We start from the raw sequence: 71,259 nt of genomic DNA, 5'->3' as shown, positions 1-71,259 counted from the left end.
TGAGCTCCCAGGAGGGAGAGAATCTGGAGAGGTTTCAATAGTTGAAAGTGCTGGTGGATCAACAAGCCAATTCCAGTATTTTAAAAGATTCATCCTTGTACTTCTGTTACTCTAGAACCACTCCTGGTACCAACTTCTGTATTAGTCAGGGTTCTCTAGAGTCACAGAACTTATGGATAGTCTCTAAATAGTAAAGGAATTTATTGATGACTTACAGTCGGCAGCCCAATTCCCAACAATTGTTCAGTCGCAGCTGTGAATGGAAGTCCAAGGATCTAGCAGTTACTCAGTCTCACGTAGCAAGCAGGTGAAGGAGCAGGAGCAAGAGCTAGAGCTAGACTCCCTTCTTCCAATGTCCTTATATTGTCTCCAGCAGAAGGTGTAGCCCAGATTAAAGGTGTGTTCCACCACACCTTTAATCCCAGATGAAAGGTGTAGCCCAGATTAAAGGTGTGTTCCTTAAACTCGGAGATTCAATCTTCTGGAATCCATAGCCACTATGGCTCAAGATCTTCAAACCAAGATCCAGATAAGGATCTCCAAGCCTCCAGATAAGGGTCACTGGTGAGCCTTCCAATTCCGGATTGTAGTTCATTCCAAATATTGTCAAGTTGACAACCAGGAATAGCCACTACAACCATGATCAAGTAGGTTTCATCCCTAGAATGCACTCTGGAGACATATCACACAACAGGGAGATGAGGAGCAGCCTAAATGGTGGTCTCACAGATCTCTGCTGGCCATGCTTTGATCAGTTCCTTAGGGGTACTGCCACAGGTCCTTTGAGCCGATGGCAACATAAATGACATGGACACCAAGGCAGCTTCAAGCAAAAGCTTCTTTACTTCAGGCTTTTCCCCCTATGGCTCTTTTCCCCAGCAGCCTCTTCTACTCCTTCTTGCAGCTTTACTTACAACAGCTAGCTTCTATTACTACTCCTTCTTGCAGCTTTCCGTCTTACAACTCTCTCCATACTACTTCTGGCTTCTACCTAGGGCAAGGGCTAGAAACAACTCCTATTACAACATCTTCTCTTACTACCACTAGCTTCTACTTAGGGCAAGGGCTAAACAACTATCCTCGAACCAACTGACCTCATCTAGCTCCACCCCACCTCATCCAATCAGAATTCACACATGCTCCAGGCACAAGCTCAGGTCAGTCACTGATAGGCTGACAGGTCCGAATCATGAGGAACAGTTCAACCTAGAAGGCAGCCCACACATGCAGCCTCACTGCACATGTTCGGGCAAGGCAGTAAACATGCAGGTTTCACAGGGCCTGCGGCTGCACCCGCTTCACACATCTCCCCCTTTTTGTTTTATTAGTAACTTTGGGATCAGCATCTGTCTTAGGTTGTCCCTATCCATGCCACATCCTTACCCATCATGGGAGTGACGAACTCACTTTTGCCATCCTGTCTTATGTTGGTATGTGCATGTGAAGGTCTAACCCATCATTGATCACTGATCCAGCATATTGAGCCAACATTGGAGGGATGTTCCTGCTTCCAAGGCTGCCATTGCCTGCACTAAGGCTCATTTATCAGCCCTGTGCCACCTTCGCATACGTGCCAGCCACCAAAGCATTCCTCCACACACAACAGTCAGCAGGAGCGCCCAAAAGGCCATTCCTCCCCAATTTTTTAAGAGTCCCACAGTTCCCTGGATGATCTCCAGCCATTGCTTTGCAGTTGCAATCTCCACACGGGTGTTGTTCATGGCAACAATCGATGCTCACAATTCCTTCATCTTTGTGTCAAGATTATGACTCCAATTTCCTAGCCACATCGCACCAATTGCACTCGACAGATTTGCAGCTCTGGAAAAATTCTGATACTGACCAGAGGTTACACACATTTCTGCCATATGAGTAATGCAGGAAGCAAATACTAACTGCTCCAAAATATTCATCTGTTCCTGCAACCAGTCCACTCTTTGGTTAACCATAAGGATACCAGCTTTCAAATTTGTATTCCAGTGGAGCCAAAGTCCTGATTTCCTCTTTTCAGTCCCCTTGAAGGAAAGCTAGCATGGTGACTAGGCAAAAGCAAAATTTGAGCAATTCTATCTCCAGGGGAAATGGCAGACACCCCTCTGGGGGAGGAAACCATGATCTTAATTTTGTGAACATCTTATTGCTTTCAAAACACAGAAGAACATAAAGAAAAACCTTTTATTCAAACTTGGCTATATTCTGTTCTATTCCCCCATACCACACTGCCTTCTGTTCCCTGACTGTTTACTAAATGTCTTTTCCATATCTTTTCAATGCTTACTGAAATACAGATTTTATAGACATAACTTTGTAACATATTTACATAGAGCATACATATGCATACCTAAGAACTTTAAGTGTTTTTATCTTACACAAAACAATGGTCCCTTTCATAGTGTTGTTTTCCTTCTAATACTATTGGCTAGTCCTCCCATCCACTATATAAGACCATCTTTTCTCTTTTTCTTTCATTTAAAGCATTCTCCTTTAATGGCTCAAGTTTCTACTACTGAGTCTTCAGGAGCTTTCCTGCAGGTTGCAATGTTTTTTCCTGAAGTACTGGGAAGGCCCCCCCACAACGGCAGGCACATTTTTCCAAACTTTTACATGAAGACTATGCTTTCCCCTTTTGTCTCCCTCATCTTTATAGGGGGTAGGAGAAGGCAATGGAGGGGCTGATGGTTCAGGCGGCCTACTGCACCTCAACCTCCAGCGGAACATCCGACTACAGACGTCACTGTCACTATCAGTCCCATCGCTGTCACTAGTAGAGCTAGATTCCTTCTTCTCTTTCTTATCTTTGGTTTGTTGTCTAAGCTGCTTAGGTTTTTGGTGGCTAGCCTGAGAAGCAATCTCCTTAGCCTCCTCAAGCACCGCAGCTCCTTCCTCCACTTCAGCATTGTACTTTCCACTGGCGTCCCTCAAGCATGCCCTGACCAAGTTCCAGATGGCTAACATTTTTACTTTCATTTTAGTCGCAGTTGAACTCATGTTGTTTAAATTTCCCCTGTCTTTATATCTGAGATCCTTAGTGCTCCGTCCCCTTTTTTCCAGGGAATCTATCAGGCCTATGCTTTCTTTAGTTGCTGAAATTCCCTTTGTCTCTATTCCTGAGAACCTTAATGCTTCATCCCTTTTTTCCCGGGAACCTTACCTTCATCTCTATACCTGAGAACCATAATGCTTTGTCTCTATACCTAAGAACCTTAATGCTTTGTCACCTTTTTTCCGGGGAACCTTACCTTCGTCTCTATGCCTGAGAACCTATCTGATTTTCTCCTTCATGAAGAGAGACAATCACTTCAAACCTCTCCAAAAAGAAACTGAGCTTAGATACACCAACCTTCCACCAAGGTGTTGCTCTCTCTAGCAGAATAAGTTTACTTTTTCAACCACCTTCTGGTGATTTAATTATCTGCCAGGCACTGTAGTTCCCTCCTTGCAGATACTTTTTCTCAAGTCTCTGAGGTTACCTGTCCGTACTATCTATGCAAGTCCCATTTTGAAAATGTAAAGCTGCCTGGTCTACAATTTAGATCAATTTGGACATTAACTTCTGCTCTGCTCTGCCTCTCCTGTCTGGCCTTGATACACCCATCCTATCTATTTGACTTGTCTACTAAAATCTGAATGTCCTCCATTTCGAAACTTCATTTTCCTTCACCCTTTACAAGATGGCATCACTCTGATCTCTCATTTTGAAATATCAAAAGTTCCACAGACTCTTACAGTCTAACTAAAGAGGTTCTAAACTGGCCACTTACCTAAATTTCCTTACCGATGCTACTAAACTTTCCTTACTGCTGTTTACTAAACATTCCTTACCTCTACTTAATTCCCTACCACTGTTTACCAAAATTTCCTATCGCTGTTTACCAAATTTTTCCTACTGCTGTTTGCCAAAATTTTCCTACTGCTGTTTACCAAAATTTTCCTGCCACTGTTTACCAAAGTTTTCTCACTTACCGTTGCTGACCGATGCAAGGAGTTCCCCATACAGGCCACCATTTGTCCCGGTCTCCGGTCTCCGCAGTCTCTGGCCCACAACGACAAGAATGACACAGACACCAAGGCAGGTTCATGCAAAAGCTGCTTTACTTCAGGCTTTTCCCCCTACGGCTCTTTTCCCCAGCAGCCTCTTCTACTCCTTCTTGCAGCTTTACTTACAACAGCTAGCTTCTATTACTACTCCTTCTTGCAGCTTTCCCTCTTACAACTCTCTCCATACTACTTCTGGCTTCTACCTAGGGCAAGGGCTAAAAACAACTCCTATTACAACATCTTCTCTTACTACCACTAGCTTCTACTTAGGGCAAGGGCTAAACAACTATCCTCGAACCAACTGACCTCATCTAGCTCCACCCCACCTCATCCAATCAGAATTCACACACAGGATTCCAGCCTGGCAGGCAGCCCACACATGCAGCCTCACTGCGAATGTTCGGGCAAGGCAGTAAACATGCAAGTTTCACGGGGCCTGTGGCCATACCTACTTCCCGCAGGGTACCACAATTTTCAAGAGCCATCAGCACCTGGAGGGTTGCTTTATTTATGGAACACTGTCTGGAGATATGCACTTAAACAAAATAATTATTAGTATGACAATTCCTCCCAAGTGCCTATCCATGAGGGGTCAAAAAGCCTCTTAATATTGTCCCACGCTTTTCCCAAGAATCTAGCATCTAGGGAAAGCACAGATACTCAGGTCTCATTGAGGCTGACTATGTTCTCCCTTAGAAGCACAGAATAGTTAAGGAATTTGTCTGGCCAGTTACCTTCAAGGTATTGAGTCAACTGTTGTTGGGCTTCAGTGGCATTATGTACCTTATAAGGGGTTAGCCAGATTGAATGAAACCTGGGTTTGCATGCCAAGAGACATGTCCCTAACAAGGGCAAACTCTTCTGTCAATAAGTTAATCTGTTGTTGTAAAATGTAGATGGCTTGGTAAAGATTCCTGTGGTGCCTCAGCTGACTACAGCATTGACAGTCTCCACCATAGTGACTGTATGGGCAAACAGCAGCTGTTGTCACCCTAACAGTACCTGCAATGATGGCTGCAATGATGGCAGCTGTAATACCAAAATTCCTCTTTCCCTGTTGTAGGGGTTGTGAGTCTGGGCCATCAGAGAGATGGCATGAAAGTAAATAGTGTTTACTACAGGCATCCAAATAGCAGCTGGTTCACTCATGGGGATAGCTGTTGTCAAATACTCCATCCAGCAGGTGATCAAGGAGACATTTCTCATTAAAGCAGTTAAGGCTGTCTCTGACAGTAGAGGTAGTGGTGACCAATAAGAAAAAGGGAGGTTGAACACAGACTGTGGTAGCTTTCCAGACAATCTGCCTGCCAATGGTCACATTCACCAGGGTTGTCCCAGTTCACATTTTCACCAACCAGTTTATATGGAAATATATCCCCTTAAAGAGACCTTTTAGGAGATTAAGGGGCATAAATCAATACAATTAGAGGGGCTACATGAATCCCAATTGCTCATAATGGGGTCATATTTGAATCTTATGGGATCTCTGTTAACATAGGGAGTAATACTGGAATCATCATGTGAGGTAAACCTCCACATGCCAAATGTGATGTTAGATGACAATATCAGGTAATCCTCGGTGAATTTTACACCTAATGCAGTGCTCCAAAGGGATAGAAAATCCCACAAAAGTGGGCTTTTAAGGGACCCTTGGACAGTGAGGCAGGGTGGACATGATATGCTTGAGAGATCCTTTGGGGATTCATAATCAGTAAGGAGATCATGGTGGTCCATGCCTAACATGGTGCCATAGGTTAGATTACCATGAAAGTCCCCCGTGGTCATATTGTGTAGCTGGATACAAAGGCTGACAGAAGAGACATTGGTGGTAAAGGAGAGAATTTCCTCCTTGGGCCAAGTGCCTTCTAATCATCATGTAGTAGTGACTAAGTCCACGAAAGGCAAACCCAAACTCACATTGGAAGAGAAAAGAACAGGGTAGGCTGGGGAGTTAACTGTCACAGGCAATCAAATGGGGAACAGGGGCACCAAAGCCCAGAGCTTGCCAGCCCTCTCAGGCTGAAGGAAAATTAATCAACACAATGTGTACTTTACATCTCCACATCCTGGTCTTCTGAATCCTTCTTCGCCCCCTGGTCCATGGCCAAGTGAACATCTCTCAAGGGCACCCATATTGATGCAGTTGCATCCTGTGGGAAAACACAAGCATAACCTTGCCCCCTTGTCAGAAGCAGAGCAGGCAGCTGCCATTGAGAGGTTATTGGGTCCCTCTATCTAACCAACAGGAGGGGATTGTCCCTCGGCAAAAATGCCCAAAGTTTGTAAGCAGGGCTCAGCCCTTTCTCATCTAAGAAAGTTTACATGGACCACCAAGGTTAGATGTGGATCTCTTTTGGATTCTGGGAGGTGACCTGAGCAAGTGCTCCCTTCAAGGAGAGATTTGCTCTTTCTATGATTGCTTGGCCTTGAGGATTATAGGGTATCCCAAAAGAGTGACTGCTCCTCCATGAGGATAGGAAGGCACTGAACTGCTGAGATGAGTAAGCAGGTCCATTATCAGTCTTGAGTTCCAAAGGAACACCCATTACCAGTATTGCTGATTTCACAGCCTTAATAGCATGAGAGGCCTTTTCGCCTGTCATGGCCACTACATATACAAAGGCCAAGCAAGTATCTAACATAACATGTACATACCTATGATTACCAAAGGCTGGGTAATGGGTGACATCCATTTGCCCGATTGCATTGGAGAGTAGACCTCTAGAGTTAACTCCTGATCTGCCAAGAGGACCCCATGGTACAAGATGTGTGCACATTAAACAGGACCTTGCAAGATGTTTACATTATGACATAGGCAATTTGGGTGAGAGTTCATGTAAATTCTGAGGAAAAAGGTGAAATTGCTAGTGTAACATTCTGGCTCATTCTAGCAATTCCATGTCTACAGCCATAATCAAGGCATCAATTGTGTCCTTCCCCCTGACCCCCATCTTGGGATAAGAACTCCATACATGGCTTTATTGGCATCAGAAAAGGCCATAGTTGCCTTGGGAATGGAGCAAGAACTAGGTATGCTATGGGGTTTAACTGTTATTGGCAGTTAGTATAAAGTAATAAGATTCTTGTCTGGTGGCATGTGATTATCCAACAAGCCTGTGAACACCAGTTCTTGGAAGCTGATGGAATCTGCCCATAAAGATTGCAGATATTATAAGGAAAATGGCAGGATTATTTTGTCTGGTTCCCTGTTAGAGGTTCTCTTTGTTAAGCCTCTCACCTTAAGGGCAAGGCAGAAGGCAATGTCAAACTTTGAGGTAACCTTAAATAGATCAGAGTGGGCCTGGTGCAACCACATAAGGGGCATATTCTGCCATAACACTCCTAGGACCCCCTCAAGGGACCACAGAATTATGGCCAGGAGGGATTTCCCTGGATCATGCCTTTCCAGAGTTGATATAGAAAGGAGCACCATAACTTTCTGTAGCAGGTTGCTAGCCTCAGATATTAGTTTATCCCTAGCAGATTCCATCAGCTTTCAAGAAATAGCAGTGGGATTCACAGGCTCATTGGATAATCACATGCCACCAGACAAGTGTCTTACTGCTTTGTCCCAGCTGCCAATAACAGAATTAGGGGTGATCTCTGACTTTGTGACCTAGTCAGTCTACTTGGTCACATTGTATAACATCATCAAAAAAGGTACAATCATCTGTAGTAAGGACAGCACCCATGTCTTCCAAAATATCTCTTCCCCAAAGGTTTCAGAGAACATCAGCCACAACAGGTATAAAAGATCCCTGTTTGCCATCCCAGTCCTGCCAACAGACAGTTTTGAGTAGTCATTTTGGTGGTCTGTTGGCCTCCAACTCCCATAATGGAGAGACCAGACTGTAATCTCCAATGAGGGAACCTCCATGATTCATTTTTTGTTATTATAGTGACATCGGTCCTGGGTTAACCAACTTTTTAAGGGGTATACTGTCTAAATGTACAGTCATCATCAGAAAGTGAGGAAATACAGGCAAGGTCCAAAAGACTCCCTCTTACTGGTGGGCCTGAGGAGTACCCCCTTTTGGAGTTTAAATTGTCTTCCTGCTTTTGAGAACAACAATCCTTAGCCCAATGGAAACCTTTGTTGCAAGAAGGACTTGGGCCAAGTTGAGGGGCAGTCCAGTATGAGGTGACCAGGCTTGCAACATCTCCAATAGGCATGATCAGGAGCCCTTCAGAAGGAGGGTGTACCTCTGTACATGTTCCATGACCAAAGTGTCAATGGAGGCAGTCAGGACTGAAATGGGGACTGCACCAGGGTCCAAATCACAAGTGGCAACAACCCATTTATGAATATCATCATTCCTTACAGCTGCCGTAGCATTGCAAGTGGGAGCATGAAGACCCTCCCATGCAAGCTGCTTGATGATCATGTCTCTTCTTGGGTCAGCATAGATCCACCTTTCCACTGCCTCAGTCACATGGAACAGGAAGTCCATGGAGGGAGGACTCCCCAGACTACTGGACAAAATTGTAAAAGTAAGCAGGGGGGTCTCAAGGAGTTCAGGTCTTAAGGGTCTTAAAGGCAAGATCAGCAACCTAGTTAAAGTAAGCATGCAGTACAATAGTGGCCTGAGTAACAGGGTTAATGTATGACCCATGACCAGTAAACATATCAAAAGTAGCATTAAGTGTGAGGAGCCGTGAGCAATCGCCATCATGAGCCTCCACTGTGCCTAACTGGTAAACAAGTAATGTGCGCAGGTGCAAGAGTAAATTCGTGCCAAGTCACTGCCCATCCTGGGGCATAGTAGTGGGGTGATGAGTGAGCAGCTAATCAGGAGCTGACACGTCACATGGAGGGGTATATAAGCAGCATCATTTTCCTTGTTCGGGGTTGTTCTTCTTTCGCCTATGCAATCAATGCTCTCCCAATAAACGTGTGCAGAAGGATCCTGTTGCAGCGTTGTTCTTCCTGGCCAGTTAAGCGCGTGCAAGAAATGGTGCCGAAACCCGGGACGAAAAACATCTTCAGGCACGAGTGAAGACCCCCTGCTACAGGGAGGATTCAGAACTGCATCGCGGGGAAGGAGTGGTTGATAAAGGTTCCCGGTAAACAGACTGTTGAGAAGGATCTGGCGTGGATTCAGAACTCTTCAGCTGGGGAACGGTGGTAATGAAGTGTTACCGCAACACAGACTGTTGAGGATTCAACTGCGTGGATTCAGAACTCTTCAGCTGGGGAACAGGGGTACCCATAAGTAAAAGGAAATTAATGTGAGTCTCTGAGAGGTATGCTTTCTTACGCAGTAGGTCCGGTAATTGTCGTTGGGGTTGTGTTGCTTGCTTTCTTTCTTAGCCTTGATATTATGCTATTGCCTTAATTTTTCATCACCCTGGACATGAGTGTATCTGCTGGGGGTAGCTCGGCAGACACATAAGATCATAAAGCAAGTGTAGATAAACTTGTGGATCGACCTTGGGGCTAAGAACCTCACGTAGATAAGTGAGTACCTCAAGGATGCTTTATCCAAGACAAGAAATGTGAGCTAGCTGTTAAGGAAGGGCAATGACTTTTGCAGGAGCACCAGGGAAGCATATCAGAAACAGAGAAATGAAAAAGAAGGCACGCGTAGAAAAATAAGTAAAAAAAAAAAAAAAGTTATTTTAGAGCTCTCCTAGGGACAGAATAAAAATGGGAGACGTCCTGCTCTGGCTCCTATGGAGATATTTTTAGCTTTGGATAGGATATTTGTGTCCCTTTGAGACCCTAAGTTTTATTCCCTGTCTGTCTATTGTCTGTTTTTGGTGTATGATTATTGTTTTGTGTTTTATGTTGAAAAATAGACAGACCTTCTGTTCGGGGATTTGGGGAGAGATTAGATTCTCCTTGCTGGGATGTCCTATTTTCACTGATCAAGCTGAATTTGCATGGGATAGAGATATGCTGCTTGATCAAGGTTGATTTGCACAACAACAGACAGGATATCCAGTGCAGGTATTTGAGCAGGTGAATCAGATTGCCCTAAGGGTGTGGAAATCATTGCCCACCGGTGTTGATGGTGTTGCAGAACTCCAGAGAGGCAATTAGGTGCTGAATCAGGTAAGAGAGGAGCGCTCTCAATTGGTTTGGGAGAGAGGGTCTGTTTGTGTTTCCTCAGGATCATTGACAACAGCTGGAGAGGCTGACCAGAGCAATTCAGGGCAGGTGGAGCTGTGAGGACGTGGATGTTCCTGTGGCTGGAGGTGCTCCCGCTAGTTAAAACTGAAGAGCTCTGTGTTCCTGAAACCTATGCCATTGACAAATTCGGGTGTTTCCTCAATTCTTTACATCTAACGCCAGATTTTAAGCCTTAATGGAACTCGAATAGCATCCATCATTGTTGGCAATTTTACCTCTGCTTTTTCTTACTCTAAGGAATGGGTGGGGGTAATTTTGTTTGCTGCTGCCATCTGCTGTGGGCTTGTGTCCATGCTCTGGTTGGTCTGCAAGCTCAGAACCCAAAACAAAACAAAACCGTGACAAGGTCGTTATCACTCAAGCACTTGCAGCCATTGAACAAGGGGCCTCCCCTGAAATTTGGCTATCCATGCTTAAGAATTAATTGACATCTGAGTTCTCTGCTCTTGCGCTCCTCGGTTCTGTGGAAAATGAGAGAGACTCAATAATTAAAGCTCGCCTTAGGCCATACTCAGCTCTTGCACCCCTAGAGGCTAGACTCATTGCACAGGGACGAGTGAGTAGGTCGTTGACTCTTATGGATTGTTGGGCTAAGCACCGCATAGGAGTCGCTCAGAGGTTTGGGCACTCCTAGAAGACAAGTTGATTTGCATGAGGGTTGAGTGTCCAAGTGTCCCTCCCCTAAGAAAAACGGCACGGGAGCAGGTCAGGGTTGCTCTGGGTAAAAGCCTGTGAGCCTAAGAGCTAATCCTGTACATGGCCCCTATTTCTGCACACTAGGGATTCGACCTCTATCTTCATCCATTAAAGAGTGGCTTGCATTTTAATAAAATAAAAAGAGGGAGATGTGGGGAGCTGTGAGCAATCACCATCATGAGGCTCCGCTGTGCCTAACTGGTAAACAAGTAATGTGCGCAGGTGCAAGAGTAAATTCGTGCCAAGTAACTGCCCATCCTGGGGCATAGTAGTGGGGTGATGAGTGAGCAGCTAATCAGGAGCTGACATGTCACATGGAGGGGTATATAAGCTGTTGGGAGCCGCGCCCACATTCGCCGTTACAAGATGGCGCTGACAGCTGTGTTCTAAGTGGTAAACAAATAATCTGCGCATGTGCCGAGGGTGGTTCTCCACTCCATGTGCTCTGCCTTCCCCGTGACGTCAACTCGGCTGATGGGCTGCAGCCAATCAGGGAGTGACACGTCCTAGGCGAAGGATAATTCTCCTTAATAGGGACGGGGTTTCATTTTCTCTCGCTCTTGCTTCTTGCACTCCTGCTCCCAAAGATGTAAGCAATAAAGTTTTGCCGCAGAAGATTCTGGTCTGTGGTGTTCTTCCTGGCCGGGCGTGAGAACGCGTCTAATAACAATTGGTGCCGAAACCCGGGACGAGAAAAAACTCGGGACTGGCGCAAGGAAGATCCCTCATTCCAGAACCAGAACTGCGGGTCGCGGTAATAAAGGTTCCCGTAAAGCAGACTGTTAAGAAGGATTCAACTGTATGAATTCAGAACTTTTCAGCTGGGGAACGAGAGTACCAGTGAGTATAGCTTTACGAGGTAAGCCTGGCCTTGAACTTTCTAAGGAAATTCAAGACAGTCTATCAGAAGTAAAGTGGAAAATGTTTGGCCTTGAATTTTTTCTAATGTTAGAAGCCCTTTTGTTCCTTTTCACATGTTATCAAGTGGTTAAGGCAGGGAGGATTCTAGAGGAAATTCAGGACAAGCTATCAGAAGTAAAGTGGGGAGAGAGAGTAGGAACAAAGAGGAAATATGGTACACAAAATAAGTATACAGGCCTTTCCAAGGGTCTTGAACCCGAGGAAAAGTTAAGGTTAGGTAGGAATACCTGGAGAGAGATTAGAAGAAAAAGAGGAAAAAGGGAAAAGAAGAAAGATCAATTAGCGGAGGTCTCTAGGAAAAGGAGCCTGTGCTCATCGCTGGATGGGCTCGGGGAGCCAGCTCTTGGTAGCTCTGAATCAGATGATGAATTCTCCTCTGAAGAAACAGACTGGGAGGAAGAAGCAGCTCATTATGAGAAAAAAGGGTACCAGCCAGGTAAAGTGCTAGCTAATCAGTTAAGGAAGCCAAAAGCGGCTGGCGAAGGCCAGTTTGCTGATTGGCCTCAGGGCAGTCGGCTTCAAGGTCCGCCCTATGCGGAGCCCCCGCCCTGCGTAGTGCGTCAGCAATGCGCAGAGAGGCAATGCGCAGAGAGATGCGCAGAGAGGCAGTGCGCAGAGAGGCAGTGCGCAGACTCATTCATTCCCAGAGAGGAACAAAGGAAAATACAACAGGCATTTCCAGTCTTTGAAGGAGCCGAGGGTGGGCGTGTCCACGCTCCGGTAGAATACTTACAAATTAAAGAACTCGCCGAGTCGGTCCGTAAATATGGAACCAATGCTAATTGTACCTTGGTGCAGTTAGACAGGCTTGCCGGCATGGCACTAACTCCTGCCGACTGGCAAACGGTTGTAAAAGCCGCTCTCCCTAGTATGGGCAAATATATGGAATGGAGAGCTCTTTGGCATGAAACTGCACAAGCGCAGGCCCGAGCAAACGCAGCTGCTTTGACTCCAGAGCAGAGAGATTGGACTTTTGACTTGTTAACGGGTCAGGGAGCTTATTCTGCTGATCAAACAAACTACCATTGGGGAGCTTATGCCCAGATTTCTTCCACGGCTATTAGGGCCTGGAAGGCGCTCTCCCGAGCAGGTGAAACCACTGGTCAATTAACAAAAGTTGTCCAGGGACCTCAGGAATCCTTCTCAGATTTTGTGGCCAGAATGACAGAGGCAGCAGAGCGTATTTTTGGAGATTCAGAGCAAGCCGCGCCTCTGGTAGAACAGCTAATCTATGAGCAAGCCACAAAGGAGTGCCGAGCGGCCATAGCCCCAAGAAAGAACAAAGGCTTACAAGACTGGCTCAGGGTCTGTCGAGAGCTTGGGGGACCTCTCACCAATGCAGGCTTAGCGGCCGCCATCCTCCAATCTCAGAACCGCTCCATGAGCAGAAATGATCAGAGGACATGTTTTAATTGCGGAAAGCCTGGGCATTTTAAGAAAGATTGCAGAGCTCCAGATAAACAGGGGGGGACTCTCACTCTTTGCTCTAAGTGTGGCAAGGGTTATCATAGAGCTGACCAGTGTCGCTCTGTGAGGGATATAAAGGGCAGAATCCTTCCCCCACCTGATAGTCAATCAACTGATGTGCCAAAAAACGGGTCATCGGGCCCTCGGTCCCAGGGCCCTCAAAGATATGGGAACCGGTTTGTCAGGACCCAGGAAGCAGTCAGAGAGGCGACCCAGGAAGACCCACAAGGGTGGACCTGCGTGCCGCCTCCGACTTCCTATTAATGCCTCAAATGAGTATTCAGCCGGTGCCAGTGGAGCCTATACCATCCTTGCCCCCGGGAACCATGGGCCTTATTCTCGGCCGGGGTTCACTCACCTTGCAGGGCTTAGTAGTCCACCCTGGAGTTATGGATTGTCAACATTCCCCTGAAATACAGGTCCTGTGCTCAAGCCCTAAGGGCGTTTTTTCTATTAGTAAAGGAGATAGGATAGCTCAGCTGCTGCTCCTCCCTGATAATACCAGGGAGAAATCTGCAGGACCTGAGATAAAGAAAATGGGCTCCTCAGGAAATGATTCTGCCTATTTGGTTGTATCTTTAAATGATAGACCTAAGCTCCGCCTTAAGATTAATGGAAAAGAGTTTGAAGGCATCCTTGATACCGGAGCAGATAAAAGTATAATCTCTACACATTGGTGGCCCAAAGCATGGCCCACCACAGAGTCATCTCATTCATTACAGGGCCTAGGTTATCAATCATGTCCCACTATAAGCTCCATTGCCTTGACGTGGGAATCCTCTGAAGGACAGCAAGGGAAATTCATACCTTATGTGCTCCCACTCCCGGTTAACCTCTGGGGAAGGGATATTATGCAGCATTTGGGCCTTATTTTGTCCAATGAAAACGCCCCATCGGGAGGGTATTCAACTAAAGCAAAAAATATCATGGCAAAGATGGGTTATAAAGAAGGAAAAGGGTTAGGACATCAAGAACAGGGAAGGATAGAGCCCATCTCACCTAATGGAAACCAAGACAGACAGGGTCTGGGTTTTTCCTTAGTGGCCATTGGGGCAGCACGGCCCATACCATGGAAAACGGGGAATCCAGTGTGGGTTCCTCAATGGCCCCTATCCTCTGAAAAACTGGAAGCTGTGATTCAACTGGTAGAGGAACAATTAAAACTAGGCCATATTGAGCCATCTACCTCACTTTGGAATACTCCAATTTTTGTAATTAAGAAAAAGTCAGGAAAGTGGAGACTGCTCCATGACCTCAGAGCCATTAATGAGCAAATGAACTTATTTGGCCCAGTACAGAGGGGTCTCCCTGTACTTTCCGCCTTACCACGTGGCTGGAATTTAATTATTATAGATATTAAAGATTGTTTCTTTTCTATACCTTTGTGTCCAAGGGATAGGCCCAGATTTGCCTTTACCATCCCCTCTATTAATCACATGGAACCTGATAAGAGGTATCAATGGAAGGTCTTACCACAGGGAATGTCCAATAGTCCTACAATGTGCCAACTTTATGTACAAGAAGCTCTTTTGCCAGTGAGGGAACAATTCCCCTCTTTAATTTTGCTCCTTTACATGGATGACATCCTCCTGTGCCATAAAGACCTTACCATGCTACAAAAGGCATATCCTTTTCTACTTAAAACTTTAAGTCAGTGGGGTTTACAGATAGCCACAGAAAAGGTCCAAATTTCTGATACAGGACAATTCTTGGGCTCTGTGGTGTCCCCAGATAAGATTGTGCCCCAAAAGGTAGAGATAAGAAGAGATCACCTCCATACCTTAAATGATTTTCAAAAGCTGTTGGGAGATATTAATTGGCTCAGACCTTTTTTAAAGATTCCTTCCGCTGAGTTAAGGCCTTTGTTTGGTATTTTAGAAGGAGATCCTCATATCTCCTCCCCTAGGACTCTTACTCTAGCTGCTAACCAGGCCTTACAAAAAGTGGAAAATGCCTTACAGAATGCACAATTACAACGTATTGAGGATTCGCAGCCTTTCAGTTTGTGTGTCTTTAAGACAGCACAATTGCCAACTGCAGTTTTGTGGCAGAATGGGCCATTGTTATGGATCCATCCAAACGTATCCCCAGCTAAAATAATAGATTGGTATCCTGATGCAATTGCACAGCTTGCCCTTAAAGGTCTAAAAGCAGCAATCACCCACTTTGGGCGAAGTCCATATCTTTTAATTGTACCTTATACCGCTGCACAGGTTCAAACCTTGGCAGCCACATCTAATGATTGGGCAGTTTTAGTTACCTCCTTTTCAGGACAAATAGATAACCATTATCCAAAGCATCCAATCTTACAGTTTGCCCAAAATCAATCTGTTGTTTTTCCACAAATAACAGTAAGAAACCCACTTAAAAATGGGATTGTGGTATATACTGATGGATCAAAAACTGGCATAGGTGCCTATGTGGCTAATGGTAAAGTGGTATCCAAACAATATAATGAAAATTCACCTCAAGTGGTAGAATGTTTAGTGGTCTTAGAAGTTTTAAAAACCTTTTTAGAACCCCTTAATATTGTGTCAGATTCCTGTTATGTGGTTAATGCAGTAAATCTTTTAGAAGTGGCTGGAGTGATTAAGCCTTCCAGTAGAGTTGCCAATATTTTTCAGCAAATACAATTAGTTTTGTTATCTAGAAGATTTCCTGTTTATATTACTCATGTTAGAGCCCATTCAGGCCTACCTGGCCCCATGGCTCTGGGAAATGATTTGGCAGATAAGGCCACTAAAGTGGTGGCTGCTGCCCTATCATCCCCGGTAGAGGCTGCAAGAAATTTTCATAACAATTTTCATGTGACGGCTGAAACATTACGCAGTCGTTTCTCCTTGACAAGAAAAGAAGCCCGTGACATTGTTACTCAATGTCAAAGCTGCTGTGAGTTCTTGCCAGTTCCTCATGTGGGAATTAACCCACGCGGTATTCGACCTCTACAGGTCTGGCAAATGGATGTTACACATGTTTCTTCCTTTGGAAAACTTCAATATCTCCATGTGTCCATGGACACATGTTCTGGCATCATGTTTGCTTCTCCGTTAACCGGAGAAAAAGCCTCACATGTGATTCAACATTGTCTTGAGGCATGGAGTGCTTGGGGGAAACCCAGACTCCTTAAGACTGATAATGGACCAGCTTATACGTCTCAAAAATTCCAACAGTTCTGCCGTCAGATGGACGTGACCCACCTGACTGGACTTCCATACAACCCTCAAGGACAGGGTATTGTTGAGCGTGCGCATCGCACCCTCAAAACCTATCTTATAAAACAAAAGAGGGGAATTGAAGAGATTTTACCCCGAGCACCAAGAGTGTCTGTGTCTATGGCACTCTTTACACTCAATTTTTTAAATATTGATGCTCATGGCCATACTGCGGCTGAACGTCATTGTTCAGAGCCAGATAGGCCCAATGAGATGGTTAAATGGAAAAATGTCCTTGATAATAAATGGTATGGCCCGGATCCTATTTTGATAAGATCCAGGGGAGCTATCTGTGTTTTCCCACAGAATGAAGACAACCCATTTTGGATACCAGAAAGACTCACCCGAAAAATCCAGACTGACCAAGGGAATACTAATGTCCCTCGTCTTGGTGATGTCCAGGGCGTCAATAATAAAAAGAGAGCAGCGTTGGGGGATAATGTCGACATTTCCACTCCCAATGACGGTGATGTATAATGCTCAAGTATTCTCCTGCTTTTTTACCACTAACTGGGAACTGGGTTTGGCCTTAATTCAGACAGCCTTGGCTCTGTCTGGACAGGTCCAGACGACTGACACCATTAACACTTTGTCAGCCTCAGTGACTACAGTCATAGATGAACAGGCCTCAGCTAATGTCAAGATACAGGGAGGTCTCATGCTGGTTAATCAACTCATAGATCTTGTCCAGAAACAACTAGATGTATTATGGCAAATAGCTCAGCTGGGGTGTAAACAAAAGTTTCCGGGATTGTGTGTTACTTCCATTCAGTATGTTAAATTTACTAGGGCAGCTAATTTGTCAAAAAGTCTTTTTCAGTATATGTTACAGAATTGGATGGCTGAATTTGAACAGATCCTTCGGGAATTGAGACTTCAGGTCAACTCCACGCGCTTGGACCTGTCCCTGACCAAAGGATTACCCAATTGGATCTCCTCAGCATTTTCTTTCTTTAAAAAATGGGTGGGATTAATATTATTTGGAGATACACTTTGCTGTGGATTAGTGTTGCTTCTTTGATTGGTCTGTAAGCTTAAGGCCCAAACTAGGAGAGACAAGGTGGTTATTGCCCAGGCGCTTGCAGGACTAGAACATGGAGCTTCCCCTGATATATCTATGCTTAGGCAATAGGTCGCTGGCCACTCAGCTCTTATATCCCATGAGGCTAGTCTCATTGCACGGGATAGAGTGAGTGTGCTTCAGCAGCCCGAGAGAGTTGCACGGCTAAGCACTGCAGTAGAAAGGCTCTGCGGCATATATGAGCCTATTCTAGGGAGACATGTCATCTTTCAAGAAGGTTGAGTGTCCAAGTGTCCTTCTCTCCAGGCAAAACGACACGGGAGCAGGTCAGGGTTGCTCTGGGTAAAAGCCTGTGAGCCTAAGAGCTAATCCTGTACATGGCTCCTTTACCTACACACTGGGGATTTGACCTCTATCTCCACTCTCATTAATATGGGTGGCCTATTTGCTCTTATTAAAAGGAAAGGGGGAGATGTTGGGAGCCGCGCCCACATTCGCCGTTACAAGATGGCGCTGACAGCTGTGTTCTAAGTGGTAAACAAATAATCTGCGCATGTGCCGAGGGTGGTTCTCCACTCCATGTGCTCTGCCTTCCCCGTGACGTCAACTCGGCTGATGGGCTGCAGCCAATCAGGGAGTGACACGTCCTAGGCGAAGGATAATTCTCCTTAATAGGGACGGGGTTTCGTTTTCTCTCGCTCTTGCTTCTTGCACTCCTGCTCCCAAAGATGTAAGCAATAAAGTTTTGCCGCAGAAGATTCTGGTCTGTGGTGTTCTTCCTGGCCGGGCGTGAGAACGCGTCTAATAACAATAAGCAGCATCATTTTCCTTGTTCGGGGTTGTTCTACTTTCGCCTATGCAATCAATGCTCTCCCAATAAACGTGTGCAGAAGGATCCTGTTGCAGCGTCGTTCTTCCTGGCCAGTTGAGCGCATGCAAAAATTAAGGTTATATTCTAAATTAATCTACCCTGATTCTCAGTCAAGTAATGATATGCAGACCTCTAATTAAGAAAACAGTGGGTCCCCCAACTTCTTAGCGGAACAAGTGGCGCTCAGCCACCCAAGATTGAGCAATAACAGGTCTGTGATGCCCTTAGATGTCCGGAGCTGCACATGCGCTACACTGACTGGCTCAGTGTGTGCCTACCCTACACAGGCAGACACGGGTAACTCGTTAAACCCCATTCGTGATGGGGATTGGGGATTGCAATTATTCCCCATGGACGAGGAATTCCCAGTAAGTGCGGGTCATAAGCTTGAAGTCCCTGACCTTTGTACACACCGCCCTTCGTGATTGGATGGTTTAGTGAGGCCCTCGGATCGGCCCGCCGGGGTTGGCCCATGGCCCTGGGGGAGCGCTGAGAAGACGGTCGAACTTGACTAAATAAGAAAGAAAGAAAGAAAGGAAGGAAGAAAGAAAGAAAGAAAGAAAGAAAGAAAGAAAGAAAGAAAGAAAGAAAGAAGAAAGAAAACAGTGGGGTTGAGCACCACTTTAAGGAGATTATACCAATTGTAATAGGTCTGTAGTTGCATGGGCCATTGCTTCACTACTTGTTCAAAATAGGGGGAATCTGGGCCAGAATCATTGGCAGCTTTTCTGATTGGTGCGAACTCTGCCAGAAGAGTTGAAATCAAGGGCCTAGTCACTGCATCAGGGCCAAAACTGACAGGGAAAGTCTCACGATATACCTGAGGGGAATGAGGCTCCCAGGGAAGAGGCAGTCCAGCATGAGGGACAGGCATTGCAGGAGTGAGCACCGCAAGAGTGATCACTAGAAGGCAAAGTTCCCCTAAATCACACCAGGGGTAAGCTAGGGGTACCTCTGATGGGGTGGGAGCAGAAGGATTAGTGAGTGAGGGACCTGAGACAGCAGGGCTAGAGGACACCTTGGAACCTGACAGCAAGAGGGCTGAAGTAGAGGTGCATTCATCCTCATTGCTAAATTCAACCTGTTTTCTTGGAGAAAGTGGAATGGGGACAGTAATGGAAAGGTATTAGTTTGCTCCTGGCAGTGTTTGTTATGGCAGCCACCACTTCCTCTGGGGAAGAATTCTTAAGATTGGTGTTGACTGCAGGGATGGGGGCAATGAACAAGGGAGGGGTAATCTCAGACTGTCCCTCGCGCTTGTGAGCAAGGATGAAAACTCACATCCAGAGGCCATGGTCCCACATGTTCTCCATCAATAACCAGGGGACCAGAATAGCAGCCTTCTCCCAAAATTGGTCCCGATCATGAGTCTTAGCCTTGAGACCACAAGTAACCAGAAGAGTTTTCAGAGCCCTAATTTGGGGTTCGTTGATGATGGAGGGGAAGAAACCCATGACAATGAGCACAAAGGAAACAAATGAGGAACAGATATGACAAACATGACAGAGAAAGCAACAAAAGTCATGTACCAAGCAGGGGACTCCCTCAGGTGTAGTTCAAAGGCCTTATGCTTGCACAGTGTCCCCTGGAAGTAAAAGGCATTTGGGAGTGGATCCCTGATACCACTGACTGGGAAACAGCTCCTATATCAGGTACTTGGATGAATCCAAACCAAAAGTGAAAATGAGCAAAGACAAAAAAAGACAGAAAAGATGACCACTGCACACTTACTCTCAAACTGAGACCAAAAGTGAGAGTACAAAGATCACTGGGACAAACAGACAGAAAAGACAGAAGTGAGGTCTGTGCACTCACCTTCTTGGAACCCACAACATAAAACACTAAAAGCCCAACTGATCAAAGAAGCAACTGAAGGGGGCACGACAGTAGCACCATGAGAATAAGAGCAGATTAGGTCAAACCACGAGCACAGTCCTTGTAGCAACAGGCAAAAACAAGCCCCCAGAAAAGGAGGTTCAGCAAGCAGCCAGAAAAATGAGGACAATGAAGTAGTCCATTGACCATGTTGGGCTCCAGATGTTGCCTGTGCCCTGAATTACTCATCACCCGACACTAACTGCCCTTGGGGGTTGGAGGTGAAGTAGTTCGAAGTCAAAGACATAGACTATGGGAACAGGTGAGAAACACCACAGCAAGCTCATCTAAACATTGCTCCAATCTCCTTTAATACCCTCCAACCATACCCCATTGGTTCCAAGAAAGCATCTCTACTCAACAGCAGTTCCCAAGTGGCTGGCATTGGCTGTGTCTCTCAAGCAATCCTCAATTAGGTCCTCCTGCAGGAGATGCTTTTGCATCTCCAAGAGCTCCCTGTGTTTACATAGAGGTGGTCTGTTCCTGCTACACTGGTCCTGAACTTATTTTTGGTTGGGAGACTTTTAGTGACTGTTTCTATTTCTTTAGGGGTGGTGGGACTGTTTATATAGTTCATCTGACCCTGATTTAACTTTGGTACATTGTATCTGTCTAGAAAAACCATCCATTTCATCTAGATTTTCCACATTTGTTGAGTACAGGCTTTTGTAGTAAGACCTGATAATTTTTTTTAATTTTCTCAGTTTCTGTTGTTTCCCTTTTCATGTCTGAATCTGTTAATCTGTTTCTGTGCCTTTTAGTTAATTTGGCTAAGGGTTTGTCTATCTTGTTAATATTCTCAAAGAATCAACTCTTGATTTTATTGATTCTTTGTTTCATTCTCTTTGTTTCTAATTGGTTGAGTTCAGCCCTAAATATGACTATTTCCTGCCATCTATTCCTCTTCAGAGTGTTTGCATTCCTTTGTTCCAGAGTATTCAGTTATGCTGTTAAGTTGCTAGTATAGGATCTCTGCAATTTCTTTATGAAGGCACTTAGTATTATGAATTTTACTCTTAACACTGCCTTCATTGTGTCCCAGAAGTTTGGGTATGCTGTGACTTCATTTCTGTTAAATTCTATAAAGTTTTTAATTTCTTTCTTTATTTCTTCCCTGACCAAGTTATCGTTAAGTAGAGAGTAGTTCAATTTCAATGGGTATGTGAGCTCTGTTGTTTTGTTGTTATTGAAAACCAGCCTTAGTCTGTAGTGATCTGATAGGATGCATGGGATTATTTCAATTCTCTTGTATTGGTTGAGGCTTGTTTTGTGTCTGATTATATAGTCAGTTTTGGAGAAGGTACCATAAGATGCTGAGAAGAAGGTATCTTCTTTTGTTTTAGGGTGAAATGTCCTGTACATATCTGTTAAATCCATTTGGTTCATAACTTCTGTTAGTTTCACTGTGTCTCCATTTAGTTTATTTTTTCATGACTTGTCCATCGGTGAGAGTGGAGTGTTGAAGTCTCCCACTGTTATTGTGTGAGATTTAATGTGTGTTTTGAGCTTTAGTAATGTTTCTTTTACAAATGTTGTAGCCCCTTGCACTTGGGGCATATATGTTTAGGATTGAGAGTTTGTCTTGACAGATTTTTCCTTTGATGAGTATGAAGTGTTCTTTTGAGAACTTTTGGGTAGAAGTCTATCTTATTGGATATTAGAATGGCTACTCTCCAGCTTGTTTTTTTTTTTTTTTTGGGGGGGGGGGAACCATTTTCTTGGAAATTTTTTCCAACCTTTTACTCTGAGGTAGTGTTTGTCTTTGTCACTGAGGTGTGTTTCTTATATGCAGCAAAATGTTGGGTCCTGTTTACATACCCAGTCTGTTAGCTTTGTCTTTTTATTGAGGAATTGAGTCCATTGATGTTGAGAAGAATTAAAAACCAATAATTGTTGCTTCGTGTTATTTTTGTTGTTACAGGTGGTATTATGTTTGTGTGGTTCTCTTCTTCTGGGTTTGTTGTAAGATGATTAATTTCTTGGTTTTTCTTGTGTGTAGTTTCCCTCCTTGTGTTGGTGCTTTCCTTCTAGTATCCTCTGTGGGGCTGGATTAGTGGAGAGATATTGTTTTAATTTGGTTTTGTCATAGACTATCTTGGTTTCTCCATCTTTGGTGATTGAGAGTTTTGCTAGTTATAGTAGCCTGGGCTGGTATTTGTGTTCTCTTAGGATCTGTATGACATCTGTCCAAGATCTGACTTTTAGAGTCTCTGTTGCAAAGTCTGATGTAATTCTGATTGGTCTGCCTTTATGTGTTCCTTGGCCTTTTTCCATTACTGCTTGTAATATGCTTTCTTTGTCCTGTGCATTTGGTATTTTGATTATGTGACAGGAGGATTTTCTTTTCTGGTCCAATCTATTAGGTGTTCTGTAGGCCTCTTGTACACTTATGGCCATCTCTTTCTTCAGGTTAGGGAAGTTTTCTACTATGATTTTGTTGAAGATGTTTTCTGGTCCTTTGAACTGGGAATCTGCACTCTCTTATATTCATTCCTATTATTCTTAGGTTTGATCTTTTCATTGTATCCTGAATCTCCTGGATGTTTTGGGTTAGAAGCTTTCTGCACTTTGTATTTTCTTTGACTTTTGTGTCAATATTTTCCATGATATCTTCTACACCTGAGAGTCTCTCTTCTATCCCTGTATTCTGTTGGCGATGCTTATATCTGATAACTCCTGATCTCTTTTCTAGGTTTTCCATCTCCAGGGTTACCTACCTTTGTAATTTCTTTATTGTTTTTATTTCCATTTTTAGATCCAGGGTGGTTTTGTTCAATTTCGTCACCTGTTTGATTGTGTTTTCCAGTATTTCTTTAAGGAATTTATTTGTTTTCTCTTTAAGGGTCTACCTGATTACCTGTGTTCACCTGTATTTTTTTAAGGGAGTTCTTTATATCTTCCTTAAAGAGCTCCATCATCTTCATGAGATGGGATTTTTAGGTCTAAATCTTGCTTTTCAGATTTATTAAGATATCCAGGGCTTGCTGTGGTGGGAGAACAGGGTTCTGATGGTGCCAAGTGGCATTGGTTTCTGTTGCCTATATTCTTGCACTTGCCTCTCATCATCTGGTTATCTCTAATGTTAACTAGCCTTGCTGTCTCTGACAGGGACTGGAGCTTGTCCCTCCTTGTAGGAAGGTAGAGCTCTGGGAGCTGCGTTAGAGCAGACCTTCTGGGAGGCAAACATTGCTGTCTCTGGTTAGGGGGACCTCCTGTGTCCCTAGTTAGGCAGGCTTCCTGTGACCCTGGTTATGCTAGACCTCCTGAGAGTCAGGCTGTCTCTGGGTGTGGACAGGTGAGCTGGAGCACCAAGTCTGCCCTCTTTGTGGACCAGAAGGAAGATGTGTCTCCCATAGGGTGGATATGTCCTGCATCTGCTGGGCCCTTTGGGGGTTCCAGTTAGGCCATATATTGGGGTGGGGGGGCCTTACCTATGAGTCTGATTATGACAGATCTCTTGAGAGTCAATCTGTCTCTGGGTGGAGGGTGGGGGGAGGATGAAGCACCTGATCTTCCCCTGGCTGAGTGGTGTACCAGAAGGAAGTGACTTGTGTAATTTAATGAATGCATGGAAATAAAAAAATGGGGGATGGCGATGTGGCTCAGTTAGCCCCAGCTAACTCAGGAGGTGAAGGGATGAGGCAGTTCAAGTCATTCCTGCTACATGTCAAGTTTGAGGCTAGCCTGAGCTACATAAAATCTTGTCTCAAAAACAGAGAAAAAAAGAGAAAGAAATCACTATGAGTGACACCATCAGTAGACCAAGATGAAAAAGGGTGGTGTCTCTGACAAGATATGGTGTTGCTAGCCCACACACCATCATAACTGAAAAAGACCCAAAAGTCACTTGATTTTACAAGTTACTGGCTTTTATAGAAGACATTCCAGAGCTGACCATACTGGAAGTGAACCATCTATTTCTGCTGAGAAGTACAGGCCCTCTCACTCCTCTCTGAAATTTCTGGAAAATGTATCTCCTGCCTGGTGTGTCAGATGCTCAGCCCCCTCCCTCTCACTCTTCCGGTGTCATTACTCACTTCTCAATTTCTCTTCCTAAGTAAGATTCAAGGAGGTGGCAAATAAAAGCTGTAGTCTCTGTCAGATTCTGGCACTGAGAAGTGGCTGTGAAACATGAGTGATTCTAAGGAAATGGGGAAGAGGCAGCTTCGCCCTCTGGGTGAGACTGAGCTGGTGCTCTGGGAGCTTGGGGAAGGGGCACAAATAGGTCAGTGTTTGTCTCCGACTACCCTATATATGACTGACGCTCTATTCACTTAGATGAGGAACTGCTGACATCCAGCCACACCAGGCACTCCATCAAAGGCTTTGGCTTCCAAACAAATTCTGGATTCAGTAGCTTCACAGGTAAAACAGAATGAGGGACTATGGAGTGGTCAGCTCCAGACATAAACTTAGTTTCTGTGGGGGGGGGGGGGTAGAGTTTGGGACTCAGGCCACTGATGTTCAGAGAATTGGAAGCTCAGATCCTGAATCTGGAACCTGGGAACTGTAGAAGCTATGATATGAAATTCTGTACCTTGGGAGTGAGAGATGGATTGCCTGACTGGGGCCACAATAAATCAGGAATGCTGAGGTGCTAAATTTTAACCCTTCTCTCCCACAGGGTGCCTGGTCCACAGTCAAGTCCCCTTGGCACTGCAGGTGCTCTTCCTAGCTGTTTGTTCTGTGCTGCTGGTTGTCATCCTTGTCAAAGGTCAGGCAGGATTGGTGTTTGGGGCTCCTAAGTCTGGCTCTTCAAACGAGGGATCCAGAAGGGAGGAGCAACTGACTGGGACTGTGTCTTCATGGTCCTTTGAATAGAGGAGTTCTGCACAGAGACACTGGCTGCACTTGCCTTAGACATCCAATTTTCTTTGGTTATTAGATATCTTCCTCATCAAATAGGACTAAGTAAGACCTTGGGTTTTGAAAATGATGCTAGACTGGAGACATTGTTCAAGTGGTAGAATGCTTACCTCACAAGCTCAAAAAGCTGTGCTCCATCCCAAGCACTGCATAAAACTGGGTGTAATGGTACATCCCTATAATCCCAGCACTCAGGAAGCAGAGGAAGGAGAGGTTCATAGAGGCAGCTACATCAAAATTTTGATGTAGTCTGAACTATATGAGACTATCTAAGAGAGACGGGGGGGGCAGAAGGAGAGAAAGAGAGAAAGAGAAAAAGAGGAAGGAATGAGGAGGGGAGAGAAGAAGGAGGTAGAAAAGGGGGAGAGGACAAAGGATATCTTGGTCCTGGGGGCCCAGTATAGACCAAAAAACACAGTAAGCATTTAATAACTGCAGTGACTATATTTTCTTGGCCCAGTCTACAAAATACCCAGTTCTCAGGAAGAAAACAATCAGATGAATGTCTACCAAGAACTGACCCAGTTGAAGGCTGGCGTAGGTGAGTGACTGGAAGTGAAGGCGCTCACACCCTGAAAAGGTTTACATAGATCACCTTGCTTAAATAACTCCTCTTCACTAAGCCTCACGTCCCTAACCTGTGGGATGGACATGCAGGGTAATGATGAGGCAGGCATCTCACTAGTGTTTGACTAGAGTCCATGCACACAATAAGCAGTCAGTATTCATAGGGATTATGTACAAAATAAGCACTCAATAGTCACAGGAGACTGAACAGAATAGGCACTCAATGTTCACAAGAGTATGTTCAAAGTAAGCTCTCAATGTTCACAGGGGTATGCACATGTTAGACACTCAGTGTTCACAGAGATTGTGTACACATTAGGTGCTGGGTGTTCACAGGAGTATGCACATGGTAGGTACTCAGTTAAACCAGCCTCCTGGCCTCTATTCTGAGCTCTAAGACCAAACTTTTTCCAGTCTTGAAAGGATCAGGCTAGGACTCCTGGGTTCTTCTGGGTATAGAAGGAACTCAAGACATGGAGTAAGGGATGTGCTGTGTCAAGGGAGGGGCTTATTCTGGAGGGCTTGAAGGTTGAAGATGGGTCCATCCTAACCTGACCTGACCTCCCCAACAGATCGACTGTGCCGCTCCTGCCCCTGGGACTGGACGCACTTCCAAGGAAGCTGTTACTTCTTCTCTGTGGCCCAGAAGTCCTGGAATGATTCTGCCACTGCCTGCCACAATGTGGGGGCTCAACTTGTGGTCATCAAGAGTGATGAAGAGCAGGTATGCCTGGTGAGGCCCATCAAGGATACTTCAGCTGAGGATACATTAAGGCCACTGACTAAAGGGAGGGGAGGTGTTTGGTTGAATACAATGTTCTGGAAAATAGGCTGCTTGCCTGAAGAGGGAAGATAACATTATGAATGAGACCAGAGCAATTGCAAAAAGACACTTTAGGGCTGGAGAGGAGGCTGAGTGGGTAAAGCAAGCATGAGGACCTGAGTTTAGACTCCGCAAACCCATACAAATCCCAGCATGAGAACACACATTTGTGATCCCAATGTTCCTATGGTAAAATGGGAGGTAGGGAAAAGAGGTACCATGAAAGTTGGTGGGAATTTCTCATGGCATACACAGAAATAACAAGAGACCCTGTCTCAAAAAGGTAGAAGGTGAGTATCCACACCTAAAGTTGTCCTCTGATGTACACATATGCATGTGCACGTGCACATTCATGTGTAGGTGCATCTGTGTGCATGTGCCAGCCAGAAGTCAGCCTTGAGTGTTATCCCTCAGATGCTGTCCACTGTTTCTTTAAGGTATGGTTTCTCATTAACCTGGAGCTCACCATTTAGGCTAAGCTGACTAGCCAACAAGACCCAGGGATCCTCCTGTCTCTGGCTCCCCCATGCTGGAATTACAAATGTCTACCATCACAGCTGGCTTTTTCACATGATTGCTAGGGGTCAGACTCAGGTCCTCAGGCTTGTGTGGCACACACTTAATTGACTCAGCCATCTCCTCACTCTCGCTACTATAGATTTTAATTTGATTGATGCTTTGGGAGGAAGACTTAAAATATATGGCCAGCACTTAACAACTTCCTCTGTTGGTTTAAAAATAAATACTGATGTATGTCTTTTGCTAATTCCCCTAGTATAAATAGTTCCAGTCTTGCAGATTTTAAGCACCAGTGAGACAATTCAGGCTGAAAAGAGTTCACCAACACACTCAATAATCATTAGCTTGTTTGATCTGGTGCAGCCAAACAATCCCAATGATGAGTAAATTCATGTGGACATATACATAACTTTCAGACAGACAAGTATATGACATTACCAAGTGTGCACATACTATGTGCTAGAGAGAACACATCTGCCCATAGCACACAGGTATAGAAAGACCCAGAACTCATGGTATTCATGGCCTTATAAGGTATAAAGATAAACATCAAATTATAGGTGGAACTTCCCACCAAGAGTTTAGGGAAACACTGGTTAAAAGAGGGAGGTAGAGCTCCCTCCTGATGCTTCCTCTTCTATTTTTCTAGAACTTTCTACAACAAACTTCTAAGAAGAGAGGCTACACTTGGATGGGGCTCATTGACATGAGCAAGGAGTCTACATGGTACTGGGTAGATGGTTCACCTCTGACTCTCAGGTAAGTACTAGAAGGGAACACCCTACAGAGTGTGATGAAGCTCTGACTTGAGGTATCCCTGGGACTCATCTCTTCCCTCTGGTCATTGAGGCTTTAGTGCTTGGAACATTATCTGAGTGGCATGAAGAAAAGGAAGTCCAGATAGAATGGCAGATAGGTGCCTGAGATCTCATCATTAGAACTTCAGGAAAGGCATGCAAACAGAGGGACATTAAATGGGAATGACTATATATGAAATCCAAGACTGGGAAATGACTCATTGGTAAAGTGCATGTCCAGAACCTATGTAAGAACAACTGATGTTGTGGTGGCATGCACTTGTAATCCATGAACTAGAAGAGCTGAAACAGAGGGCTTCCTAGGGCTTGCTGGACAGCCAGCTTAGCCAAATAGCAAATTCCAATCAAGGTGGAGAATGTCCTGAGGCACAATAGCTAAAGTTTTTATGACTCCACATGCATATGTACACACACACACACACACACACACACACGAACACAATCACACAGAGATCAAAAATTACTGTTGCCATTAACAATATAACTTGTAGGTGGAATTGGAGAGGTTGCTCAGTGGTTAAGAACCTAGGAGTCCTTAATTCCAGATCTGCAAAAAAACTGAAACTTCCAGATGACACAAGTTTGGTTCTCAGTTCTCACATCAATTAGCTCACAACCACCTGTAATTCCAGCTCTGCATGCACCTATACTCACATATGCATACATGCACCTGCACATTCAAGGACAATAAACCCACACGTGTGTATGTACACACACACACACACACACACACACACACACTCCACAAAAAGAAAAGAATATGCCCAGAGCTTGTTGTACTCAAAGGTCCAAAAAGAAGGAATTTATATCACCACTTGAGGCAGGAGACCAAGGCCCTGACCTCTAGATGTGAAGGGATCAGGAGATTTGCACAAAGGCCTTGGTTGACATGTCAAGGTAAGAAATAGATGATGTGGGTCAAGGAGGCTTAGATGGGATCTTTTTAAAGTGTGTTAGTGTGTTCTAGGTGCTGTCTTTCCTGGCTTGCCTTGTATTGATGTAGTAAACACCATGACTAAAAGCAGTGTGGGGAGGAATGGGTTTATTTCCTCTTACAACTCCCAGGTCACACTCCATCACTGAGGGAAGCCAGGGCAGGGGCTTAAGACAGGAACTACAGCAGAAGCCACAGAGGAACACAGCTCACTGTGCTTTCCATGGCTTAAAGACTCTGTCTGTGACAGAATCTCGTGTCTCCTTGTCTTTTCAGTTTCATGAAGTATTGGAGTAAAGGAGAACCTAACAACCTGGGAGAGGAAGACTGTGCAGAGTTCAGAGATGACGGCTGGAATGACACCAAATGTACTAACAAGAAATTCTGGATCTGCAAAAAGCTTTCAACTTCCTGCCCTAGCAAGTGATGGCCAACTCCCTCCACCATCTCCACAGTCCCAAAACCCTGCCAAATGGCAGAACTTTACCCATAGCTATGCCAGTTTATTCTACTTGTCTGTGACCATTGATAACCTTGACAAGATCTGTAAGACTTTATTCTGGCAGGTAGCTTGTCTCCTGCATTGCTCCTAGGTCCAGTTTGTCTCCTGGACCATTAATGTATAGTCTCCTGATGTCTGCAGGTTCTCTTTGGGTTAGTGGTTGTGGCTCTGGTCCACCTTTGACATTTAATGAAGTAAACAGACATGAGGTGTCCTTAAATGGGTTCCTTTCATCTCCTCTGTCTTCCTTTCTGAGTAGAGACCACATATTGCCATGTGCAATTGATCCTGAGTACTCACACCTACTAAATTTTAATTCATCTACCCTGCACACCTTTCTATGGGACCCTTCTCTGATTTCAGGAGCTCAACCTATAGACTAAAAGCACAAGAGAACCAATTCCTTAACTATTAGTCATGATCAGAAATTATTGTGTTAATTCTCTGACTCCATCTCTACCCCTGGGTGGACATGGTGAGCCTCAATGTTATAGACCTCCCAAATTTTTTGGAGGATTTATAATTTTTATTGAACTTACTCATTAACAATTGTATACATATGTATGTATAAATATAAGTATAAATAAACATTCTGATTTTTGCCATCCTTCATCTATCCTGAATCCCTCTCTTTCTTACCTCTTCTTTCCTCCATTTATGACCTCTTGTTTGGTTCTTGGTCCACTGAATTTAACAAGGGCCATCTGTCTGACCATGGATTCCAAACTCTCCAGCAGAGTCTGGTAGGCTCATCATCAAGTGAAGACAATGGTTTTCCCTCTCCTAAAAGCCGTCAATAGCCAATAATTTAATAGGGAGAGAAAGGACCCTGTGAGCTCTCCCCTGATCCATAACTGGCTGTTGGGATGCCAGATTTTGTGCAGCCTCAGCCACCGTGAGATTACATCTGCACCAAAAAGCAAAAACAAAAACAAAAATAAAAAAAAAAAACAGAATTTCACAGCTCTTCTCCAGCTTTTATATATTTCCACCCACTCTTTCATATCATTCCCTGAAATCTTCTTTATTCAAGAATGAACATGGTGTTCCCTCTACTGGAAGTTCTCCTCTTAGCCCCTTCCTGTCCTAGATCACTGCATCGCCTGCCTTCTCTAAGGTCAGACTTCCTGGTGATGAGATATAGCCATGTTTGGGTCAGCACTGGACAACTATGCAGGATCCTTCAGGCTCCATAGCACCCCCACAAGGTACCCTGTGGCTGCTATCAGACCTACTTTTCTAGGGCCTGTCCTTTTGCTAGTCTTGCTTCTCTTTTATGAAATAATTAAAACATGGGTCTTGGGGCTGGAGAGATGGCTCAGCAGTTAAGAGCACTGACTGCTCTTCTGAAGATCCTGAGTTCAAATCCCAGCAACCACATGGTGGCTCACAACCATCCTTAACGAAATCTGACTCCTTCTTCTAGAGTGTCTAAAGACAGCTACAGTGGACTTACATATAATAAATAAATAAATCTTAAAAAAAAAAAAACATGTGTCTTTGTCTATGTTACTAAATGATGGGTTTCTTTTATTTACAATACATAGCATTGGCCACTATTGTGTTTATGCCAATGGGTGACTTGGTGTAGAATGGAAAATCTTAACATGGGGCCAGGCACAAAGAAAGACAAAGAGGTGATTAAAGCCTGGAATGTTCATCCACATCCAGCACCATCCAGGCATGTGGAAACACAGCTCTGTTAATCAATCTCCAAGGTCATAAGAAAAACACATTTTGATAGACACTGGGGCAGACCACAGAAAATGTCCTCCACAAACAGCTTGAATTTAGAACTGAATACTAAATTGTATCTCACTTAAGTCAACCTTCAACATGTAGCATAGCTGAGACACGTTCCACAGTACCTCTCAGGAGCTCTTAGTTATTATCTGAGTCCTAGCTGCCCGCATACTAATCACAAGCCTATCCATTCTCTTGTCCTGGTGTCCTTTCTTTCCCTTCCTGGTCCTCTTGATTTTCTCCCACTTCCACTGGTATGCTGTACACTCTCCTCTTAGATAAATTACTGATATCCAGATACTTGTCTCAGGCTCCACTGCTAAGAAAACCCAAACAAAATTTGCAGAATGTCTTCATGAGTGTCCATCACTCATAGCTCACCTCATTCACTCTTGTGCAATTTTTCTTTCAGATGATGTGTGAGGACCCATATGTTAATGTGTTCTGTGTGCTGTGTGTATATGCATATATAAGTGTACAATGTGTATTTATGTGTATTTCTATATGTGTATGTGCATTGTTGTGTACTCTGTAATCCTGTGGATGGTGTATGTATACGTATGTATGTGTGTTATGTGCTATGTGATATGTGTGTGCATATGTTGGGGGGTGAATGTGTGTGCTATATGGGTGTGTGGTATATGTATAGTGTGTACTTTGTATGTGCATGTGTATATGTGTGTGAGGGTGTATATGTATGTATCTGTGTGTGTGGTGTGTGAATGTATATCCATTTTTGTATAGATGTGTGCATGTGGGTATATGGAGGCCAAAGGTCAAAATCAGTTGCCTTTCTCAGTTGCCCTCTATCTTGTTTTTTGAAAAGGGTCTTTCACTGAACCTGGCACTCGTTAGCTGGTTAGAGTGGCTGAACAATAAGCTTCAGAACTCCATCTATCTCTGCCCCGCACCCCCAGTGTTGGGCTTACTCTAATGTTCCATCATGCTCCAGCATCACGTGACTTTTACCTGGGTATTAGAGACCAAAACTCAAGTCTTTATGTTTGCTTGGCAAGTGCATTAGCAACTGAGCGATCTCCTCAGCCCTAGACTTTTTCTTTTGATTCGTTTATTATTAATTCTTTTCTTTTTTGAGACTATACTATAACCTCATTATTCTCCCGCTTCCCTTTCCACCCTCCCATATACCTCTCCTTGCTCTCTTTCAAATTCTTGGCCTCTATTTAGCTTTTAAAGAGAAAATGTGCTCTTGTGTCAAATATCTCAGTATGTGGAAACAAACAGATCAATTAATCACTCTGGAGAGGCTAAAACTCCATCAACCTGGGGAGCTAGGGAATTGGTTCCATGGTGATAAGCACTTACTACACATACAGAGGATCTGAGTTTGGTTCCCTCACCCATGTCCATTAGCTCACAGCCACCAGTAACTCCAGCTCCAGGGGATCCTCTGCCCTCTTTGGGCTCTGGGGGCACCTATATTTAGACATAAACATAATTTTAAAATGAAAGTAAATCCTTTTTTTAAAAAAAAATATAAAATAAAGAGCCTCCCTGTTTTCCACTCTGCCTTGGGCATCTTTAGCATATCCCACCAATCTACTTGTCAAGTTGGTTTTATAATCCTGCTAGAGAATTTTCTAAATCTCCTTGTGAATAGGTGATTCATGGAAGGCTATTGAGTTGCAAACTCATTCTGTGCGGTGTAATGATAAAAATGTGCAAAGACACATGTGTTCAATCCTATAGAATTTACAACACCAAGAGAGAACCCCAGTAGAAGCTGCCTTTGGGTGGTAGCTCTGTGACCATTTGAGCCCATCACTTAGAAGAAGAATCTACTGGAGCTGTAGAGATGGCTCATGGGTAAAAGCACTTGCTGCTTTTGTGGAGGATCCATATTCAGTTACCAGTATCTACTTCAGGAAGTTCACACCCACTTGATTTTTTCACTAATCATTTATTTGTTGACATTTCAAATAATATCCCCCTTCCTGATTATCCCTCCACAACTTCTCCCATCACATGTCCATCTCCCCCCTCCCCTTTGCTTCTATGAGAGTGCTCCTTCACCCATTCACCCACTCCTGCCTAACCCCTCTAGCATCACCCTACACTGGGGCATCAAGCCTCCTTCCCCTCCCATTGATGTCAGATAAGGCATCCTCTGCTGCATATGTATCTGGAGTTCTGGCTCCCTCCATGCATACTCTGGTTGGTGGTTTAGTCCCTGGGAACTCTGGGTGGTCCAGTTAGTTGATTTTGTTCTTCTTATGGGGTTGTAACCCCTTCAGCTCCTGAGTTTTTCCCCTAGCTCTTCCATTGGGGTCCCTGGGCTCAGTCCGATGGTTGTGTGTGAATATCTGCATCAGTATTGGTCAAGTCACACCCACTTGTAACTCCAGTTCTAGGGAAGCCAGCTACAACCCTGGCCTCCATGAGAACCTGCCTTTACATGCACACAAACACAAGCACTCATGTACACACTTTAAATCTTTCAAAGTGATTTATCTTTAATTGTGTGTTTGTATGTGGGTATGTGTCTTTGTGTTTGCATGTGGGTGTGAGCACATGAGTGCAGGTGTCTGCAGAAACCAGAGATGGAGTCACATTCCCTAGAGCTGCAGTCACAGGCATCTGTAAGCTACATTCAGCATGTCTGGAAAAGCTGTAGGTGCTCTTGACTGCTGAGCTATGTCTCTTGCCCAAAGTGAAATAAAATAAATCCTTTTAAAAAGAAAAACTAAAAAGAACTACACTCCAATAGGAGATCTTGCAGACTGGGAGTTTCAGACAGACCATGGATTGTGTGAGAGCTCTGGGACTTCCGTCCCCTAACATTTACTCTGCAGACCTAAAGCTTTTTTGGTGGGGCTCTAAAAAGGAACATCCTATCCTAGTTTCATTTCCTTCACCGTGATAAAATCTCTTGACAAAAAGGAGCTGAAAAGAGAAGAGTTTACAGCTCACAAATCCAGGTTATCATTGCTGAGAAGTCACACAAGCAGGACTTGAAGCACTGAGCCAAGGCACATTCAGAGTCAAGAGCAGAGAGAAGGAGCTCAGCTCACTCTGTCTGTTCCTGTACATTCCAGGGCCCATGCCAGGAAACAGTGCCATCCACTGCCAGGTGGTGTTTTTCAGTTAAAGCAATCCAGGCAATCCCCCATAGAGAAGCCCCACAGCCCAAACCTGATCTAGATAGTCCTTCACCAAGTTTCTCTACAAAGGTGGTTCTATGCTAGGTCAAGTTGACAAAGATAACCCTTCAGAAAGTCCACTTGATTTTCTTTCCAGATGGACTCCAATAATAAATGCAGAAACAAATAGGAGTCCATTTGAATACCTCATCTGTAATTGCTGCAGGCAGGACCTGAAGTCAGATGCTCTGGACAATGGGTGAGACTGGTGGGGAAAATGGGGTCTTTGAAGAAGCTTGCTGTAGCTGGACCAGAGTGAAGCTCAGTTGGTCAACTGCTGGCCTCACAAGCATGAGGACCTGAGTTCAATGCCCAGAACTTGGCATCAAGGTGCATGCTTGGCATCTCAGACCTGGAGAGGCAGGAGAAGGAAGATGGTAATGTTTTCTTGTATGACTATCAGGATTTCTCTTCTACACTGACAAATGTAAGACAGAAAAAATGTTCTGTGGTTTATAAAGAATTTATACACAAATAAAAAAATGAGGAAAAGAACTGAAGAGACTGTTTTAAACATATATCCATATAGATAATGTCTATATATATGTCATATATGGCATACATATATATATGTATATAGATATATATTTGTGTGTGTGTATATATTTATATGGATAAATAAATATATATGGATAAAAAGTGAGAATACTGTCTTTTTTTGGTTAATCCTACAAGAGTCATTAAAGAATTCTAACATTAACTCTATAAATTATAATTTTCTTAGCTGAATGATGGTAGCTTTGACCTTTCCAAGATTTATAGGATTTTCTCTTTTTGTTTCTTATTGCATGAGGAAAGGAACAAGAGGTATCTTTGTTTTATTCTGCATGCATTCATGTTCATATGTGAGTGTAGGTATTCATGTTTATATGTGAGTGCAGACACATACATGTACATGTATGCACATGGAGGCCAGAGGTGAAATCAGATGTCTTCTTCTATCACTTTTCACCTTATTTTTAATTTATATAATTTTATTAGTTATTAGTGTTCATATATGTGTGCTTATGCATTTGTGTGTGCTGGCTGGTACATACATTGGAGTTGCATATTTGTCCACATGCATGTGGAGGCCAGGAGTCAACCTCAGGTAGGTGTGTGTGTGTGTGTGTGTGTGTGTGTGTGTGTGTGTGTGTCTCACTGATATATACATAAAAGCTACGGTGACTTTTACAGAAATCAAATGGCTATGAACACAATGTGGGTGCTGAGTCCTCTGCAAAAACAACAAATGCCATCTCTCCAACCCCTGTATCTTGTTTTTTGAGACACAGTCTATCACTGAACATACACCTAGGCTGTCTGTGTGTCTAACAGTACTCTGGAATCTACTGTTCTCTGAGCATCCCGAGTACTGAGGTTAAAGATGCCCACTAACCTGAGAAGCCAAATTTGGATCCTTAGAATGTGTCTGTGTGCCTGTGTGCATGCACACGCACATGTGCACACACATGAGCCACTATACAAGTGTGAAGGCCAAAAGATGACTGTGGAGTCTGTTCTCGACTTTGACATTTACATAGCTTCCAGGGATTAAATTCAAGTCATCAGGCTTGGGAAGCAAGTGTGTTTAAGGCCTCTCGTTTGCCCTGCTTTGTGTTTTGAAACAGGGCCTCACAGTATAGCCCACACTGGTCTGAAACTTACTGTGTAGCCCAGGCTGATTACAGCAACGTTCTGCCTTTGCTTCACTAGCACTTGATAATAAACAGGAGCCACCGCTCCCAGCTCCTCACCACAACTTAATTATATCTGCAAAGACTCTCTAAATAAGGCATCATTCACAGATCCTACTTAATGCTTCAGTGTTTCTTTTTAGGGAAATTTAAACTTCCTACCCTAGATATTCTAAAATTTATCAAAAACATTGTTTTCATATTCCATGATTAAGTAAAACATTCCTGTAACTGACCCCGTATTCAGCTAAGGAAGCTCTCTCTTATCTGTTGCTTGCTAAGAATTTATTTTTGCATGTTTACAGCTGTTGCGTAGAAGCATCTCATGATTGTAATGAGGAAGAGACAAAATCAAAATCAGGAAGGATGTGGACCATGTGGTCACCTGTTTATGAATCTTCCAAATGTACAAAACAACTCAACAGACTATCAATGGGTCAACACATAAAGGCTTTGTAATATGATCATCCTTGGAGACAGAATCAAGAGAATAAGACCAGGCAAGGACTGGGCATCTTCTAAAATGTCCACTGTATTTTTTTTGTTTTCTTTGCTTTTAAGAATACCTAAATAGCCTGGCAGTGGTGCGCACGCCTTTAATACCAGCACTTGGGAGGCAGAGGCAGGTGGATTTCTGAGTTCGAGGCCAGTCTGGTCTACAAAGTGAGTTCCAGGACAGCCAGTAGGGCTATACAGAGAAACCCTGTCTTGAAAACAAAAAAAAAAACAAAAAAAAAACAAAAAAACAAAAACAAAAACAAAAAACAAACAAGAATACCTAAATATCTAAGGACTGGAGAAATACTCAATGGCTAAGAGTACATCTGCTCTTATGGGAACCTGTGTTCAGTTCCCAGAACCAGTGTCAGGTAACTCACAAGTCCTGTAACTCTAGCTCCAGGGGATCCAACACCCTCTTCTGTCCTCCCATCTCCACTCCCATGCACTCACAGACACAAATACACACACACACACACACTCTCTCTCTCTCTCTCTCTCTCACTCTCTCTCTCTCTCAATAAAATGATAGATAGATAGATAGATAGATAGATAGATAGATAGATAGATAGATAGATGAACTGGAACTGGAAAAGAGATGGCTCACCAGGTAAGATCACTGACTGCTCTTCCAGAGATCCTGAGTTCAATTCCAAGCAACCACATGGTGGCTCACAACCATCTGTAATGAAGTCCGATGCCCTCTTCTGGTGTGTCTGAGGACAGACAGCTACAGTGTACTCATACACATAAATAAATAAATCTTTTTTTAACCTTTTTTTTTACAGTTCAGTCATTACCCCCCTTCCAACCTCCCCTCCCACAATTCCTCATACCATCCCTCCTCCCCCCTGTCTCCAAAAGGATGTCCCCCTCTGCCAGACCACCCCACTCCCTGGGACCTCAAGTCTCTCGAGGGTTAGGCCTGTCTTCTCCCACTGAGGCCAGACCAGGCAGCCCTCTGCTGTATATAAATAAATAAATAAATAAATAAATAAATAAATAGTTTTAAAAGAAGATCATCTGAACTATGTGATGTCACAACTTGATAAAGCTGAAATAGCAGGCAAGATCTTATTATGTATAACTCTTACATGCTTTAACTTTTTATAATAAAAAGCAAAGACATGGAGCTGCGGAGGTGACTCATCAGTATAGTGCTTGTTATGCAAGCATGAGAACCTAAGTTTAGCTCAACAGTACACACAGGTTTTTAAATTTTTTTATTTGATATTTTCTTTATTTACATTTCAAATGTTATCCCCTTTCCCCTTCCCGCCCCCCTGGATCCCTTATCCCAGCCCCCCTCCCCCTGCTTCTATGAGGGTGTTCCCCTACCCACCCACCAACTCCCACCTTCCCTCCCTCAAATTCCCCTACACTGGGGCATCGGGCCTTCACAGGACCAAGGGGCTCTACTCCTATTGATGCCTTACATTTTTTTAAAATAAAGGCATTGTTGCATATGCTGTAATCCCAGTGATGAGGAGGTAGATAAGGGAGAATCCCTAGAGGTCACTGGCCAGCCAGTTGAGCTAAATTGGTGAGTTTCAGTTCAATGAGAGACCCTGTCTCAAAAACTAGGTTGGTGTTAGGAATGATCTTCAATCACTCTTCCACCTGATTCAGTGAGGCAGAGTCTGTCATTAAACCCAAGGCTTTCTCTGGAGCTCTCATTTCTACCTTCTGAAGCTGGAATGACAGGTAACTCTCCCAAGCTATCTGATATTTAGGTGCATCCTTGACATTTGAACTCTAGTCTGCATGCTTATGTGGCAAGCACTTTAACCACCAAACCATCTCTCCAGTGAAGTCTTTTTCTTTATAGCTGATTAATCAATTCCAATCTGATCCTTCCTAAGAATACATTCTGATGGTTAATGCTTACCTTGGACAGAGATTGTAGTGACAGTTCATTGCAAAGGGAATATTACTATTTGGTTGCTTCTTTTAGTTCTCTTTCTCTGTCTATTTCTCTGTGCCTCTGTCTCTCTCATTTATACCTGCATGTGTGTGTGTGTGTGTGTGTGTGTGTGTGTGTGTGTGTGTGTGCATATGGTGGCCAGAGGTTGATGCTCTTTGTCTTCTTTAATCACTCTCTGCCATATTTTTTGAGACAGGTGCCTCTCTGTGAGGATCAGGTCAACCAGGGCTACATAGTGAGACCTTGTGCATGTGTCCTTGAAGGCAGCATTCCAACAGTATCTCTTTCAGAAAACCTCCTCTGCCAAGTATATTAACACATTCCCCTTCATCAGAGCTGATGAATCAGTTCCATATGAACTAGTTCTTAAGTATGTCTAAAAGATACATACCCCCCTCTGCCTGTTTGTCAGTCTTCCTCCTCCTTCCCTTCCTCCTCCTCCTCCTTCTCTTCCTCCTCCTCCTCCTCCTTCTCTTCCTCCTCCTCCTCCTCCTCCTCCTCCTCCTCCTCCTCCTCCTCCTCCTCCTCCTCCTCCTCCTTCTTCTTCTTCTTCTTCTTCTTCTTCTTCTTCTTCTGAACTATCTGGGGTGTGCCCTGCCTGGAAGCTCTGATCCTGTCATGCCCTGTCTCTCATTTCCTGATAATGAAGGAAAGAGAAGTGCCATGCTCAAAAAGAAGCCTTCTGAGAAGAAAAGTAGGGCCTCCCTGTTTTCTTGGAACAAACAACTGCCTTGCCCTACACCACTCCTCTCAGCACTGATAACCCATGGGGTTTAACTCTTTATCCTAGAGGTCCATGTGGATGTGTTTGATGCAGGTTCTTAAAGTTTACACATAACTGTATGTCTTTGTGTGTGTGTGTGTGTGTGTGTGTGTGTGTGTGTGTGTGTGTGTACGTATACATGTGTAATTACATCACCAGTTAGTTCTGTTACAGGTGGGAGATACCTCCTGAAGTCCCCCATCCAAACTGCAGCAGCAATTTTGTGCCTTCAGCTCCTGAACAGGAAGAATTCACGCTGGAGCACGTGTAGAGTGAGAGAGAAGTCAAGATTTCTTTTTAGGAAACACAGAAAGGAAAGGAAAGTCTGCCTTCCAGAGGGGCTGGCTATTACTCAGCTAGGCAGCCCCTGGTGAACGCTGCCAGCCTCTGGACTTAAATGTCCTATTCTTCCATTTTCCCTTCCCTCCTTGGTCACGGGGAAGGTCTGTGAATGTCTCCTTCCTGGGGCAGGTGGGGGCTTTCTTGGAGTCATCTTTACCCATAATTCAGTCTGGTATAATTAAATGCAGTTGAACTAAGAGTACATATAAAGTTATAACTAAGGGTAAAATTGAGAAGTTAACTAGAATGGCAATGGTATGTGTGCCTCAGGGAACAGAATGTATGTGTCCCTTTATAAACAGCTCCTATAGGCACTTACTGGAGCCCAGGTGGGCCTTTTTTTCCCACAGAGCCTGGTCCTTCCCATTACTTAGTTGGGTTGGCTCTCTCCCGGCCAGCTGAAAGCCCTTTTGTTTATCTTTTCCTGTGCCTCCAAACTCATCATTTTAGCCTTCTTTTTAACCCTAATGGTTTTTTAACTGTAGTAAATTCCATTTCTTCCAACATTAGCTCTTTGAGAGCTGAAACTCTTACACCTGTATGATTGACCTGTATGACTGACTTGTTGTGTGTCCTCCTCAAGTTTTATGGACTCATTCACCACTTGTAGGCAAGGGAGACAAGGGGATTACCCCCAACTCTGATGCCATCAACAACTCAGAATGAGCCTCCTGGGGAGTAAACGTTTCCTTGGAACAACCTCTCTTTAAGAATATATATATTTTCTAAATATCAGCGGCTAAGGAGATGGCTCGATCGGTAAAGAACTTGATTCGCCAGCATGAGGACCTAATTCGGATCCCCACATAAAAATATATGGCTCAGCAGCAAGCATCTATAACCCCAGTCATGGGTGAAGACAGGAGGATCCCTGGGACTCACTGTCCAGCCAGTCTATTGGAGCCATTAGTTCTAGGTTCAATGAGAGATCACTTTAAAAAATAATAATAATAATAATAAAGTACAGTCAGACTGGTGAAGTAGCTTGATAGATAAAAGTGCTCCCTTTGCAAGCCTGGTGGCCAGAATTTATTTCATGAGAGCCTTGTAGCTCTCATGAAGGTAGAAGGAGACAACCAACTCACAAAGTTGCCTTCTGACCTCCACATGTGTCCATACACAGAAAGAATATAAAAAATAATGTGGATAGTGATAGAGGAGAACGTGTGACTTGACCTCTGGCCTACACGCACACACACACACACACACACACACATACCCTATACACATGCGCACACATACATCATACACACACACAAATGCACCATACACATGCACACATATATCATATACATCATATACATACATACATGCATACACACACACACGTACACATGCACAAATTTATCACAGGACATATGTTGTTGCAATTTTACTACATATTTTCACCTTCCAAATTGCTTTCCCAAATGACTGAATTTATACTGCTATCATCAGTGAACAATGATTCCACATCCTCACCGACTCTAATAACTGCCCACCCTTTCATCTAGCTGAAGTGATACACATCTATAAACCTACAACTCAGGAGGCTGAAATAGAAGGGTTGTTAATACAAAGCCAGCCTGCGTTACATACAAATGAAAACTTACCCACTTGTCGTTAATATTTGTAAATATGTGTATATACGCGTGTACATGTGTGTGTATGTGTGAATACAAGTATCTGAGGAGACTAGAAGAGGGCTTTGGATCCCCAGGAGCTAAAGTCACAAGAGACTATGAGCCAACTGATATGGAAGCTGAGAAATGAACTCTAGTCTTTGACAAAAGCCGTACATACTCTTAACCACTGAGCCATCTCTCCTGTCTCTACCCACCTTGTTTACTATTTGCCGTTTTATTTAGTATAAGGTGACCTACATATCATTACTTGTGCTTCAATTCCTAATGAATTTAAGCTTCCCTTAAATGCATGTCCAATACTCTATTTTGATTTTGTTTTGTGAACAAGGCCTTGTGTGATCCAGAGTGACCTTGAACTTGCAATTCTCTTGTATGAGCCCCAAGAGCTGGGATCACAAACCTGAACCACCATGAAACCATGCACATCTGTGTCGGATCTCCCTTCTAAGTTTTGCTACTTCATTCCCTTCGCTTGCTTTTCTGCTAATGTCTGTAGGGTTTTTTAATTTGCATAAGTACTTTTGCAGATTCCAGAAAGTAAATAATTGTCAGTTTTTGATATGGCAATGCAGTTTCCCCAACCCACACAAACACATCATGTAGACCCCTTCCTCCTTTTGTGTAGCCCAGGTTTACTTTTATGTCAGCTTTTTTTTCCCCCTAAATTCAGACTCTGAAAAAGATTAAAAACAAAAACAAAAACAAAACAAAACAAACAAACAAAAACATGTGACCACATGATATTTGTCCTTCTGGCTTATTTTGCCTAACATGACATGACTTTTTTTTTTAAATAAAAGAATACAACTCCATTGTGTGCCAGGTTACGAAGTCTATGATAGCAAGGAAGTCAAGACAGAGGGATGTTAAAGCATCTGGACACATCACATCATGGGTAAGAGCAGAGAGACAGATAAATGCTGTGTGCTTACAGCTCAGTTTACCCCCTCACAAAACCAAAACAGGTAAGACTGCCTTGTGCCCCAGTTGTATCACCCCCAGTTCCAGACACGAAACCAAAAAACATCCATGTTTATTGCTCCACAATTCACAATAGTCAGGATAAAGAATTAGCATGTCCATCAACAGATAAATGAATGAATATGTCTATATTTATCTATAGAAAATGGGATGTGTTTACAATGAAATTTTCTCCCTGCAACAAAACAGAGTGAAATTATGTTATCTGCTGTAAATAGCTGTACTGAAGACTGTCATGTTAAGCAAAATACATTAGAAAACAGAGACAAATATTCCTCTGTAGTAAAGCTGTGTGTGTGTGCATGTGGGGAGGGGAGTTCCTGTGACAGTATTCCCAAAGAGATGTGAACGAGCTTCTGCTCACCTGGTAGGGAACCAACAACAAACCAAAGTAAACATACCACCACCAAAGTCCAACGTGATAAACAGATGAGTTTATGAAGGAAATTCACAGGAATGTGTGAGGAGTTGCTTACAGGAGCATGTATGATTTAAATGCAGCTGCATTACTGAAGGTGCATCCCATCCTGGGTGCTAACTTATGAAATCTGAAAGCCTGGAGCTCTCTACATGGATTGAAGGCATCTCAGGAGGCCAGAGACCCAACTGAAATCAGGAACAAAATAGAAATGTCCACTATTCTCCCTCCTTTTCAATATGGTGCTCAAAGTACTATCTAGAGCAAGAAGGGAATTAAAGAGATGCAAATAGCCAAAGAAATCAAACTCGCCCTATTTGATATGATACTATACATTAGACATCCCAAAAATTCTACCAGAAAACTTCTAGAAATGGGAAACAAATTCAACAGTGTGGCAAGATACATAATCAGCTTCCACAAACCAAAGCACTATCAAGAAATACATAGAGGAGGAGATCATGGACATATACCCATTCATATGGCCTTAAAGAAAATAAAATATTTAGGAATGAATCTAAAGGAAGTGCAGAACCTTTACAGTGAAAATGTTAAACATGTGAAGAAAGAGATAAAGACACAGGAGCTGAAGGGGAGGGCAACCCCACAGGAAGACCAGCAGTCTCAACTAACCCAGACCCCTGGAAGCTCCCAGAGACTGAGCCAACAACCAGGCAGCAAACACAGACTAGTCCAAGACACCGGCACATACATAGCAGAGGACTGCCTGGTCTGGCCTCAGTGGCCTCAGATATGACTAAGCCTTGACACCTCAGGGAAGAGGGATGCAGAGAGCAGGAGGGGGCACCCTCTCAGAGGCAAGGGGGAAGGGGAATGACATGAGGAACTGTGGGAGGGGGGATCTGGAGAGAGGCAATGGCTAGAATGTAAATAAAATAATAATAATATAAAGACACTAGAAAATGGAAAGACATCCCATGTTCATGGTAGTCTTTTTCATTTTATTCTGGAATAAAAATACTTCACATTTACTATTGTGAAAATGATGATTTTACCTAAAGGTTCTCACAGGTTCACTGAAATTCCAATCAAAATTCTCATCTCGTTCTTCACAGAAAAAGAAAAAAATATCCTAAAAATTATATGGAACCACAAAGACCCCAGATGGCAAAAACAATCTTGAGCAAAAAGAACCATGCTGGAGGGATTACCATTCCAGATCTTAAAATACAGTAGAAAAAACAAAAAACAATATGGCACTGGCAGAAAAACAGACAGGTACAACAATGAAACAAAATCCAAGACCCAAACATGAGCACTCATAACTTCATCTGCTTAATAGTTGACAAAGATGGCAGAGAGATAAGCTAGAGAAAAGAAAGCATCTTCAGTAGATGGTGCCGGGGACAAGGGGATATCCAGATGCAGAACAATAAAGTCGGATCCATATTTACCACCTTGTGTAAAAACGAACTCCAAATGGATGAAAAGTGTAAACATAAAATCTGAAACATTGACACTGCTAAAGGAAAACAGGTGTAGTACCATGTATGATATAGGTATAGAAGACAGCTTCCCATACAGGATTCCACTTGTCTAAAACTTGGGCCAATAACTGTCAAAATCAGAAACTACTGCTCTCGTGAGTTCACTGTGGCCATGGCCATGTCATGCACTTCAGATATGAGGGCAATCTGATTGAGACATGCTTCACCCCACTGATTGCCAGTATTGATTCAGTTAATCTGGCTGGCTAAGTGGGTGTCTGCTTCCTCCCTCACCACTCCACCTGCATCCTCCCCAACCCTGCACACTCAGCTGAGGAGAAAAGTCTTCCCTGCTGACACAGACTGGTCTTAAGTCAAGGGTGTGCAAGTAACTGCACTCCTTGAGCCTCTAAACAGTCTCTCAAGAACACAACTGTGCAGCCCCCTGCTTGTACACTCTACTTCCCTCTCTTCCACAGTTCCCTGAACCCGAAGGAAGGGGTGTCTTCTTTAAGATAAAGCTGTAGGCATAATGTTTTTCTACAGTATATCAAATTTACCCATCTGTTATTCGAATGCTGATTTCTCTGCCCTCGTATCTTGTTTCAACCTCGAAATAACATTTGTGTCAACAATTCTTAGCACTTATCCTCTGCCTTGTCAATAAATTCAGATTATACAAACTTGAGACAGGAGATTCTTAGGTATAAGCATTTCAATGTCCTTTCGAGATTGAAACAAGATATAAGGGCAGAGAAATCGGTCTTTGTGCCTAGCCCTGTAGAGACTTGAGTGCCAGACTTAGAGGTATACCAAGGGTGGGGAGGGTGCTCCACACTCTCAGAGGAGAAGGAGAAGGGGATGGAGGAAGGTGTAGTGTGAGAGGGAGGGGGCAGCGATCAGGATGTAAAATAAATAAATAAGTAAACAAACACAATAACATCAACAAAATGACTGAATATACAGAGAAATCAGCACTTGAATAACACAAGGGTAAACTTCACACAGTGTACAAAAACATCATGCCTACATTGAGATCTCAACTGTCCTTGATTTTCAGAATCTTACGTCACCACAGGTGTCTGCATTCACCTCTGTTCTCTGCTAAGAGAGGTTTCTCTGATTAAAGACTTTATCTGTGGGTGCGAACATAGGTACTTAGAAGGCAATTTGATGTTATGTCAATCTACATAAGCGGCAATGGTAGGTTTCCAATTCCCACCGCCACCACCACCCCCTGCCCACCCTAGCGCCTAAGAGCTCCCTGATTATGGTTGTTTTGTTGCTGTTTGCTTGTTTCTTTTGAGTTCTGTAAGTGAGTTTAATTCGAGTACTAGATATAGATATTTGCTTTTTGCCAGAGTCTCTCATTGGCTTGGAACAAGCCCCAGGGGTCAACCATGCCTCAGCCCCGGGATTACAAGTGAGATACTACATCTGGCTTTTTCTTTTTATTGTGTATTTGTGTGAGTGTGTCAATCTATGTAATTAGGTGGCTGCCAAAGCATGAACATGAGTCAGAGGACTCATAGGGGTCAGTGGGTTCCAAAGATCAAACCCAGATCATGAAGCTTGGCAGCAAGAGCCTTTTACAGCTAGTCCTCCATCTTCTTCCGTTATTCCCCCTTCCCTCTCCCACCCCAGTAATTTTCCTTTTTGTTTCATGCTGGTTTTCTTTGCTTCGTGTTTACTTATTGAGAAATGCTCTCACTGTATGCAGTCTAGATTGTCCTAGAAATCTACAATGTAGGCCAGGCTGGACTTGAACTCATGACCCTCTCAACACACTCTCTCAACCACAGGATTCCAGAAGCTCTCCACCACTCTTGACTCTGGAGTAGTTGGGGGTTTTTTTGGTTGTTTGTTTGTTTGTTTGTTTTAGAGTGTATTTGTTACACAGGTGATGTGTTACATAAGCACATTTTTATGCAAGACCATAGTGTGCATTGAGCACATCCCTTGCCTTCCCATTCTCACGACCCGCCCCTTCTTGGTCCCTTTCTTTCCCCTGCAGAGTTTTACTTCTACTTTCTTGTTATGTATACATTCGTGAATTTTATGTAACTCTAAAATCTAGGAACCGCAAAAGAGAGAAAACATTCAATATTTGTCTTCCTGAAGCTGACTTAATTCACTTGATCTGGATGGTTGTCTTCAGTTGCACTCATTTTCCTGTAAATGGCATTAATTTACCCTTTATGATTTTTTAAACCATGTTTTCCCCGTTCATTCCTCTGTTGCTGGACACTGAACTTGGTTTTACAACTTAGCTATTGTGATAAAGATTTTTCTTTTAAATTATGTTTAAGTTTTTTCATACTTACTTTTATTATTTTAACTATGTACATGAGGGGAGGGTATGTGCGCTTGAGGGCAGAGACATCAGATCCCTGGAGCTGCAGTTATAGGTAGCTGTGAGTCACCTGACTTGGGTGTGGGGACTGAACTGGAGTCCTCTGCAAAAAGAATATACTCCTAACCACTGAGCCATCTACCCAGCCCCCAACAAGCTTTTTATAATTTTTTTTATTGTTTAAAAGGGGTTTTTTCGATCACCCATGGAAGGAGTTACAGAGACAAAGTTTGGAGCTGAGACAAAAGGATGGACCATCTAGAGACTGCCATATCCAGGGATCCATCCCATAATTAGCCTCCAAATGATGACACCATTGCATACACTAGCAAGCATTTGCTGAAAGGACCCTGATATAGCTGTCTCTTGTGAGACTAGGCCGGGGCCTAGTAAACCCATAAGTGGATGCTCACCATCAGCTCTTGGATGGATCACAGGGCCCCCAATGGAGGAGCTAGAGAAAGTATCCAAGGAGCTAAAGAGATCTGCAACCCTGTAGGTGCAACAACATTATGAACTAACCAGTACCCTGGAGCTCTTGACTCTAGCTGCATGTGTATCAAAAGATGGCCTAGTCGGCCATCACTGGAAAGAGAGGCCCATTGGACTTGCAAACTTTATATGCCCCAGTACAGGAGAATGCCAGGGCCAAAAAATGGGAATGGGTGAGTAGGGAAGTGGCGGGGAGAGAATAGGGGACTTTTGGGATAGCATTCTAAATGTAATTGAGGAAAATATGTAATAATAAAAAATATTAAAAAGAAAGAAAGAAAGAAAGAAAGAAAGAAAGAAAGAAAGAAAGAAAGAAAGAAAGAAAGAAAGAAAGAAAGGGTTTTTTTTGTTTGAAAGTAGAAAGTATATTATGGGGCTGGAGAGATTGCTCAGTGGTTAAGACCACTGACTGCTCTTCCAAAGGTCCTGAGTTCAAATCCCAGCAACCACATGGTGACTCACAACCCTCTGTAATGAGATCGGATGCTCTCTTCTGGTGTGTCTAAAGACAGCAACAGTGTACTTAGATACAATAATAAATGATTCTTTGGGCCAGAGCGAGCAGAGGTCCTGAATTCAATTCCCATTGAATTCATGATGGCTCACAACCATCTGTACAGCTACAGTGTACTCATATACATACAATTTAAAATGTATTTACGTAATGCCATTTAGTCATCTCCATCCCTCCACCCCCCTCCCTCTCTCACTGAAAGCCTTCTTCTCAGTGAGTTCCCCTCCTGTGGCTGTCTTCCTTTTGAGTGTGGCCCACTGAGTTTAGCTAGGGTTGCTTCCATGAGCACAGGCAGAACACTACTTATTTACAGGAGCAGGGTAAGTAACCAGTGGCTACAGCACTGAAGAAAATAATACTCCCCTCCAAGCAACTCTCTGATCTTTTTGGCTTGCCCTCCCTGTGCTCAGATTACAGGTGCCACACACCACATCCAGCCCATTCCCCAGAAGGATCCTTTGTGCATGGTAGGCAAGGATTCTAACTTTGCTGCAACTCCAGCTTCCTATGTTTGTTCATGGTTTATTGAAGAGGGTTTTATTGAGCTTTGGGTTTTTGTTTTGTTTTGTTTTTGAGGCTAGGACTCATTACATTATAATCCTGGGTGACCCTTAACATCTGAATTCTAGATCCTTCTACTTCAGCACCTGAGGTCTTCTTCCACAGGAGTTGTATATGGTGTATGTGTGTGTATGTGTGTGTGTGTGTTCATTTTCAATTATATGTATGTATTTACTTTGTGTACAGGTTTACATGTCCATGTGTGCCCACACAGGCCACAGTACATGTGTGAATGTCAGAGGAAACCTTTTAGAAGTTGGTTCTCCCCTAGAGCTCCCAGGGACTAAGCCATCAACCAAGGAGTACGGGTGTGGTGGCGCACGCCTTTAATCCCAGCACTTGGGAGGCAGAGGCAGGTGGATTTCTGAGTTCGAGGCCAGCCTGGTCTACAAAGTGAGTTCCAGGACAGCCAGGGCTACACAGAGAAACCCTGTCTCAAAAAAAACCAAAAAAAAAAAAAAAAAAAAAACCAAACCAACCAAGGAGTACACATGGCTCCAGCTGCATGGCCTTGACAAGCATCAATGGGAGAAGAGGTCCCTGATCCTAATCCTATGAAGACTCCATAGATGCCCCAATGTAGGGGAATCAAGGGCAGAGAGGTGGAAGTGGGTGGGTGAGTGGAAGCACACCCTCACAGAAGCATGCGGAGGGAGGATAGGATAGAGGGTTTCTGGGAGGGGGGGCTGGGAAAGGGGATAACATTTGAAATGTAAATAAAGAAAATAGCCAATTAAAAAAAAAAAGAATGTGAGTTTGAGACAAAAAAAAAAGTTTGCTCACTCCTTCCACCATGTAGACTCAAACACGTGTTATCAAGCAGGTACCTTTGCCAGATGAGCTATCTCACTGGCCCCCACCTTGTTTGTGAGATGCAGTCTCTCACAGGGACCTGGAGCTCACAGGCTATCTACACCGGCTGACCAGCAAGCTCCAAGGACTTTTCCGTGTCCACTTCCCCGGTGCTGGGGTTACAAGCACATTCCACCTCACCCAGCTTTTTCATGGGTACTAGAAATCAGACCCACACCCTCATGCATTCACAGCAGCACTTTAGAGACTGACCCATCCCCAGGCCCCATAACACTCATTCCTTATCGCAGTACCCCTTTGAAACAAGCCCGGGCACAGTTCCTCCTTTTTCACAAAGGAGAAAACTTTTAAAGCACACACCAGCTCGAGTTTATTTCCCAGCAGAAGAACCCACTAACTTGCTTAACAGCTTCCACAGATCTGTTTGCTCCTTTCTGACCAGTGTCAGCTAGAATCACATTAAGGTCAAGTACAGTGTTTTGACCAACACCTTTGGGGTTGAGCTGGCTTTCAAGGTCACACCTAAGGATATTTTTCAGGATCTAGCAGAGTCCTGGGACTTGACTGGTTCAGTGTTTCCCCCCTTAGGGGAAAGCTGAGCCAATAAGAGACAAAGACCAGAGCTTGGGGGCGGGGGACAACTCAATCAGGAAAGTCTCTGCTTTGCAAATGTGAGGACCTAAATTTGATCCTCAGTAAGCACACTCGTGCATGGGGAAGGTTGATGCCATGCATCCCTGTAACTTTTTTCTCCTATAGTAATTGCCATCTCTGAGGCGTACTGCCTCAATCTTCTAACCTGGGCCTAGTCGGGGACGCTTCTAGCCTCTGTAAAATCTTATCTAGGCCTAGAATGTTTTCAGCCTCTGAGACTAGCTGCCGAATAAGCTTGTCCCTTCCCGGTTCTTTCTGATCTCTGGCTGACTGATTCAACTTTGCTGTTCTAGCTCAAACTCCTCTCCAAGCTGACTGACTTAATCTGGCTTCTCTCACCTTCTCCTGAATAACACTGCTTGGCCTCAAACTAACTCTGGTAACCTGTTCTAATCTTCTGGATTTTTCTTATTCTCTGGTTTGTTTTTTCTTCATCTATATCTAGCTTGTTCTCTCTGCAACTATAAGGGTCCAAAAGTTGCTGAAGAAAAAACCCCAGACTCAGATAGTATGCAAAAACAAAGAGCTTTTATTCTGCAGAAGCAACTAGCAGGCAAGGGCTACCATCATTTCAGAATCGGACCCAGACAAAAACATTTGAGCTCTTTTTTATAACAGAGCTGCTTAATTGTTTCTGAGACTTCTAAAACTGAAGGCACATCCAAAGGGGTTTTACAGAAACCATTAACCAGACGGACATAAAGAAGATATACTCCACAGGATGCCAAGTGCAAAAGCAGGAGATAAGATATTGACTGAGTTTGTCTAAATAAAACTTCAAGGATGGCTTAGTCTTAAACTCTCCATGCCCCTGTAACACAAATGGTGAATATCAAGCCAGATAATTGCACGTAGGCATCCCCTATTACAACCTCCTATTCAATTTGTGGTCTCAATTCATGTGCCAACTCACAGTGAGCTTTTCTTTCATGTGAACACAACTTCTGAAAGGTGTACAAGTGCTGATAGCAGAGACAGGCCTCTCTCCCCTACTTTCCCAAGACTTAGGCCCTCACAAAAGCTGCTTTAAGTAGCCTCCCGCTACTCCCTGACGACACCTGACTGGGACTTTAATATGGCAAAAGGTAAGGGGCACCTGAAGGTCCACCACCAGGCTCCACTGTCTCAGGGGGCTGCATGACCACCCACACATTTGACCAAGGTACATGAGGTTAAGCAGAGAGCAGAGCGCCAATATACACCCTATGACCCCAGCAGCACTGTGACTATGGCTTTTATAGACCAGGCTAGCAGAAATATCAGGAAAAAGTGCCAAAGGCTAGAAAGACAGGGTAAATCATTGAGGGATTTAGTGCAGGCTGCTGAGAAAGTCTACCCTAAGAGGGAGACAGAGGAGGAAAAGGAGCAGAGACAGAGAAAGAAAGAAAAGCGACCCGGAAGGAATCTACAGAGAGTCCTGACTCTCGGGTTAGAGGATGAATACAAGTTGTTTGAGACCTTGGACAGGGCACCCCAGGAACTAGACTGGTGATTCTAGGCCTTTCCCCAGGCCTAGCCTGAGATGGCAGGGATGGGGAGGGCCACCAACCAGTCCCCTATCCATATGGAGCTCAGAGCCCAAGCCTCCCTGGTGTCTGTGTGCCAATATCCTATATTGAGGGAGGCCCAGAACGGAATCCGGCCCCACATTACCAGGCTCCTGGAACAAGGGATCTTATGGAAATGCCAATGGGCTTGGAATACTCCCGTCCTGCCTGTGAAAAAACCTGGGACCCAAGACTGAGGAGGACTATCCAGAGGTGACTAAACTCCTCTTAGAGGAGCTGAGAGGCTTAAGATACAGAGCCTCAGCCACGAAGGCCCAAATCTGCCAGAGAAAAGTAAGTTATCTGGGCTACCTGCTGAAGGACAGCGGGTTCTGCTCTCCAATGCTGGCTCATAGAGACCATCCTGGACACGGACTTTGAGACCAGCCTATATTACTTAGCCTTTAAGAGACCCTGTTTCCACATGAAACTCAAGAAGAAGAAAGACCAAAGTGTGGATACTTTGTTCCTTCTTAGAATGGGGAACAAGATACCCATGGAAGGAATCACAGAGACAAAGTTCGGAGCTGAGATAGAAGGAAGGACCATCCAGAGACTGCCCCACCCAGGGATCCATCCCATAAACAACCACCAAACCCAGACACTATTGCATATGCCAGCAAGATTTTGTTGGCAGGACCCTGATATAGTTGTCTCTTGTGAGGCTATGCCAGTGTCTGGCAAATTCAGAAGTGGATGCTCACAGTCATCTATTGGATGGAACGCAGGGCCCCCAATGAAGGAGCTAGAGAAAGTACCCAAGGGACTAAAGGGGTCTGCAACACTCTAGGAGGAACAACAATATGAATTAACCAGTACCCCCAGAGCTCGTGTCCCTAGCTGCATATGTAGCAGAGGATGGCCTAGTCGGCCATCATTGGGAGGACAGGCCCTTGGTCTTTCGAAAATTATATGCCCCAGTACAGGGGAATGCCAGGGCCAGGAAGCAGGAGTGGGTGGGTTGGAGAACAGGGCAGAGGGAGGGTATAGGGGACTTTTAGAGAGGAAACTAGGAAAGGGGATAGCATTTGAAATGTAAATGAAGAAAATATCCAATAAAAAATGTAACTTCAAATATATCACATTGCTTTAGGTAGTAATTACATAATTTAACAAAGGGAACCTTACAATAAACTTTTAAAAGCTTTAAAAAAGAGAGAGAGACCCTGTTTCCAAAAAAAAAAAAAGGTGGATGGGGGTCACCATGACAGCTCAATGAATAAAGGAGCTTGCTGCCAAGTTTGGCAATTTGGCTTTGATCCCAGAATCCACATGGTGTAGAGAGAAAACCAATTCTCACACGTTGTCAGGTGAATGTACATTAGAGGGATCTCTAATCCTATGCAAGAACCCAAAACACACAATATAACTAAATAAATGCAATATTTAAAAGATAAATGGTGCCTGGGTAACAACACTCCAATCTGTCCTCTGACCTCCACAATCACACACATACATACATTTACACAGAGAGAGACAGAAGGTTGAGAACCACTGGTATAAACCAAACACATATCTTCTTGGCACTGTGTGTATACATTATGTATGTCTCCTATCTGTGCATGGGTGCTGTGTTCCTGGTCTATGCCTCCATAGACACCAAAAGATGAGTCGTCACACCTTCTGTGCAGGAAACACAGCTACAATGATCAAGCCACAGAGGTTTGATCTGCCCCTCACAGTCCTAGCCTTGCCCAGCACTGCGACTGACCATTAGCTGGCTTCCTACACAAAAGTATTGAGGCCACCGACATGGAAAGGAAGGAAGGGAGGGAGGGAGGGAGATAGGATAGGGCTAGGGTGGAGACTTAAATTTATATCTCTGTCCAGGGCTGGACGCCACCACCACCATGAACACTGGTGAATACAACAAGCTGGGCAGTGCAATTGAAGAGGTCTCCAGAGGTAGGAGAAAGAGAATCACCCCATCGTCCTCCATGGGTTCTTCTGTTCTAATGTTTGCAGTTTGGGAGGGCTGGGGAGAAGAAACGGCAAAACCATACAGGAGACACCACTGTATGGACAGAACTGTGGAATGGTGGTGCCCGCAGCACAGGCATGGGGACATCACATCCTGGAGTGAGGACTTCCCAGGGTCCTAAGGGCTGGGTCCTGGGTCCTGGACTGAGAAACAGCATCACCCAAGTCTCCCCCAGAAAACCTGTGTGGGGACAGGTATCACTCCAGCCACAGACACCTTGTTACATAGATTCTGGTTACACTGGCATAAGAATTCTAAGACTGCTAAATATGCAGCTGGAGCCATGGGTCCCTCCATGTGAACTCTTTGGTTGATGGTTTAGTCCCTGGGAGCTCTGGAGGGTCTGGTTGGTTTATATTGTTGTTCTTCCTATGGGGTTGCAAACCCCTTCAGCTCCTTCTTCAGTCCTTCCTCTAACTCCTCCATCGGGATCCCCATGCTCAGTTCCGTGGTTGGCTGCAAGCATCAGCCTCTGTATTTGTCAGGCTCTGGCAGAGCCTCTCAGGAGACAGCTATTTCAAGCTCCTGTCAGCAAGCACTTCTTGGCATCTGCAATAGTGTCTGGGTTTGGTGGCTGCATATGGTAGTCTCTGGATGGCCTTTCTTTCAGTCTGTGTTCCACCTGTGAAGGCTCAGTGCCCCAATGTAGGGGAAGTCTAGGGTGGTGAGGTGGGAGTGGGCAGGTGGGTATGGGAGCACCCTCATAGAAGCAGTGGGGGGTGGAATGAGATGGGAGTTTGTGGAGGGAAACCCAGGAAGGGGGATAATATTTGAAATGTAAAAAAATAAAATAGCCAATTAAAGACTTTTTTAATTTTTAAAATTAAATTTAAAAAAATTCTAACTATGTTGTGTGGTGGTAGGAGGGTACTTAAGCTGTCTGTACCTCTGTCCTGGAGAGAGCCAGAATTTATCTGTGTTCTACTAGGGCAATTGGGACGTTGGGAGTGCTACAAACAAAGACTTTTCTTCCTGGTCTTGGCTCTGCTGGTGGCCACAGTTCTATGGGCTCTCATTCTGAGCACCCTACTGTCCAGTGGTGAGTGATGTATTTTCATGTGTACATGTCTGTGTCTGAGGGTATGCCGCGGGTGTACAAGTGCCCACAGTGGGTAGATGGCATCAGATCCCCTACAGCTGGAGTTGGAGACACTTGTGAGCCATTGCATGTGGGTGCGAGTGCTAAGAACCAAACTCAGGTTCTCTGGAACAGCATCTCTGAACCATCGCTCCACCGGAGTGATCCCTTTACAGGGACAAGTTATGCTGCCTGGCAGGTAAGGCACAAACTTGCTTCCTATGCGGTGCACCACATGGGGTCCTGGATAGCAATGAGTATAAACCATGGTTCCCATGGGTTTCACCAGGTTTGCCTGAGACATCGGAAATCATATGGATTGTATGATATGATTTTTATGTTATGAATGGAAATTCAAAACAGCAAAAAAATTAAAGTTATAAAGTAACAACGAAAATAATTTTATGGTTAGAGGTCACCACAACATAAACTATATTAAAGGGCCACCGCATTAGGAAGGTTGAGGACCACTGGTGCTTGGCACTGTATTATGCATTTTGTATGTCTCCTGTCCATACCCGGACATACCTGTGCCTCCGTGGATAACAACGTACGTGTCCTCACACACTCTGAGCAGGCGGAGGCTTCACAACTCATGCTTGCATCTCTCTGCAGCCTCCAGCAAGCTCAGGGTGCTGCTCAGCCACCAGGACCTGCTGAGGACAAATGGTGCGTGAGGAGCTGCAGCGCAGGGCGGCAGCGCACCCTTGCGGTGGGAGGAGGAACTGCCAGGGAGGAGGACCTGGGTAGTGAATAGCTGAGGCCGCTGCAATCGGGTTGACTGGTTTGTGTGTGGTGGGTGGGGTCTTTCCAGCCTCAGAGCAGAAGATGACGTTGAGTTCCCTGAAGGATGATATCGGAGCCTGCAGGAATTGCTGTAAGAAAGAGGGGTTTGGTGAAAACTTGAAAGTTGAGGGGCTGGGAAATGGGGCAGGTGGTTTGGGAGAGGCAAGTGGGGGCAAGACTGGTTTTTGCCCCATCCCCATATAGGCTCCGTGACAAAAGCGCAGTTGCAAACCACACTGGCGGAGTTTAAGGACATACAAGCAAAGTTGATGGAGCAGGAGAGCATCCTGAAAGAACTGCAAGAGCGTGGTGAGAGCTGAACACAACCCCCTGGTCCCCGACCTTCATCCCTAATCATAGCCACACCGCTTCTTGGTAGTCCAGTCCTGGACCCTCAGGTCTCTGGTGACTGAACCCAGGACTTCGAATGCTAGGTAGGCTTTCCACACCTGAGCCGTGCCCAGACCCTCAAAGCAGGATTCTAAGCAGGTGCTCTACCTTTGAGTCGCTCTCCCAGACCCTTGCTGGGGGATTCTAGGCAGGTACTCTAATACCAACCTTATTACCAGCACTCATTTTATGTTTTGAGACAGGCTCCATTAAGTTACCAAGGATGGTCTTAAACTCTCTGTGTAGTCCAAGTTAGCTTTGACCTTACAATCCTCCTCTACCTCAGCTTTCTGGAGTAACTGAAACCGCCACGTTCAAATTGATGTTATTCTTGACCGTGACACCATGAACTGACCATGGATATATATTTTGACCTATACATAAGTCCCGGTCTTAACCTCAACTATAAATGTCCACTCTTCTGACCTTGTAGTGACCCAGGACTTGGCTAAAGCAAGCAGAGACCGTGAGAACATCCGCAGTGAGCTGTTCCAGGCACTGGAAGCTGTCAAGCGCCAGAACAGTGAGCCAGAGATAGGACGAGGGGTGGGGGAGGAATGGACCCAGCTGAGGGTTTTCAGTGCTTCTCTTTCCACCAGACATTCCCTTGTTTCTCTGGAACCCCACACCATCCGTCAAATTCCAATGGTCCCTTCCTATAACGGTCTATCTCTCTGACCCTCCCCACCCAACAGGCTCCTGTGAGCAGTGCCCACCATCATGGCTACCCTTCCAAGGTTCCTGCTACTATTTCTCTGAGACACAGGCCACATGGGATACAGCACAAAGCTACTGTGGAGGCCAGGGTGCCCATCTGGTGATTGTCAGAGGCCTGAACGAGCAGGTGCTCAGCTGGGACTTGGAAGAGGAGAAGCGGGGTTTGCCTGAACTGGTGTGGCCCAGAACATTTGGCAGACTTGGCCAGCTGATGTGTCTACCCACTCCTTCCAGGGCTTCCTGAGTCAGCACACACGTGGCCGGGGCTATTGGTTGGGTCTGAGGGCAGTTCGCCACCTCAACAAGATTCAAGGCTACCGGTGGGTAGATGGAGCCTCACTCAACTTCAGGTAAGGAGAAGGCCCCATGAAAAATTTGAAGAGGGTTGAGTTAGACCCTGTGGAAAATGCTTTTGGATATCTAAAGACTAAATTCCTGAGAGAAGATTGGTGTTGATGTTTTGGTGCATATGTCACTGCACAGGTCCATTCATGCCCATGCAAAGACTAGGGGGAAACTCTGGGTAGTCTAGTCTATCATTCCTTACCTTACTCCATTAAGACAGGCTCTTTCGGTGAACCTGGATCTAGGTTGACTAACAGTCAGAAAACCTCAGAGGCTCTCCTGTCTCCAAACCTTACCCTGCTTGGGTTATAAACACTTGCACAACCATACAGAGCTTTTTATGTGACTACTTGGGATTTGAACTCAGGTCTTTGTACAACAAAGCATTATAACAAGCATTCTTTTCCACTGAGAAATATCCTCAGCCCCTGAAATAACATTTAAAGAATGGATATGCTAGACCCTGGGAATTAACTAAGGGTTAAATTCTGGGTCCGTACAAATATACACTGCAGATATAAACTCAATGTAGGCATTCAGAATGTCTAGAGCAGAGCCAAGCAAACAAGCAAGGCCTGGGAAAGGAAGCTTGACCCTAGGTCTATCCTCAGTCCCAGTAACACTCCCACTGAACTACCACAGCCACTGGAACTCTGGAGAGCCCAATGATTCCAGAGGACATGAGGACTGTATCATGATGCTGCACTCGGGGCTGTGGAATGATGCACCATGTACCAATGAGAGAGATGGCTGGATCTGTGAGAAGAGGAGCAGTTGCTACTAAGCCTAGCGCCCATTGCCTCGGGGTGAATCAGAAGGGTGGCTCCTATTCCTTGAGCCCACTACCAAGGCTGTTTTTCCTAATGCACCATTAATAAGAGCCACTCAGCCTGACCAGTGCATGCTTTAGTGACCCCAGCTCTAACTCACAAGACAGTTTAAACCTTCCATCTAACCTGTCAGTCTCAAAATCACTGCTCTAAACCCTGATGGTCTGATCCACTGCCTGTTTCCTAGACACAGTGTTGGAGTTGTTCCATCTTCCTGCATCCCCCTATTTTACCCTCTGACTTGGAGATTTCTTCACACACAGAGAGAGCATCAATAAATGTTTGAAAAAGTAACCTATCCTCCAGATCTGTATTGGAAAAGAATGATCTCTGTAACCCACAAAGGAACATACTTTGTAATTTACTTTCCAGGAAGGATGTGCTAGAACCAAAACTGGGCTAGCGACTACTCAGTGGCCTCTGTCTTTTATCTATAATATAAGTGATGACTGCATCTCACCCCATTAGTGGAAGCTCAGTTTTACACTCTGACATGACAACTAATTGGCACAAAGAAGGAGGAGGTTCAGATAATATGGGTCTCTATCAGGCTGATTACCTTTAATACTGAATTTTTTCCACAATTCTCATCTCTTCATTATGCATTATTTAAATCATACACCTCAATTTTAAGAGGCAACCTTGACTGCCATTATGGAATCAGGACAATGGCCAATCTGTTTTTTTCCAGCTGGAAGGGATCATTGGGCATGACCATCAGAGTATCATCTCCAGTGGGCTTAACTAAAAGACCCCAAGCTGCATTGATGGTCCAACTTGTGTAACTCTAAGGTGGAGAGAGAAAAGAAGGCCTTTGTCTAGTGCCTGGACAGAGATGTGAAGGAGAAATGAAGGCAACAGTTCTTAACATTAAAAGTCTGAGGAGGGAACCAGGAAAGACCAGAACAGAGATACTTTGTAAGTGTCCAGATCAACGTCCATTAGAATAGTTTGATAGGCTCACAAAAGCCTCCATCTTTTAGGCTCACCACTGCTTTGCTTTGGCTTCTAAGGGTGGCCTCCAGAGTGCTGAGCCTTGGGTATGCTTTCAAATGCTGTGATCATGGTTGGAGTGGCTAGAATCATAGTTTGAGATCCCTCTCAGATGGCTTCTAGAGAAGGAATGAAGAAATTTAAGCATCACTTGGTTTTTAAGTTAAAACAATAGTGGACCTGTCTGTCTGGGTTCCAGATAAGATAAAGCATTGAATTGAGCCAGGATCTAAAGTCTCTTATATCTTGGCAGCATTTTCCTTATGAAGAAGGCAGTCATTAGTGATATACAGTTGTCTAAATAACATCTCACATGTTTATGTCTAATGCCTGGAGAGTGCAACCTCCTGGACTATAGCAGAAACACCAGCCATTTCAGTCTTTGGTTGTTATTTTCTGTAAGGTGTTTAAGACCATGTAGTTGGACAAAATTAACTGCTTTTATTTAACTGTCATGGTCAGCTAAGGATCTTGTCCGTGGGAGCCACTTGACTTGAAAGAAGCTCTAGGCTTCATTGCCTTTCAGCTGTTCCATCGATGTGAAGATAAGTCAAAGGCCTGGCTTGACCAAGAATTCACTTGGAAACATGATTTTTTCTGTGCTGACCCTCCTCTTTACATACTGGACACTGGTTAAAGTCACTGGTAGGGTCTCCATGGCCTCTATGAACAAGAGTTATAGGATATTTTGAGGGATATCTTACCCCTGGAACCTAGATGACTTTGGAGGGCAAGGGAACAACAGTCTCCCTTTTAATTATTCTGATCATATCAGTGTAGTCTTCTAGCATGGTTACTGAACACTCAGTAGGTCAGTTACTCCAATCTGGTACTTCTAATTACTGTGTAACGCTTAGATTTTTAGTTCCATTGACTTAAGCAAAGTTCAATGTACTGAACTTTGACCCTAGACGTTTTAATACCATGCATAGCCTGTCAAAGTCTCTTCTTTTACATACCTGAAATAATTTACTCAGACCTTAATAACTGAGATAAGCTTTCTAGCTTATATTTTATATTATGAAACATAGAAACAGTAACAAATTTACCATCTATTGTGAGAATTTGGAAGGGGAATAACTAAGCAATGTCTAGTCTACCCTTTCCTTACAAAGTCCAAATGATAAATCAAAGTTTGAGTCACTGAAGTTCATCCTAGAGAACCAATGAGTTCTTTGGACTTACTTATGGGGAACCAAGGAGTTTGCTGTGCTTACTCATTAGCATAGATAAGGGGTTACTAACGGATGGATAGGCAACCCAAAATCAGCCCCTCTGGAAAGTCTTCACCCAGCATGGGTGATGGCTTTCCCATAGATGCATAAGCTTATGGTGAGTTGGTATGATGAGCCTATCCCCAAGGAACTGAGTCCCTACATAGGTTTGTATGCATATATACATAAATTAAAGTGTCCATGGATGCCAGAAGAGGGCATCAAAAGTTACGTGTGATTGTGAGCCACCCATTTTGAGTACTTGGAAATAAACTCTGAGCCCTCTTGATTCATGTATTCACCTGTTTTCCATTACACAAACAAAATGCCTAAGGCTGCACACATTATAGAGAAAGGAGAAGGGCTGAGGGATGGTTTAATAAGAAAGGTATTTACTGTATAAGTACAAGGACCTGAGTTGAGATCCACTGGACTGATATAAAACCAGACACATCAGCATGCATCTGTAAGCCCAGTATTGGGGAAATGAAATGAATGGCTTCTGGGGGGGGGGGGTGCAGCCAGCCAGTCTAGGCAGAACGGTGAGCTCCAGTTTAGTAACCAACCCTCTAAAACATAAGGTGAGGTGAGGAAATAATGAGTGAGAAAAATGCCTGCCTGACACTAACCACTGGCTTCCATATATGCCTTCATACCTTGTATGGAGGAGTGTGTCCATACACACACATCCACACATGTGTGTTCACACACACACACATATCACCAAAAAATGATAAGCAAATAAATATTAAAAATTAAAAGTTAAAATTTCCCCCCAAAGTAAAGAGGTTAGTTTGGTACATTTCTGGAAGGTTAGAAAGTCCCAGTAGGGTTCTGCTCTGGCCAGGTCCCCTTGGCCGGGTCACATCGCGGCAGACAGCATCATGTTGGGAATGTGCACATTAGTTACGTGTTCCATTGTGACAAAATACCCAACAAGCAGATGAAATAAAGAAAGATTTATTCTGCCTCTCTGTTCAAAAGAGTTCAGCGCATCATGGTTGGAAAGTAATGGTGATGGGAGCCTGAGGCAATGGGTCACCTGGATCCACAGTTTTGAAGCAGAGAATGGCAAACATTGACGATCCGGCTCACTCTCTACTTTACATTCCTACTAAGACCCACCCCCAAACCCCACCCCCACCAGGAGGTGGTGGTGCACGCCTTTAATCCCAGCACTTGGGAGGCAGAGGCAGGCAGATTTCTGAGTTCGAGGCCATCCTGGGCTACAGAGTGAGTTCCAGGACAGCCAGGGCTACACAGAGAAACCCTGTCTGATTGGGGGTGGGGGGGGAGACCCACCCCAACAGAATGGTGCCACCCATAGTCAGGGTAGGTCTTCCTACCTCAATTAACCTGATCTAGAAACCGTCACACAGATGTGCCTAGAGGCTTGTCTCTTGGGTGTTTCTAGAGTCTAAAATCTAGACCCTTTCAACAGCCAATGGTAACCATCACAGTTAGTGTTTAACTTTATGAAAATAAACCTGCCAAACAGATTCCCAAAGTCCCTGTATCATCAACACTCCCATCACCGCTCCCTTGGAGGCTCAGAAAATATCCCAGAAGATTTTAAAGCTGGCATTTCACAGACACTACAGTTTTGCCCAACAAAGTTATCTGCACTAGACTTGCAAAAGACTTGACTTGTCAATAGTCACTCATGGATTAAGGAGGATCCCTGCCACTCCCTTCTGAATTATTGGCATCATCATCATCAGTGACACACCCACCCTTGAGCCCATCAGGCCCAACACTTCCAAACCCATGGTCACAAAATAGTCCTGGTTAAACTCATGGGCTCACAAAATAAAACAGAAGCCATGCATGACTTGTAGGGAGAAGAGGGCACAAAAGAAGTTTGAGGCATTCAGAGAGGTGCAGTGATCAAAACTGTCAAAGAAAAGGATTAATCTTTTATTATTTATTTACCCTAGTTATCGGGGGCACACCTTGGGTCAGGGTGCTCCCTAGAATCCATTCTTTCTTCCACTTGAGGATCAAACTCAGGTCATCAGGCTTGGTGCCTATGGCAAGCACTTTCATCTGCGGAGCTATCTTGCCATTCTGAAGGAACAAATGTAAAGAAAATAAAAGACAAAGTAATGAAGGGCAAACAACCTACCCAGACAGCAAAGCATGGGCACCCTGGTCACTCCAGGAGGAATTTTCTTTTACCCCATAGTTTGTATAATTCTGAAGCCCAAGGGAGTTGTTTACCTTGAAACCGAGAAGAAAGGCAGGAAGTGAAACCAGAAGTTGAGGCAGATAATGGAGACAGAGAGGAAGCAGTGGTAACATGTGTTTGGTTGCATGTGTTTTTGTGGAATGCAATTCCTTCTGCGGTTTTGGTTTTGTTCCTTTTTGCTTTTTCATTTCTGTAAGATGGGGGGGGGGTCTCATCTAAGCCCCAGTTTTATACTATGTAGTCCAGGCTGCCTTCACAGCCACAAACATCCTGCCTCTGCCTCTGAAGTGCTGGAATTGTGAGTGGGCACCACCATGCTGCAGCTCAGAGACACCTAGCAAGAAATCAAAAGGTGTTAGGGACACTTAACAGGTTGTTCTCCCCTGCTTTTCTTAAGAGAGCAGCAGCTAACAGGGATGTACAAGTGTCTCTCTAGTAGGATATGAAGTCTTTGGGACACATGCCCAGAAGTGGTTTCATCCGATCATATGGAAGATTGTCCAAGTTTTCTTTCTATTGCTGTGATAAAACACTTATCAAAGCAACTTGAAAAGGGAAGGGTTTATTTGGCTCACAGATCCCAATCAATTGGCCATTGAGGGAAGTTGTGCAGCAACTCAAGCAGCAGAGGCAGAAACCAAGAGAATGCTGCTTATTGGCTTGATCTCAGGTTTGTGTTCAGCTACCTTATTGATACCTCCCAAGACCAGCTGTGCAAGAGTGGCAACACCCTCAGTAGACTGTGCCCTCTCATGTCAATAAAAAATCAGGAAAATGCCACACAGACATGCCCAAGGCCAATACAATGGAAGCAATTCCTCAACTGAGGTTCACTCTTCTCAGGTGACTCTAGTTTGTCAAGTTGAGAAAAACTATCCAGGACAACTAATCTCTTGTCAACTTGACACGTAACAGCATAAACATAATACTGTTAAACCATAAGCTTTTATTTTTTATTTATCCCCAAGATCACATATTAATATCACAACATAAAAGTTGTTACTACTTTGAAAGTCCCATAGTCTTCAAGTTTTTTCAGAACTTTAAAAGTCCAAAGCCTCTTTTAAAATCCAAAGACTCTTAACTATGGGATCTTGTATAGCCCAAAATAGTTTAAATATTGTCTTAGTCTAAGAGAGAACAACTGGACACAATTACAATATGGTCAAAGAAAACTAAAATTTAACTGTAAATAGATCATTGCCCCAGTGTCTGCTAATTATTCTGATCATCTGGGCTCCATGGGCCTTAGGTTGCCCCACCTTTCCAGTTCTACCACTTGGAGTATCCACAGCTTATCTTGTGGGCAGACTCAGGACAGCTCTGCTCACACCTGTGTAGACAACCCACAGTTCTGACACTTCCAATACACTGCCGTTGCACCTTCCCCAATGGCCTTTCATGGCCTCTCACACTGCCAAGCTCCAGCCACTCTCCATAACCCTTCGGTCTTACAGCCTGTGTACCACCAAAGCCAGTCTATAGGAAAGAGACTCTTACACACTGCCAAGTTCTACTACCAGCTTAAGATGCAGCCCTGGCCCTCTCTAGACCACAACTTCTGTGTGCTAATCATGAGAAAATACTCTCAGAAGATTTCACCTCAATGATGCTGGCCTCTCGTTAGTTACAGGTGATTTTTCAGCCCTGACAAACCAGCACTAATTGTCCCAGTAAAGCAAAGGTTTCACTTCAGTGTTTCTGGTCTCCTGTTGATTACAGCTGAGTCTGCCCTAGCTGACCAGAAACCACAAATTCTTAATTCAAAGCATTCCACAAAGGGCCCAGATAAAATCTTTTAAGACTGCCAAATGTCCTTCTAAAATTTCACTACCAGACCTCCATCGTCTCCATTTCTCTGAGCATTCTCATCTTCCAGCCTCCGACAGTAGAGCTCAATAAGCTCTCAGCTTTCTATGGTTTTTCCAGTTCAAAGTTCCCGAGTGCTTCCACAGCGCTGCCAAAAGAACACCACACTCAGATCCATCACAAGATCCTATTCTCTGGTGCCAGTCTATATCCTCGTTTAGTTTCCATTGTGATAAAATATTTACCAAAAACACCTTGGGGGAAAAGGTGTTTATTTTACTTACACATCCTGATCACAGTTGACCACTGAAGGAAGTTGGGTGAGGAACCACGAAGGAGCGCTGATTACTCGCTTGCTCTCAGCCTGATATTCAGCTACCTTTCTTATACGTTTCAGGCCCACCTCTATCAGTGGGCTCGGCCCTTCCACAGCAATTAACAGTCGAGAAAAAATGCCACTTAGACATGCCCACAAACCAACGTGGTAGAGGTAACTCATCAACCGAGATTCCTTCTTCCCAGGTGACTCTGGCTTGTGTCAGGTTTGAAAAAAACTAATGAGCACATAGGTCTAATGTATGTTTTTCAGAAAGCCCCACGTTGATATCCACGATGGTAGAGCTAAATTACAATTCTACCAACGATAAATCAGCCTCCCTTTCCTTACATCCTAGCAAGCATCTGTGATCAGAACTTTTCTTTTTAAATTTTTAAATTACATTTTTCTGTTTGTTGCTTGCTTGCTTGCTTGCTTGCTTGTTTAGTAGAAGGAAGGCATATACCACAGTGATCTTGTAGAAGTCAGAGGAGTCAGAGGACAACTTTTAAGAGTCAACTTTCTCTTTCCACCACATGAGCCCTGCAGACAGAATTCAGGTCATCAGAGTCAGTAGCTTATGCTTTTGCTCACAGAGCCATTTAGCCAGTGCTGTAGGTAGATTTCTTAGTGGTGGTCCTTCTGACTGGGCCAAGATGTCTATCAACAGATGAATGGATAGTGAAAATGGGATACATATGCACGATGGAAATGTAAAGGAAAAGTAAAATCCTGAAGTTTGCAGGAGGAAATGGATGGATCTGGTACAGGCTATGAAACAAGAATGGAAACCACAAGAGGAGGAAAGAGACTTCCAGGAATGAGGGAGAGTAATAGGACACATGGTACACAAGATGGGAAAAGGGTAGGGTACAAAGTGGGCAACAAGACAGGAGACAAAGGGAGAGAAGAAAATCAACAAAACCAGCTCCAGAGTGGGGATGAGAACAAGAGTTTCTTGGGAGCAGAGGTTGAAAACACCATAGTGAAATCTAAAATTTCACATGCTCACTTTTTAAAAGGAGGGCCTGGGGGAGATGGCCCAGCTCTGCAAGCAAGAGAACCTGACTCTGAATTCCCAGAACCCACGTAAGAACCGAATGGACATGCAGCCTGCCTATAGCTCCAGCCTGGGAAGACGGTCAGGAAATCCCTGCAGCAAGCAGGCTTGTGAGACTACAGTGTAGGAGAGACTTCCTGGAAAGTCAAGAAATAGCTTCCTAAGGTATTGTTTTGTGTGTTAATAAGTGTAGGTATTGTTTTGTGTGTTTGGGTTACAAGCTTCACAACTGGAAGCAATTTTGATCATGTGGTTCATTCTTGGTAGTTTTCTTAAATTGCTTTTATTTTACACATAAAATTTATATTAGAAATATTAACAGGTTTGGGAGGTGGCTTAGCTGATAAGAATTCTTGCAGCCACAAGCATGAGGAGCGAAATAGATAGATTTGAGGTAAGGTAAATCAGGAAGCTATGAAATGTAGAATCTAGCAAGAAACACTCATTGCAAAACTCAAAGTTCCTGAATGCTTGAAAGTTGTCCTAATGAAGTGTTGAGATTCTGGTGAGGATTGCTACTTTCTAGGGATGGCTCACAGTCCAGTAGAGAGAGGGAAAGGTGATGAGGATTTCTAGAGGTGGTGTGCTTGCGTGGTAAGATTCCAAATGAAAACTTCTAGAAAAGCAGACTCCCTTTGCTAGCATTTCTGACTGAGGGCAGATAAGTACGGAAGAGTGGGAGGGACAGCAGGGTCAAGGGTCAAGGATGCGACCTGTGCTTACCCCCTTCTCTCTGCAGAAATGATTCCACAGCGGCTCCCCAGAGGGCCATATGAACACCTTATCTGCAGCTGAGTTAGTGAATCCTAGAGCCCCTGGAAGCCAGATGGGGCTTCCTGCATGTACCAACCTGGCCGTCACAACACTCTCCCTGGAAATGGCCTTGAGATAGGACAAAGCAACCGATCCCAGGAAACCCCCTTGCATCCCAGCTTCTTCTTCCCAGGAAGCACATGGGGAAGCCCCCAGGGGTCCGAACAGGCAGACTGGCGTCTCTCCTCAAGCTCTTGGTAGCATTTTCCCTGATCAGATTCATCCCTCCGTCCCCACACAGCCCAGACTCTTGCCACTCAGGAGCCCTAGCATAGATATCTCTGATTTGCAGGAGCTGAGAGAAAGCTGGAAATTAGAAACCTGTGCTGGCCGCTGGCTGTGTGCATGTAGCCGCTGGCTGTGTGCGTGTAGATGCAGGGCTTCCCCTCTCGGGGGTTCTTTTCTCATATTTACCCAGTGAGTATAAGAATAGTATTTACCTCCCCAGTATGAACTAAAGGATACCTCTACTTCCTACGCCCTGTAAGTGCTACCACATAAAAGACATGCTACAGACCCGTTAGCACTCCCTAAGTATCGGTAGGCATCGTAACTGTTGCTGGGAGAGGAACTGGTGGGGCCCTGCTCCTTCCTAGGATCCATGGGCAGTCCATGTTGTCTCAAGGAGAGCCACTTTCTTTAGTGGTGTGGCCATCAATAAGATGTCCACACCCCTGGAGATAACCCTCATCTATGCTCTTGTCGGAACCCACTGAAACTCACTGGATCACTGAAAAAGATGTGAAAGTAGATGTGGCAAGAGGAAGGGGGTGAGAGGGAGCAGGAGAGAAACCAGAGGGCAGTGGAGTGATTGTGATATAAATACATTATATACACTATGAAAATTCCATAATAAAACCCACTGTTATATAAAAGCAGCAGATACTAATAAAAGCCTTTTAAAGACCTGGGGATGAGGCTCAGTTGGTAAAGTGTTTATTCAGCATTCACAAAGCCCTAGATTCCGTCCCCAGCACCAACATAAACCAAACATGGCAGCCTAGGCCTCTCACCCCAGCACTGGGGAGATGGAGGCAGGAGGATTAGAAGTTCAAGGTCATCGTCAGACACATGGTAAGTTGAGGCCAACCTGGGCTACATGAGATCCTACCTGAAAAAAATCTCTCAAGGAAAAATACACAGAACAAATTTGTAAAGTACACATTTGTATACATGTGAAATGCCTCAGACAACATAAAGTATGTGTGTGAGCTGAACACCAGTCATCCCTCCTGTCTGCTTTCTGACAATGGATACGATGAAACAGCTGCCTCGGCTCCTGCTGCTGTGACTTTCTGTCTTAGAGTTTCTTTGCTGTGAAGTGACACCATGACCAAGGCAACTCTTATAAAGGAAAATATTTCAGTGGAGCTGGCTTACAGATTCAGAAGTTTAGTCCATTATCATCATCAAGACAGAAAGTGTGGCAGCCTGCAGACAGACATGGTACTGGAGGAGCCAAGACTTCAACATCCTGATCCAAAGGCAGCTGAAGAAGCCTCGGGCAGCCAGGAGGAGGCTTTTTTCTGCACTGAGCAGAACTTGAACATAGGAGACCCAAAGCCCACCCCTATGGTGACACACTTTCTCCAACAAAGCCACACATCTTAATAGTGCCATTCCCTGGGCCAAGTATATTCAAACCACCATACTTCCCCCACCATACAAGAATTAATATATGTGCTTGTGCGTATGTGTGTCTGTGTGTGCTCACAACTGCCTGTAACTCAAGCTGCAGAGGATATTATGTCCACTGAAAGAGATCTTAAAAAAGAAAAGGAGGGTGAGAAGGAACGGAGAGTCTCAAGAGGTGAGCTGGGCTGAAGACAGGGACACAGGAAGCCATCAGAAGAGGCTCAGGGTGACTGAAACCAAAGGAGGAGGAGGAGGAGGAATAAAAATTAAGACTACAAGCAGGGAGGAGAGCAGGATGAAGCCAGAAAGCCTGCCAATTCCTCTTCGGCGGCGGCTTCCTCCTCCTCTTTTTTTCCTCCTACTCCTCTTCATCCTCATCCTCTTCTTCCTCCTCCATCTCCTTCAAAACATTCCATAGGCAACCAGCAGGGGGGGTGCGTGCATCTGGATAACTGCTTCTGCATGCCTGTGTATCTGTGGAGGTGATAAAAATGTGTTGTGACTGCATGTCTCTGAGTTTTGTACATGTGTTTGTGTGTGCACACATAAATGGTGTGTGTGCTTATCTGTTCATTTTTTTTGTATGTTTCTGCCTGTTCTCTGCATCCATTTGATTGTGACCAAATTACTATAGTGCTGTAGTTGACCATGGTTATGTTCAATTGTGTGCTTCTGCTGTGGCGTGTGTGTGTGTGTGTGTGTGTGTGTGTGTGTGTGTGTGTGTGTGTGGTGTGCCCTGCCTGTGTGCACATGTTTGTGTGCATGGTTATATCATGGCTGTTTTATGTGGAAGTAGTCTGGTAAACTGTAGTTCTGTTGTGCTGAATAAATGTTGTGTAAATATCTGTGCATTGTAGCTGTGTGTTCCTTACTTATTGCTCCAACAAAAGCAACCTAAGGAAGAAAGAGTTTCGGGGGTTCACACTTTGGATCGTCACCATCACTGTGCGAAAGGCGTGCAGCAGGAGTCTGAGGTAGCTGCCACACTGTGTTCACTTTCAGAAAGCAGAGAGGGGTGAACCGTGGCTCTCAGCTCAGTTTCTCCTTTTTATTCAGGTCAGAACTCCAGCTTTTAAACGGTGACACCCACATTTAGGACAGGTCTCCCCACCTCAACTTAATCTAGAAAATTCCTCATAGACATGTTGTTTCCATAATGTTGCAAGCCAAGAGAGCTATCACCATATGTGTCTGTGAGTGTTTTTACTGTGAGAAAAATACTTTTTTTAGTGTGACGATGTGTCTGGCTTAGCTGGGTTGCATTTGCCTTTCTCTGAGTGTCTGTGTATATGAGTTGTTTACCTCCAGGTTCCTGTGTGTAGATTTTTATTGTGTGGTGTCTGTGGTCTGTGTTGTGTGGCCTCTCTTCATATATGTTGCATAGGAAGTGCATATGCTTCTGTGTGAGCCCTTACTGTGCCGTGTCAAATCTATGGTTGGATTAGATGATTCATCTGTATGTATTTATGCTTGTACATATGTAATGTGTCTGTTGTGTCCCTTTGTGCTTTTATCTTGTGATGTCTGTGTATGTCAATATGTGTCTATAGTTTGGTAATCCTGTGGGTCCTGTAAGTCTATAAGTCTGTATGTGTGTGTGTGTGTGTGTGTGTGTGTGTGTGTGTGTGTGTGTGTGTGTGTATACATTTTACCTCTACAGATAATAGTGTGTGTGTGTGTGTGTGTGTGTGTGTGTGTGTTTTGGGGGACTCTGCACCTCACATTCCTCAGCATAGAAGCCCTCCCTCATGTGAGTCCCACATTAGATCTTCAGATTTTGCATTGAGAGGTGAGTTCCATAAGAGGTTATACACCTTTGGGCCCTTCCTGGGTTAAGCCAACCAGCACACTTACATACCTAAAGGAAGAACTCCAATACTCTCCTGGGGGACGGGGGGTGGCAGATCTTGAAGCATAGATGATGCTTGCACCATACCTTTAAGTTTGGGACAGACTACATAACCAGTAGCTGTAATATGGAATATATGGGTCAGTGAAGGTGGAAGATACCTTGTTTGAGGAGACTAGACATACCATGTGTCTTAGCTGGGGTTTCTATTACTGGGATAAAACATCATGGCCCAAAGAAACTTGGGAATAAAAGGATTTATTTCAGTTTACAACTCTCAGGTTGAGAATTTTCTCTACATCATTGAGAAAAGTCAGGGCCAGATCTCAAGACAGGTGACCAGAGGCAAAACCTAGAGCAGAAGCCATGGAGGAAGCTGTTTACTGGCTTGCTCCTCAGTGCTTGTTCGAACTGCTTTCTTATACAAGTCAGGACCTCCTGCTAAGGGATGGTTCTACCCACAGTCCCTTTCCATATCAATTATTCAAGAAGATGATGCCTGATAAACTTGCCTACAGGTGAGTCTTACAGAGGTACTTTCTCAATTGAGAGGTCCTCTTCCCAAATTACTCTAAGTTGTGTCAACTTGACATAAATCCAGCCACCATATTCCTAGAAATCGGAGATATCTTGTTTGTGGGAACTGGAAACCCCATGTCCATGGAAGCGGAATAGTCCATTTTCACGGAGGTGGGAGGTTCTGTGTTCATAGAGGTGTGTGTCACGTACATAGAGGTGGGAGATTCCGTGTTATGAATCCCTAAGGGCGACTTACGGTGACAGAGAACACTTGAGACAAGTAGGAATCCAGGACATGATGAGTGAGACATTCCTCTGTAATTCCAAAAGGAAAGGCGAACCAATATTCTTCTATCTGGGGCCCATGTCTATACAACTTCCTGTTTTTCTCTGATACTGTTTGAGAGATATTATTGAGACCACAGAGAGAAGGGTTTGAGGGCTGTCGTGTGCCTGGGTCTCCTCCCAAAGGTGTTCTCTACTCTGAGAAAGGGAGCACAGCTGTCCAACTAAAAAATAACACTGTGGAACCAACAGGCACAAGAGTGGCCTTGGCCTAGGATACCTGATCCTGAAGAGCTCTGAGATGCTAACACTCTAAACCACCTCTGGTTCCATCCTGGATCAGGATTTCATTTTGTGCCCCTAGCAAAGACCCATGAACTTGTTCATCAGCTTCTTTTTCCTTCCTTGGCCTCCACCACTACAAGTGTGTCCTACCTGCAATCTCTGGACCCCATGAGCCTCAGAACAGCTGTAAAAATTTTCCCACACAAAATCATAAACTTCCTTAAAACATTATAAGAGAAAGTAAGAGAGAGGCTCTATTGAGCAGTTTTTGAGCATGAACTTTGCAGATAATCTCTGTCATGTTGGACAGCTGAACACACCTCTACCATGATGATCTAGGGGAGACCCTGGACCGTTCCACTTCTAGAACCCTGTAATCACATCTCATCTTTCCTCAGGGAGAGTCTGCCATTTCTCATATCTATCTGCCTCTCTCATACCTTCTGCCACTCTCCAGGAAGCCTTCACTACACCTACCTAGGTGACAGTCACCTCTTAGGCTCCTCTTGCCCCATTGCCCTTGGAGACAGCCTCTTCCCTGTCCTCTCATATTTACCTGGCCCCTCATTACAACCTCCTTCAGGATCCCTATACCTGTAGCCTGGAAGAGATACCATGACCAAGGTAACTTTTATAAAGGACAACATTTAATTGTGACTGGTTTACACTTTCAGTGGTTCAGTCCATTATCATCATGGCAGCAAGCATAGTAGCAGGCAAGCAGACATGATGCTGGAGGATTCAGGAATTCTACATCTGATCCAAAGACAGCCAGGAGAAGATTGTCTCATGGGCAGCTAGTAGCAGGGTCTCTTCTGCACTGGGCAAAGCTGAGCATAAGACCTGAACCCCCCCCCCCCGGGAGGTGGGGGGGATGTTGGGCAGTGGTGGTGCACGCCTTTAGTCCCAGCACTTGGGAGGCAGAGGCAGGTGGATGTCTGAGTTCGAGGCCAGCCTGGTCTGCAGAGTGAGTTCCAGGACAGCCAGGGTTATACAGAGAAACCCTGTCTCGAAAAACAAACAAACAACAACAACAACAAAAAAAAAACCCTCAAAGCCCGCCTATACAGTGACACACTTCCTCCAATGAGGCCACATCTCCTAATAGTGCCATTTCCCATGGGTCAAGATTATTCAAACTACCATAGGGGCTAAAACACCAGGTCTACTATACCTAGCCAAGTAGGTCTTCCTACATCAATTAAGACCATTAGTAAAATCTTCCACAGACATTCTCACAGACCAATCTGGTCTAGAAAAATCCCCATTAAGGTAATTCTAGGTTACGTCAAGTTGACATTTTTTCAAAAGAATTATTTATTTATTTATTTTATTTATGGAAGTACACTGTCGCTACCTTCAGACACACCAGAAGAGGGCATCGGATCCC

At 44.3% G+C, this 71,259-nt stretch overlaps 2 protein-coding genes and 1 long non-coding RNA gene across 9 annotated transcripts; 2 read left to right on the top strand and 1 right to left on the bottom strand.

The window, feature by feature from the left end:
• The first annotated feature begins 24,287 nt into the window (after nt 1–24,287).
• Cd209a (CD209a antigen) lies at nt 24,288–29,877 on the top strand. Its single transcript, NM_133238.5, has 7 exons — nt 24,288–24,411; nt 24,513–24,599; nt 24,859–24,948; nt 25,561–25,641; nt 26,240–26,391; nt 27,659–27,768; nt 29,038–29,877. Exons 1-7 carry the CDS (start codon nt 24,366–24,368, stop codon nt 29,186–29,188), a joined length of 717 nt encoding a protein of 238 aa, NP_573501.1. The 5' UTR covers nt 24,288–24,365; the 3' UTR covers nt 29,189–29,877.
• Nucleotides 29,878–33,278: 3,401 nt separating this feature from the next.
• Gm16553 lies at nt 33,279–63,790 on the bottom strand. Of its 6 annotated transcripts, none has more exons than XR_003947358.1 (5): nt 63,392–63,787; nt 61,063–61,177; nt 54,578–54,710; nt 54,364–54,488; nt 33,279–34,519 (listed from the first exon to the last, which is right to left on the bottom strand). It is a non-coding gene; the product is annotated as a predicted gene 16553 (long non-coding RNA). The 6 variants fall into 6 exon arrangements; XR_378680.4 differs by having other exon boundaries at nt 61,043–61,177; nt 63,392–63,784; XR_870095.2 differs by lacking the exon at nt 63,392–63,787 and adding an exon at nt 61,331–61,468 and having other exon boundaries at nt 61,043–61,177.
• On the top strand, nt 52,577–66,206 carry Clec4g (C-type lectin domain family 4, member g). 2 transcript variants are annotated; one of them, XR_870085.3, is made up of 10 exons: nt 52,577–52,681; nt 53,686–53,796; nt 54,451–54,504; nt 54,650–54,712; nt 54,826–54,930; nt 55,445–55,534; nt 55,707–55,855; nt 55,963–56,078; nt 64,446–64,648; nt 65,223–66,206. XR_870085.3 is itself a non-coding variant. In NM_029465.3 (9 exons), exons 1-9 carry the CDS (start codon nt 52,627–52,629, stop codon nt 56,855–56,857), a joined length of 885 nt encoding a protein of 294 aa, NP_083741.1. In that variant the 5' UTR covers nt 52,621–52,626; the 3' UTR covers nt 56,858–57,201. The 2 variants fall into 2 exon arrangements, 1 of the variants encoding a protein (NP_083741.1); NM_029465.3 differs by lacking the exons at nt 64,446–64,648; nt 65,223–66,206 and adding an exon at nt 56,716–57,201 and having other exon boundaries at nt 52,621–52,681.
• The last annotated feature ends 5,053 nt before the right edge of the window (nt 66,207–71,259 follow it).

The sequence above is a fragment of the Mus musculus genome, chromosome 8 (genome assembly GCF_000001635.26).
Source record: "Mus musculus strain C57BL/6J chromosome 8, GRCm38.p6 C57BL/6J".
Taxonomy (NCBI): Eukaryota; Metazoa; Chordata; class Mammalia; order Rodentia; family Muridae; genus Mus; species Mus musculus.
The sequence above is the reverse complement of the archived record's forward strand: the minus strand, read 5'-3'. Positions and strand labels throughout refer to the sequence as shown.

What these genes read in the sequence shown, in the direction of transcription:
- Clec4g (NM_029465.3), top strand. Translation starts at nt 52,627, where the DNA reads ATGAACACTGGTGAATACAACAAGCTGGGCAGTGCAATTGAAGAGGTC. An exon ending in GAGCACCCTACTGTCCAGTG is followed by an intron (nt 53,797 to 54,450) that starts GTGAGTGATGTA and finishes ATCTCTCTGCAG; the next exon opens with CCTCCAGCAAGCTCAGGGTG. An exon ending in GGAGCCTCACTCAACTTCAG is followed by an intron (nt 56,079 to 56,715) that starts GTAAGGAGAAGG and finishes GAACTACCACAG; the next exon opens with CCACTGGAACTCTGGAGAGC.
- Cd209a (NM_133238.5), top strand. Translation starts at nt 24,366, where the DNA reads ATGAGTGATTCTAAGGAAATGGGGAAGAGGCAGCTTCGCCCTCTGG. An exon ending in TCAAGAGTGATGAAGAGCAG is followed by an intron (nt 26,392 to 27,658) that starts GTATGCCTGGTG and finishes CTATTTTTCTAG; the next exon opens with AACTTTCTACAACAAACTTC. An exon ending in GGTTCACCTCTGACTCTCAG is followed by an intron (nt 27,769 to 29,037) that starts GTAAGTACTAGA and finishes TTGTCTTTTCAG; the next exon opens with TTTCATGAAGTATTGGAGTA.